Source organism: Brienomyrus brachyistius, chromosome 17 (assembly GCF_023856365.1).
Source record: "Brienomyrus brachyistius isolate T26 chromosome 17, BBRACH_0.4, whole genome shotgun sequence".
Lineage (NCBI taxonomy): Eukaryota > Metazoa > Chordata > Actinopteri > Osteoglossiformes > Mormyridae > Brienomyrus > Brienomyrus brachyistius.
In genome coordinates this window covers 4753712-4824015 of record NC_064549.1, presented here as the reverse complement: position 1 = coordinate 4824015, position 70304 = coordinate 4753712, and the positions used below count along the sequence as shown (strand labels likewise).

At 46.3% G+C, this 70304-nt stretch overlaps 3 protein-coding genes across 11 annotated transcripts; 2 read left to right on the top strand and 1 right to left on the bottom strand.

The window, feature by feature from the left end:
* Positions 1-47180: 47180 nt before the first annotated feature.
* On the top strand, positions 47181-53502 carry eif4h (eukaryotic translation initiation factor 4h). Of its 2 annotated transcripts, XM_048980449.1 has the most exons (8): positions 47181-47339; positions 49557-49744; positions 50033-50097; positions 50189-50282; positions 50767-50838; positions 51118-51264; positions 51635-51750; positions 52516-53502. In XM_048980449.1, exons 1-8 carry the CDS (start codon positions 47275-47277, stop codon positions 52519-52521), a joined length of 753 nt encoding a protein of 250 aa, XP_048836406.1. In that variant the 5' UTR covers positions 47181-47274; the 3' UTR covers positions 52522-53502. The 2 variants fall into 2 exon arrangements, with proteins under 2 accessions (XP_048836406.1, XP_048836405.1); XM_048980448.1 differs by lacking the exon at positions 52516-53502 and having other exon boundaries at positions 51635-51774.
* A 371-nt stretch (positions 53503-53873) lies between these two features.
* Positions 53874-64998, top strand: LOC125711502 (E3 ubiquitin-protein ligase rififylin-like). 6 transcript variants are annotated; one of them, XM_048980442.1, is made up of 6 exons: positions 53874-54248; positions 57707-57888; positions 58442-58834; positions 60669-60879; positions 60966-60989; positions 61079-64998. In XM_048980442.1, the coding sequence occupies exons 1-6, from the start codon at positions 54122-54124 to the stop codon at positions 61258-61260; spliced, it is 1119 nt and encodes a 372-aa protein (XP_048836399.1). In that variant the 5' UTR covers positions 53874-54121; the 3' UTR covers positions 61261-64998. The 6 variants fall into 6 exon arrangements, with proteins under 6 accessions (XP_048836399.1, XP_048836398.1, XP_048836402.1 ...); XM_048980441.1 differs by having other exon boundaries at positions 61076-64998; XM_048980445.1 differs by lacking the exon at positions 53874-54248 and adding an exon at positions 55292-55712 and having other exon boundaries at positions 57704-57888; positions 61076-64998.
* Positions 63601-67316, bottom strand: LOC125711501 (E3 ubiquitin-protein ligase TRIM50-like). Of its 3 annotated transcripts, XM_048980439.1 has the most exons (7): positions 66884-67316; positions 66307-66750; positions 65905-66000; positions 65310-65540; positions 65116-65138; positions 64736-64866; positions 63601-64455 (listed from the first exon to the last, which is right to left on the bottom strand). In XM_048980439.1, exons 2-7 carry the CDS (start codon positions 66727-66729, stop codon positions 63896-63898), a joined length of 1464 nt encoding a protein of 487 aa, XP_048836396.1. In that variant the 5' UTR covers positions 66730-66750; positions 66884-67316; the 3' UTR covers positions 63601-63895. The 3 variants fall into 3 exon arrangements, with proteins under 3 accessions (XP_048836396.1, XP_048836395.1, XP_048836397.1); XM_048980438.1 differs by having other exon boundaries at positions 66307-67316; XM_048980440.1 differs by lacking the exon at positions 65905-66000 and having other exon boundaries at positions 66307-67316.
* Between the last annotated feature and the right edge of the window lie 2988 nt (positions 67317-70304).

The following is a 70304-nucleotide window of genomic DNA, read 5'->3' as shown; positions in this document are numbered from 1 at the left end:
CAGTACCATCGTTGGACTAGCTGCTGTGGTCCGCTGCCTCCCACCTCTCTGAATACCACCTCTGGATGGCCAACGTTTTGGGTGGCATCAAGCGACTGGGCAAATCAGCAAGACAGTCTTGGGCGTGACCGAATCCAACAGGCTGTTTCTGCCGTGAACCTGGAATGTTTTACTGCTTCAAAAAGTCACAAGCACAGAAGGAAGACAGCTGGGGGGTTATTCTGAGGCACACAGAGGTGAACATGAGGGGCTTTGTGGATTCCTCTGAGAGTGGAATCGCATCCTTGCTGAACCTGACTCCTTGAAAGCTGCGTCGGGGGAATCGAAGCGTCATCACCGCCCATCTAGCTCACATTTTCAATATTCAAAAGTGCTTGAAAAGCACGTGCTTTAATCACCCCGTAGACAATTACTTTTCAGCTGGGGTATATTTTACAAGAACAAGAAATCGCCTGCAAGTGGGCCAGGTGTCTCTGCTTGCCTGAGTGAACAGTTTGTGTGCTGATGGCACCTGTCCTGATCTTGATGGTGAACAGAAAGGCTTAAATTTTCTCCTGGTTTCATCGGGCTCCTAGGGATGTGACACGCAGACGCTTCAGGCTGAATCAAAAGAACGACTTAAAGAGACATGAACCAAATTTTGGTTGGTTGTCAGATTATGAGGTAAATTTCAAGCAAAGCTTCTCCTGCTTTTAGAATTACTGTAGAATTACTGTTTTCCTTGGTTAGAAAACAAATAATTATAATACACAGCAGGGAAGCTCCCCTGTGTCCCAGTAAGTTTACACGAACACCCACCCGGGGGGAGCCAATCGCTTTCATTCTGAGGGTCTCTTCGCAGCAGAAGAAAATCACTTCCTGCAGAGTTACAGGCTGAAATCGGGCTGAAATCATCCCATCTCATTCCCTCACAATCCTGACAAGCAGATCAGTTTCCTCCTGCCTTTAAGGAACAGAGAGAGACAGAGACCTGAAGTAGAGACGGATTATCCATCATCCGGTACAGACGAGCCCTGAATCGTTAGCGTGATTCAGATGGTCATTGGGGGGAAAAAACTGTGTATTTATGTAGAATAATGTGAGGCGCAGAATCATTCCTGAGCTGTTTAGAAATGTCATTTGCCAAAACATCCACTACAAAAAGAACATTGTGTGCCTCGAGTTTTACCTTCTTTTGGGTTTCTACTATTAAATATGGGGATGAAAGCTGCGGAGCAAGGCTGATCTCATCTAGCAATACGTTATGCATAAAAGGCAGGTTTGAGTTCTGTGGGAGGCTCAGCGATTTCAGATACTCTATTAGCTAAACATCGGTGAAGGTTCTCCACTCTGTACGTCAAGAGAGCTCCACCATAGCCCCTGCCAGCCCCCAGGACACATTAGCCAGCCTTTCGCAAACACTCGTAAAAAGTTGCATCTCTTCTCGGTCACCTCAATAATGAATGTAAGAGCTGAGCTGGGCGGAGTCGATAGTTGCCCGTCTATGCTGAAGATGTGTTAAAATTGCAGCTTCTCACATGCTTCTCAGTGCCACGAATGCTTACTTGCTCACCTAACTTTTGACCATGTTGGGCAGGTACACGTCCATATCTTAATGGAACTTAATGGGAGATGTTCAAGCCCCGTGTTACATGGACAGCCTACTGAAGGATTTTGGGGTAAAACTGAACCTTTTGCACTGAGTATCCTCAGGTCTGATTGCCTCATTGGTTAGCATGTTTATGACTGACCCCGACCCTTTGGGGCTGGTTATCCTACGATGCTATCCTATATTATGATATTGTGAAGTTAAATGGCCTTCAGCTGAGATTTCCTGCCCCTATTCCTATTCTGGATGGGGCCCTACAGCTGGAGGTACTGGGTGATGGTTCTGTCCTCCAGAAGAACTCTAACATATTCAGACAAATGTCCCCTTCCGAAGATCTTGGGCGAACTACCTCGCAACAGTGTGCAGAATGGCTGCCCTGCCCCCAGGACAGAGCTTGTCTTTGTATTCATTGGTTACTCTGAGTTGCATCAGAACAAGGCCTCGGCTCGTCACTGCTGGAGGTAATTAAGTGACCAGACTCTGGCTGTAGTGTGTTATCTTGCTGAACCACTCATCTTGTCTAATTGACCACCTGAGCATGTTCAGCTCCATTACATTAATAATTTGTCATTATGGGCTGAATGTCCGCCCCCCCCCGCACCAAACGGCATCTTTTTGTGCCTAAATAGCCCTTTATGGGGGTTGTGTAATTACCATGGTAATCATATGAAATTTATGGCCTGTTTCCTAGTACCCATCTCACATTTGGCCCCTTAATTATCGTCTCTTCTGAAATGACAGGCAGCTGTAATCTTCTTTTCAAAGTAAAAGCCCCCCCCCCCCCCCCATCAGTATCACCACCCCAGTGAAACTGGTGTGTGAGCAGCTGGGGTCTCCGTCCTTGTTTTCTGAGAGAGTAGACTGCTGCTGAAGGTGATCCCATTGAAGGGATCCCATACCTACAGAACGTGACTCGCAGTCCACCACCGGGGGGAAGGGGGTGCTGATGGTATCCTCATTGTCCCACCTTATGTAATGATTGCTTTGGCACAGCTCACCTCACCACACAACGGGCTCATGGTAGGCTGGGAATGTACACCCTCGGCTGGGAGATGAGACTTAATCACCCCCTACCTGGGCTCCGCAGGGACAGCAATCACTGGGAATTAGTAATTACATTTGTGGTATTAACAAGCTCGATTACAGCGATGTGTAGAGTGCGGAACGTGATGCATGGAGGGGCGTGGCTCCTGTCAGCTAAACAAACGGCCTAATTAGCGCATGCTAACGGAAGCTCGTCAGGATTCCGACACTGTGGATCAGTCCTCTTCTGATCATCTCACAAAAGGCCAGCGATCACATGCTCCTCACCGCGGTCCGATCCTCGCCGCTCTCGCGTAATGAACTTGATCTGTCTCGAGAGTCGCCGTGGAAACAGCCCGGGGGCACTCAGTGGCTCATGCAATATGCTAATTAACGAGCCTGTGAGCTGATAGTCGGGGAATTAGGCGAGACTGACAGATAGCTGCCAAACGCAATCGTACGGTATGCTGCCTTCACGCCCAGATCTCTGTGACGGTCTCTCGCCGTTCTTCGCAATTACTTTAATGATTCTATTTTAATACTCTGTATTAAGGTGGTTGAGTTGTGAGATAACAGCGTTCTGTGTGATGCTTGCTGTTCCTTTAGTGGGAATAGGACCAAGGCTCCATGGTGCCTTCCCATCAAAATCATCTCCTGCCCCTGAGACATTTTAGCATGGTAGGTGATGGGAGGGTTGATAACCTCAGAACCTGGGTAGCCCCCTGAAGCCAGGCCTTGGAGGTGGAGGGCCAGGAGCTGTTGTAAGTCGTCCTTCATCATGGCATAGACCCTCAAATCAACTTTCAACTGGCAAAATGAAACACTCTATAAACTTATTTGAGATCCACAAGGATCAAAATAAAAGCATCCAGTATAGACTAAGTATAAGGGGCAAATTTATAGGGGCTTTTTACATGAGTAGACTGCTGGGGGGCAGTTCAGGAGGTGTGGGGTGTGTCTCCTGGTTGAGCATATGTCTAATTTGTACACTTGCAGCTCCCAATTTTAGAGGGACAGTGCAGCCTGAATTCATGAGGCAATGGGCTGTGTCTGTGAGATCGTTCCATTCCTCATGCTTCCACCTGATCTCACAGTCGGAAATGAGAGTGAGGCTGGGTCATCTCTGCAGAGGTGAACCTCAGGGTTACCCATGCAGAGCCAGAACACGCAATCAATATGCTATTATGTAGCAGAGGGGACTCGGCGCAATGCATATGGGCAAGCAACACACTGAATAAACATGCCAGGACCATAAACCTGGAATAAAACGCGTAAGACAATAACAGCAAAGAGATTGGGTTAAATTAAAATGCTGAGAAGAACTGAATCTCATGAGACATTAAATTGGCTGAATCGCATGGCCTTGAATTAAGCTGAATTATGTCATTTTGGCTGCATTTCAAGAAGGATGAGCTGTGTTTGGTGAAGCCTGCAAGGATACGTCCCTCAAGGAGATTTACGATTCAGAATTCACCTGATCCTCAGCCCTGTCAGAGTGACACTTAAATTATCCTCGTTTTGTCCTGATGAAATGTAACTGGTTTGTCTGTATTCATTTGAAAATAAGGGTGACTTTGATAACGGCGCGTCATTCAGCTGTCCCATTGTGAAGCCTGCTCTTACGACAGCCGCTGCTGATTCAGATGAGTAAGACGTTTTCGATCAGCGATGCGTGTATGCTTGAGGGATTCTGACAAAGTGAAACATTACTGGGCTCGGAATGAGACTATGGTGCCAAAGAATTTCCTCAGGGAGGGCCTTCTTGGGGGGGGGGGGGGGGGTGGATCTTCAGTGAGGTTGATCTCTACTGTGGATATGAATTCCCACCGCTGGTGGCACGCTTGGAGAGCACGTCCCGCCATGATACGTCCTGTAGCTTGTTCTGGAACCTTTCTCACACATGGGGATCTCTTGTAACGTAGAAGACGATGGGCCTCCCAATGGGCCTGGGTCTCCTCTTCCATGACAGGCCAGCAGGGAGACTCATGACAGCAGCAGAAACGCCAATCTGGGAGTAATGGTGATGTCTGTATAAGGGAGTCATGCGGTTGACTGGGTCAGGAGGAATTTAAGAGTAAACCGAATTAATCTGATTCTTTTAATGCTCTCTCTTCATTTTCCTAACCCCCGGGTAGTTCATGTCTGCTAGAATCCCACAGGACATCTTTGATATTCTGCCCTAGTTTACTGACAGCCATTTTTGTTCCATGTATAAATTTTTGATTATTACTTAGGAAATTGGGTTCACTTATTCATGGAACCTCACTCTGCCTGTCTAAACACTGTCTAGAGTCAGCGATCCACCGGAACCGTTTGGACTATGAGAAAACTGGAGAAAAACCTGCAGAATATAAATGCACAAACATGGAGATCTCAGGCCAAATTTGAACCTCTGACTGAGGAAACACAATGTAATCATGGCCAGGGATGGATTATGGGTTGTGTGGCCCCTGGGCAAAATGTTCCAGAGGGCCCCACCTCCACCACCACCACCACCAGCACCACCACCACAACCACCACAATTCAAGGGCCCTTGGCAGCCAAACGCCCTCCCTATAGGGTCAGGGGCCCTTGTAGGCAGAGGATCAAAGAATGTAGGCCCTCTAAAATAGACAAAAGAAAATACATTGTTGATAAGCGTTGCAAATTGTTTTGGGCAGCGGCCCCACTGGCCCGGTCCGTAATCCGTCCCTGATCATGGCACCTACTAGGGCACACACCTACAATGACTCATAGCGGTCTTGTTTTCTGCCCTCATTGGCTGCCTGCATGTGCTGTCTCAGCCAATGACAGAACAGACTGTTTACATTCAGTCCCTGTTTGCAGCAACCTAGTGTGGGATGGGTTCAGCTTTTCCAGTATCGCAAGTTGGAACATTGAGACCAGCTGTGTTGATTCACCAGTTGGGTCTTTTTTCCCAATTTGTCAGGGATGGTGCGCGTGGGTAAGCCTTTATGCGCACAAGTCACGCTGCAAAATGCAGATCTTTAGTCACTGGGTCAGCACTGTATTGCAGAACCATCCCCATTAAAGGCTACTTTTACAAAGTCCAAATTATATCAAATCCACTGCGGGTTTTAGTGAGTGTTTGAAGGAAGACCATAATAATTTCCTGCTGTAAGCAACACATTGCACCTCTACACAAGCTGTGACTTTCTGTTTGGCAGCCCAGACGTCCCACAATATTGTCATTAATCCTCGCCGTGATGGATGCATGTGAATTTACTCGGAAGGCGATTCTGGATTTGCTGAATGTGCTCTTAAGGGAACACAGCTACTCCTTGTGGGTCTTCGCTCCCCTCGCTACCCGTAACTGGTGTGTTTTCATTCCTCTCATGGAAAGTTCCGGTCTAATGCCAAACTGGTTCAGTTCCAGCATGATATCTTCTCTCTGGCAGTAATCCGGAATGCTTTCCATAGGCCTCATCATTAATCAATCCATGTAATTCATGGCGGCTGAGCAGAAAGGTCACCTAAGCTTCCTTCTCCATAGAGGAGGGTCACCTAGTGCATTTTCATGGACATTTAAATGTCAGCCATTGGAATGCTCTTTTAGAGCACAGCATAAATTATGCAAAACTCCAGAAGTAAAAAAAAAAATAAAAATTAATAGGTCATTACTGTGATGTCTTAGACCAGAGCAAAGATCTCTTGCATCCGTGATGTACCTCTAGATGACCTAAGATTGTTGTCTGTAGATTCTATGTTGGCATGCAAAATGTTCCTCTTGTATATCCCTCACCTTGTACAGTGTTTTGATGTTCTTGGCCTTCATCCCTGCATTTGTCACTGTAAGGCTGCAGGGACGTGATTTGATATCATGACTTGAATACTTTCATGAGGTAGATCTATAAATACCATTCCAGACCCCATTTTGTAAAGGCGTTGAACATGTCACTGAAATTTGACACGCATTCACTCCAAAAATGTCCATGTCATACAGGAAAATAACATCAATTCTCAGGGAAAATAAGGACACTGTTTGGCATTTGTCACTAGGGGGCACTATAAAGTAAGTACTTGTACCTCTTGGTTTTGAACTTCCAGCCCAACACAATACTAAAATAGCCCAGCGTGCTCCTTAAGCTGATCAGTAGTGTTGAGATTTTTCCATTGACTCTCGTCCCCCCGTTTAACTGGGAAAACCAAATGCGAAGCAGTGTTTCTGCATCCACTCCCGAGGGGGGCAAGGGGGGGGGATTTGTTTTTCATCTTCCCTGCTGACATTTTTATCCAAAACCAATTACAATTTATGTTTCCCTAAAACAATTGTACCTAAGCTCCCTGTTGTTACCGGTGCTGCGTGCGTCATGTGCACTGATAATGTTAAACCGCGTATTTGCATCTCTGCTTGGAGGATCTGGCAGCATCGCTTATGGTTTTTGGCAGATAGCAGCGTTTAGAACCGGAGGAGTGAATATGTAGGTTTTTTTTTGTTTACTGTATGTTTGTTTGGAAATGCAGACTCTTTAAGAAGAGCTGTTTGCCAGTTATCAAAGTGTAATTCCTGGAACTGTGCGGGTGAAACAGAGAGCCCTTTGTAGAGCACTCTGGAGTTAAAGTGGCTTCTTGGACCATCCACCGCTACCTCTGGTACCCTCATGATTCCTCATATGTAGACAGTGATGCTACATTCACTAGCATTGTTTCGTGTGTTATCATCGGGAAAGAGGAGCTTGTATCCAGCAACTGGGATGAACTGCAGTCCGAAGCTGGAAAAATACCGCCGGCAAGGAGGGGCCTGCTCATGTTTTGGAAGTAGCCTACTGGCAATTGCTTGCTGAAGTCTATAAAAATCCAGATGGTCTGCAAAGGTGTAGCTGACTTCCTGTTAAACATATTAGCCTGAATGCATAACATTTAAGTGGGTAAAAAATAGAGAAACTGTTAAGAATCTTTTTCATTGTCATCATTCATTTTCATTTATTGGCCTGTGATTTTTTTTTAGTCCACATGGCACCCATTACAGTTCTCGTCCCATCACTGTCTGTCACGCTGGTGTAATTCTGGGTTACCTGTGCATATTCTGCAGAACCCAAGCTGTTTGCGTCCTGTGGGTTACAGTAACTGGTGAATCTGCCAGGCTTATGATTTGAGATGGGATAACAATGTTCTACAATGCCAGCTGCACATCTGAACAGACCTGGAACAATACTATCCATCCATCCATTTTCTGAAACTGCTTGTCCTATTCATGAGTTGCATGGGGTCCAGAGCCTATGGGCACAAGGAAGGGAAGAACCCAGGTTGGGGTGCCAACCCATCGCAGGGCACACTCACAAGCCATTCACTCACACAGGCACAACTACGGGCAATTTGGTAACTCCAATTAACCTCAGCGTGTTTCTGGACTGTGGGCGAAAACCAGAGTACCTGGTGGAAAATCCCGCGAAGTCACGAGGAGAACATGCAAGCTCCACACACACAGAGCCAGGATGGAGACTCAAACCCAGAACCCAGAGGTGTGAGGCAACAGTGCTAACCACTGCACCACTGTGCTGCCCCAGAATAATACTACTACTCCACACGTCCTGCTGGATATCTCCCATCACCATTTAGTGGAGACAACGGTATACAATTAGGGAATACATCACCTGGGCTCGATGAAGCGATGATGAATAATTTAAAGGGCCAAATGACCCAGAATGCAGATCAGTGCAGAATTAGACGTGCTGCTGACCTTTTGAGAGATGAGCACTATATCGACCCAGAAGGTCAGACTTCCTCTCTGTGGAGCAGCGAGGTCACACATGACAGTGTAAAATAATAACCGCACCTCGATCACTCAGCAGGCTTCACCTTTAGAGGAGGTGCTGCGACTCCTACTGTCCCTGCCTTGGAGATCTCATGCCAGTCTTTACTTGTACTCCTTCACTGGCGTAAAATGACAGAAATCTTGGGAAGGATTAATAACAAAACTCGTGGGAGTTTTACTTACACAAAAATGTTCTGAGAGCAGAATGAGAAATGATTTAGTTCAGAGAGATAACAAATTAGATTGTAGAGGAGGTGGATCCAAGTAACTGGTGGAGGCAGGGCCAAGATATCTGATTGGTTGCTCCCGCCTCCTCTAGCTGCTTGGACCCACCTCTTCTACAATCTGATTAGTTATCTCTCTGAACCAATCATTTTTCCTTCTGCCCCTATAATATTTTTGTGTAAGTAAAACTCCCATAAGCGTTACTTTAATGCAGGAGGTGTCAGTTTAGCGGGGAAGACTGTTTCATTAACACCTCTGACATGCGATCTCGCATTTCTGAGCTTCTCCAAGTCAAACTGACTGCACCTGACTGCAAAAACATGAATATGAGTGAACTGAAATTTAAAGGTCAGGTTGCCCAGGGATATGACAGGGCCCTTTTAGTGGCCAAAAAATGAATGAGATTAAAGTGAGCGCCTTATGCAGATTAAAGGTGCAGCTCTCTGGTGAGGCGACTGCATTTTTGATGATGACGATTGTGTTCCTTTAAATGTACTGATTTCAGAGTAACTGTAGCTGCTCAGACTCATTGAGAATAAGTGCCAGGTGTCCCTTTTGGCTTTAACAGACAGAGTCGGTGAAGAACAGCGTGATCTATCCCATAATTCAGCGAGACAGGCGAGTGGTACAGAACAACCTCTATCTGGCAAATCGCCTCGATTGTTTTCTACTGAGAAATGATGAGAGGGAATCTGGCACGGAGACAGGAATGATAACGGATGGAAACTTTTTCTAATTAGCAAAAGAGTGAAGCCACGTGCCAAATCTCATTCGTATATGAGGGGTCACTTCTGCTCAGTCCTGAACCAGTTGCTGTTTAACTAGATTGGGATTTTCAGAGAAGAACAGAACAGTGCTGATATGGAAGGAGTGAGTGTTTTATATGAAGAACCCAAGGGTGAAAATGGGTTATAAACTTCACCAGACCTTCAATGAGTCTGAGGTTTGTCCAGGGTGGTGGACGGTTTCCAGACGTTTCTGTGAAATGTTTGGATCTGCTCACCTGTTCTGTGTCTCGCTGGATTCTCAGCTCATGCGCCAACAGCTCGTTCTCAGTCTTTTTTCTTTTTAAATGAAAAATGTTCTGTGAAAAATTCAATGCTCTGAACCTCATTCAAAGTAGAATCTGTAAATCAGTGCGAAGTATAGGAGGTACTTTAATATATCTGTTAATATATCCGCCGTGAATGGTTCATCTGTAGTTTGTGGCTGTAAATGTCGTGAATGACCATGTTTGAGTTAATAAGCTTCAAGACAAACTGCCTTATCGGTATTTAAAAGTCCTGAGGTTTTAACTTTGATTCATTTACGTACCACAAATGCTCTCTTTCTGTTTCAGTCAAATTGAGTGACGTTTCGAATGAGGGTCACTTGGCACTTGAGTAGAAGTCTGAGCAATGACTCCTGTCGCTCGTGGCTCCCCGTACATGTCGAGCCTCTTGTCTGTAAACAGGCTCTGATAGGTAATCGTATTAGCTTGGCTTATTGCAGTCGATGGAGTGAGGTGACTTTCTGAGCCTGTCATTTGCTATTCATCCGGCCATTTTGCCGCTGACCCGAGTCTCTGTCCCATCTCGTCCAACCCATGCCCACTGTCACGCAGAGTCACCTGACAAGTCACCTGACAAGTCAATCTCTAAGCATCTCTATTAACATGCCACTTTCTGAGTGGCCTGCTCTTCCAAGTCTCACCGAAGTAAGTGCAGTTAAATGACTCGGTATGGTTTGCCTTGTTATGGATGTGGGACTCCAGCACAGTAACTGGAAATAAAATGCCACCCTGCCACCTTTTACTCCTCCGTCCGTCCGCTATGAGAGCTGCCCCCACTTTGTGTTCACGCCTCACAGAAAGAGAGGACAGATTTAGCGGAAAGGTTGTTTTGAAAGGCCTGCTTCCCAGTGGCTCCACGCCATCAGAGCTGTGTCCTTGAGTGTTCTCCGTTGGCGCTAATGGCTGTCGCGAGTCCCCAGCGCTTCTGAGTGCCATCGGTATTCTACCCGCCAATCCTCTTAAGTTTGACCTGTTGTTAATTAACTCACAGAGTGAGAGAGATTCATTTAGCATGAAGTTGTTGGAAAGTGCTTGAAGGAAGCCACTTTCCTGATCTTTTCTTTCTGGAAAGTGAGACTGTTTGTCATTTGGCAGATCAGGCACTTTCCAAGTCAAGCTTTGGGTCCTTGTGCCCACCTCGTCTGGAGGCCCAGCATCATCGGTGCCCATCCCACTCAAAGCACCAAACTTATTTAGTTGGCACTTTGGATGACGTTCTTTTCCCCGGGCCACAGTTTGGGTGTGATGCCCGCTGGCACATTCTGGAGGAAAAAAAATTATAGATCATTTGTGTGGGGTGTGGCTATGCAAATTAGTGTATAGTTTTCTCCCACTATCCTCTGATTTGTTCCCAGTGTAATTCAAATTCTTTGGGTGATTAAAGGGAATGGAAATGACAGCAGTGAATATAACACCAGGCTATTTATGTACCTCTTGTGAGTGCATTTGTGGGTTTGTGAGTGTGTGTGTGTGTGTGTGTGTGTGTGAGAGAGAGAGTGAGAGAGTGAGAGGTGTAAAGTTCTCATTTATTAGTATCCTGTGTTTCTTTTTTCCCGTGAACCTTCTGCAAGCCTGTACTTTACTTTCAGTGGAGTTCAGAAGGGTTATGATGTTCCAGCAAATTTACATTTCAAGTGCAATTGCTCCCTGAATGAATTTAATCTGATGCTAAGTTAGGAGACAGCCATGTTGGTATGTTGATTTTCATTCCCCTTAAGTTGCTGTGCATCAAAATGAAGGATTTATACGGCAGTAAGACCACGAGTGGTGCAGGAGAGATGAGATTAGCGTCTGCCTGTTAACGCCTTCCGTATTGCCTTTGGCACACGAGGTCTGCGTAAGATATTTGGAAGGCGTTTGTGAAGGTTTGCATTAAGGTCACATTATTTATTTTTTATTCTTTGGTACCAGTATGGGGATGGCTTTCTATTTCCAGTGGAAAACGGCTTCCTGAGGAAAAGACCCATTAAAATATGTAAATGTGCCCAAAAAAATTCCAAAAAGAAAGAAAGACATTTTAAGGAAATTCATGGGGAAAGCTCACCCCCGGGCCGACCTCTGTCAGGCGCAGAGACGTGGCATTTGCATTTTATATTTGCGACCCTGCAGTAATTGCATTAACGTGGAACGGAAGGCTGGCAGCCTTCACATACCCTGTCACAGTCGCGTCCTCTGACATCGCTTCAGAGCTAATTATCTGCCAAAGGAAAATCAACAGGGTGCTTTGCAGCGCCCCACCCACCCCCCCCCCCCCCCCCCAACGCATGCCTTTACGCCTTTTTTTAACGAACTGAACAAATAACATGTAGAACTTCATCACGGTAACAGCTGCAGAGATGCATGGTTTCCGTTCCTGCTCTTTATATATGAGGCTCTGATGTGTCACTTAGCGGCCATTTTTACTTTCTCAGGTGTTCCCTGTACAGGAATCATCAGCGAAGCTTCTCCTATTAAATCCGAGCTGCTGAACAGCATCCGCCACAGGATGACCTTTAGCTGGTGGTCATGTGACACATAAACAGTGCAGCTTTTCATCTTTAGGGATGCCGGACCCAAGGGTACCATACGTCCGGGTTTCCCCCGGACACGTCCTGTCTTTGGACCCCCGTCCAAGTGTTTTTTCAATAATCAGCGGTTTGTCCAGGTTTAGCACTGCAACCCCCCATGACCCAGTGTTGCAAGCTGCAGTATTAGTACCAAGGGAAGGAAAAGGCACCAACTTTCATTATACGGCAGCCAGTCAGTATCGTCGCACGCCATTTGCAAGGCTCATGCACAAAAATGATATGCACATCTTTACATGCCACGCTGCACACGAGTGGCGTCAACTTCCAGGCAGTTTCCGGAAGTGGCGTCACTTGAACATTTTATATTGATGACGTTCTGCGAGTGACAGAGGGTCTTATTTTTCGTCTCACCAAATATGGTGGCCTTAGCTGGACCACCGTGAGCTTCGCGAATGTGGGTTTTTGAACAAGTTTACACAGGCCGCTGAGCGCAGCATGGCTCCGTCTTTTAAAACCACAGGTATTAACAAAAAAAAATATCTGCCCCATGTCTTAAATCACATTTATTCATCCAGTCAAGCAGGAATTGCTCTACCTTTACAGGGTCTCTAGACAAAGCCCCCCCCCCCCCCCCCCCCCAGCAAGAAAACTGACGATTGATTCAGTTCCTCCGAAATGCAGGTAATTCTGGGATCTTGGGCAGCTGCCTATTCTGCGACCTGGGTAGCCTTAGTGCTGTGCCTCCTGCCTCTGATCGTCTGCCTACTCATCAGGGAACCATGGTTTTTCCCAGTCCGATCCACAAAGACCCATAGACAGTCCACGTTTTAGTTTTTGCCTATAGGAAACTGGGAGGGAGCAAAGGTGTGGACCATCTGTGGGTCCCAGAGGACTGGACTGGGAAACATTGACGTAGAGGATTGGAGGAGGCCTAGACAGGACCCCTTTAACCTTTCTTCCCGTCGGTCCTACAGCAAGTAAACGGTAATATAAGACCTTTAAACTAAGGCATCATCTGAACAGAGTGGGCTGCCCTGATGCATTTTCCATTGTCTCGTATTGTTATATTATTGCATATTATTTAGACCTTCCTTGCGCTGTATTGAGTTAAGAAACACCAGTCTAGAACTTTCCTCAATGGATAAACAGCAATTTCCCACCACGGGAACCATTTACTCGGCGGATTTTTTGTGATAAGCAAATGAAAAATGAGGCCTTTTGATGGTGACGTCATTCCCAGCCATCAGGCATCACTGTGTGAGACAGGAACAGGAAATGCAGCACCATGATGAAGAGGAGCGCTACCGCGGTTACAGTAACCCCTAGTGACAGCTCTGCTCTCAGCCTAAAGGGAGTGAGAACAAGGAATTTTAACGTTTTACGAGCATCGGAGCAGGTTGTCCAGCACGTCAGCGCGACCGTCTCCCAGTTGTCTGTCATCTGCTGTACCACGTCTGTCTCTCAGGATCGTGGAGGGATATAGGAGCAGCCATACAGAAGGAGCCTCATGCGGGAGATGCAGGAAGCCGGGGGTGTAATAATATTTAACGGGCCGCTCGTCTGCCGACGGCCCTGTGAGCCGGGGTCATTAATCTCCCTCATCGTCCCGCTGCTGTAGTAACACCTGTCTTCAGTCTCTCTCTCGCGCGCGGCCTCTCTCTACATGTTATTTGGGATCACAGTGCACACCCGGGAGGAGGTACACTGCCACTCAGCACTCTGCTCCCCCTGGAGAATCAACCCCCCCCCCCCCCCCCCCCGGAGTTCCTCTGCCCCTCCCATAATGAGAACTCAGCAATGTGGCCCGTCTGCGAGGTGCAATTAAACACCGGCGGCGTTTTGCTCCCACGTTAACCTGCTGCTCTCGGCTTTCTGCCGGCAAACCCTCCCGTTGGCCCGCATGTCACCGAAGATCACTCCAGACGATGTATGTCAGCTGAAGGCCTGGACTCCACACACACAGCAGAAACTGCTCAGGATTACCCAGCGAAGTTTTGCTGTGAGGTCATTCAATACGAACGTCACGGTTTCCACTCCCGGGCCAAAATAGATGAGCAGCCATCTGACAGCTCACCTCGAACCCCGGATCCCATCCCTGTTGCCCAACACCCAGCCCTGGATGCCAGGGGTCCATTTGTCACCTGCACAAGGTGTAAGAGACGCCCCGTCAGCGTAGCATCAGTTTGTGCCTCGTCGGTGGCTGAACTCTTTAAGGCACTGGCTTTGGGCATTTTGATAAAAAAAAAAAAAAAAAAAAAAAAACTTCTGTTGTGTTGAGCCTGGATTGGTTTGGACAGAGATCATGAAACGGACATGGGCTTTGAAATGCTTTCGTCTGTGCTGTGGTATCGACGCCGCTGTTGAGTCCAGTTAATGAATTAATAGCTCCTGTTTGCTCATTAGTCATATTTGCTTGGTCGGGCTGCTAAATATCACCTGCATCTGTTACGTTCGAATAAGGGATACACCCCTTCGCTTTAGCGTCGGGGAGGCGCGGGGGTGTGAGGTGGAACTGGGGCAGCATTGCTGCATGTTGGTGCTGGAGTCACAATCGGGGCCCTGAATGTGTGACCCCGTCCCTTGGATCAGCGCCCCCTGGAGGAATGAGCGCCCACCCTGCGTAGGCTGCCACCATAGAGGCATAATTCATGTGATGTTTAACATCTGCTGCCTCTTTTCTTTCTACTGTCTTAATTTTTTTTTTCGGGGGTGGGGGGGGGGGGGGGGTGAGCGCCGGCAGTGATCCAGCAAGGAGGCTGAGAAATGTGCCCGTTTAATTGCCCGCAGAGCCTCCCCCAGTTTGGCGGATTGTGTTTTGCCTCACTGTTCATTTTAATTTTTATAATTAATGAGACTCTGACGGGGAGCACATTTGTCACAGGCGGCCGCGAGATCCAGAGCCCCCCCCCCCCAGCTCGCACACCCAGCCTTCTGCTAGCAGCAACGTCCCTTTAAAAAAATCACTCCGGTTTCCTTCCTTTGTAACATACGTAATTAAAGCAGTTTTTATAGCACCGACTCTAAGGCCTCTTACATACTCCCTTCTACAGCCAGCTCAGTATCAGCTGCTGCTGTTTGTTCTGCCCTGGCAAATATATACTGAATTCCCTAAGGCATTGTGGCTCCTGTTAGCTCGTTATACACAGTGGCTTAATTAAGTCCTGAAGAGTCGTCTGAAGTAATCAATGGTAAAAGCACACAAACGGCCGTCACTAGCGGGACACAGCGAAGGCCTTCACTTAGCTCTCCGCCGTCCCCTCAGAGTTTGACGAGACGTTTAATCGAGATGAAGAGTGTGGGGTGGCTCAGAGGTGCTGTTATTTTTAACAACAGAGAAAACAGAAAAGGGATAATGGACCCCCGCACAACTCTGAGGGAGAAATGAGGGATCCGGAGCCTGACGAGGCCCATTTAACTGGAATCGGATCCAAATGAAGCGGAAACAGATGGTACCTCCACTGTTGTGAGCCGCATTGTATTCAGCTGGCTCTTTGTCTCGCCTCCAGCACAGAGATGGTGGGGTGCAGAGGCCGGGGGGAGGCTGACGTTAGCTTGGTGCTGGAAGTCGACCACCTTCCTGCGGTTCCTGTGTCCTCCCCAGCTCACAATGACAGGTTTTTACATTCCGGCCCTTTCCCAGCTGACCCCTATTAAGACAATGAAGATCAGGTCCAGCTGGTCCAGGTGTACAGTTAGATTGGGAGATTTGGCTCCCCGTTGGCTCGTGGTTCGGGGACCTGTGGCCTTCTCCCCTTGTTCACGTTCATGTTTTGCGGAGCACATCTCATTACGTACCAGCACTTCCTTCCTGAGGGATTCTGGGGAGAGCGGAGTTTCTCAGCGGGTTCTGCTGTACCTGTTTCCGTTTTCCGGGTTGTGATTAGTCCCGCTGAGACGGCAGTGTTAGTGTGATGGACAGCCATGGCTAGAGTAGCGTGTGGGGAGATGGGGGTGGGGGGTACAGCTGGAAATGGCCAAATAGTGTTTAATAAGCACGTAATCTCTTCACAGCCCAAAGGCAACTCGCTCCTCCGCCCGGGACTCACTTAATAAACACAGTCAGGATTTGGTTGGCTGCTTAGGATTTGAGTCAAGCAATTTGAGTCAAAAAACAAACATTGAAGTACTGAGAAGGTTCGAGATACACGGGGCTTTACAAGAGAGGTCTGCCTCTGATTACTGAGTGGTCGCACAGAATAAACGGGATCCTTTGACATTTCAGATTAGCGGGATTTCCCGTTTTTCTAGTAGTGAATGAGACCTTTAGTTTTACCAGCTTAGTTTTAAGTCTTAAATGAAGTCTGGAGCCTTAAGTTTTATTTTGAATCCTGCTGTCAGATAATATGCGAGCCATCTACCTACCTAAGGCTTTCTCTTAGTGAGATGGCACTGTGGGATGTGTCTACAGCAAAGGGGATGCACACAGAGAGTGTAGATGCTGATCAGTCATCCACAGTCTGAGGGAAGATGGTGTTTGGGGGGGGGGGGGCAATGGGTTAATTAAGGGTCTGTAAACTGAGACACTGTGGGTGTCTTTGATGGGATGGAGTCCGCAAATCGGGTGTATCGAGAGAGGAAGCAAGAATGAATGTCTGCCCGGCTCCCCGTAACTCTCCAATCAGGTGGCACCTTCACTTGCCATCACCCTATCAAGCCCCACCCTCCCCTGTGACCACCCTATCAGGTGTAACTCTAGGACGCCATGCCCCGGCTTGGCCCTCAACGCCACTTTACTCAGAGCTGTATTTCTGCTTTCATGGATATGTGCTGCCCCATAGGCAAAGGTCCCTGTTTGACCTTTTTGTACAATGTCACAGGAAGGGATGTCACCCGTCTGTCGGAGGATTCCCCAGGTGGCACTGCAAACCCTCTCATGAGCTCTGGTAGGAGTACCTGTGGGAAGCCAGTCTGCCCTCTCAGAAAAGCACCGGAGACCCTCTGTGGGTGTCCGAGGTTCATGGGTATGTGCCCTCTGCTCCCCACTATCTGTCAGGCTGTAACGTCGGGGTGTATTGCAGAGGAGGGGTGACCGTCTAAACGTGCGACCCTTCATTACGCTCTGATGTGTTCCCCAAGGCCGTCCAGTGGAATGAAAGCATCCCAGCGGGTACAGGGAAACCATCTCTGAGTGCAGGATATACTTTGAAAGCTGAATTAATTAGCTCTGCCGATTAGTGGCCTGGAACAATAGGCCTAATTGATTCTAGATTCATTAAGCCGCAGCAGAGTTTGATTGAATGTCCCTATCCTGGCCTCTTGTGTAGGTTCGACCATTACGCAGGCTACTCCATCTTCCCACCTCCGTCAAGGTAAATCAAAGGACGGAGACTGACGGTGGAAGTCGTGGAAGCAAAGGTGCGACATTATTCAGTCAGATTTTTAGCCCCAAGTGTTGGCCCGAATCACATTGCAGACGCTGTGTGTCATCGCTTGACACTTCTCGGAGAAGTTGACGCCAACACGCAACGCTGCCGCATAAGTGTTTACCCTTGCGCTCCATTTGCATGATAAAGCGTGTGATTGGCTGCGGTCCACCACTGCAAAAGGGTTTGGCCCATGCTGAAGGTGAGCTTCCACCTTGATGGGGACGTACCACGCTTAAGTGAGCAGGGGACGAATTCAGGGGGCTTCATTCAGAATAACGGCCGTCTGTCGATATCAGTTAGCGGTCAGCGCTGTGACAGTTAGAACAGATCAAAGCAGAACCTGAAATACAAGACATCACACCGCTGGGCTCCGGTCAGGGAAACGCTGCCATTGCAAAGAGGAGCGGAAGGCATGTCTGCACCCACGTCAAGCCATATGATGTCATTTCAAATGGACATGTGACTTTTAGAGCCGTTTCCAGGGTTACGATCCCTTGTGTTTCGAGGAGGAGGAGATCGGCAAGAAGAGAGTTGTTCATTCTACCGGAAATGTGGTGGAAGAGGAGAGGAAATGAGAGAACAGAAAGACACTTTTCCACTTTAGGAACTGGTATGAGATTTTTGGTGGGGAAAGTCTGTGTACAGCAGTACGCACAAGGACCTGGAACAAGGGACAAGTGCATTACATAACTACTATGGTCACCTGGTCGGGACGCCCACGCCTCTGGGCTCGTAATGGACTATGATCCCAGATGACATCCCGGTGTGAGATCTCGCTGCCACCGAAAGTCATGAGGACAGCATTCCCATGGAGAGATCCTGCCAATGAGCGGGCATAGTCACCGCTGGTCCTCTGGCACATTGTCAACAGTCAGCTACTGCATGATAAATCTCGAAAGTGTGACCTCTGCTGTCTGTCACTGGCCAGGCCGGGTTGCTCTTAGCAGGACCACATGGAAGGCTGTTCTGCTTTGAAGACCCATTGGACAAAGCGGAACTCAAAAGACAAGACACTTTTGTACCCCCTCCCCCCAGATTCATACAGGTATTCATGGAACACATGAGCAGGAACATAGCCATGCTGCTGAGTGCTAATGGCTTCTGACACACATCGATAAAGCTCATTTTAATGAACATCCCTGCTGGCTGATGAGTGGAGGATAAGAATGAGGCCCCACTGGGACACTGAGCCTTGCTAGTAGATGGCATGTCTGTGACATGGTCCCAAAGTGTCAGATCTGGGTCTCTGATGTACCCCCTGATCTCTGGTGCTCTCCATGCATCCGACAACCTCTATTCCTCACAGGCTTTCACCATGGGAATGAGAATAGAAGAGCATCTGTGGCGGGGGGCTGTGCCCTACCAAACGATGTCTCCATAGACGAGACGTCTGGCTGCCTTTCAGAGTGAAGGCTGTGTCAGAACAGACAGATTTATTCTTCCCATTAGAATTCTGTTCCCTGAGCAACAGGTTGGCTGCAAAGAGGTAGATACCGCTGTGACGCTTCCTTAAGAATCTGCTGCTAATAATACCGCCATCGTTCGTGACTTCTGACGGCTCCATAAGCCTGCCGGAGAACTTAAGGTGGATCTGCTGGAGGCAGATCTAACGAGGAGGGGAAGGTGACCCACCAGAAGACCTTTAGCTTCTCCCGTAGCCAGGAAACCTTGAAATCTCTCCTCAGACTACGGCACACCATGATGATAAGGAATCCAGGCATGGTAAACAAACCGGCCAGTACGAATCAGAAGAAGAAATCATTTTGGGAAGAAAACCTTATGTAGGGGTAGGAGTGCGGGGGGTGGGGTGAATAGATGTCAAACCTGAAGGCTTTTAATTGATTCGTTAAAAAAAAGTTTAACTTTTTTAATACCTTCTCACTTCCTAGCCTCATTATTACCCATCAGGCTTTCCCTTGGAGGTCTAGGTCCCTTGGAGGTCTAGATCCCTTGGAGGTCTAGGTCCCTTGGAGGTCTAGAGATCCACCTCCTGTATGTTGGGCCTCCCTCACCCCTGTGTGTTTTTACCCCTTAATTCTCTCAGTTCAATGACTCAACATGGCTCTCTGCACACCCTCTCACTTGTCGTCTTCAGCTGCGGCCGAATCATGGCTAATTTATCAAATGCGGGAAAGGTCATTAATCCTTAAAAGAAGTCTGTAGATGAATCGTTGCACACCGCCACCGGGAATCTGAGGCGTCCTGGGAGCAGGGAGACGTCCGAGGTGCGGAGTTGGTCCTTAATATACAAATGTTTGGGCTGGGAGCAGCCATGTTTGTGGGAAATCATTTGCGCCTCTGCTGCCTGGATGGTGACACCTCCACAGCGGACCCACAGAAAATACGAGGCCAGAACCACCTGGGAATGTGTGGAGGTGATGATGATCTGTCTGCTCCTGGTCTTCTTCGTCTGGTCTTCGTTTCAAATTTGTTCCTTGAGGCTGTCATGTGGTTGTGTTTTTCTGTACAGCAGTGTAGTAAAACCTCTCCCTGCACAGAAAGAGATAGAGAGAGAGAGGAAGAGAGAGGGTGGAGAGAGGGAGAGAGGGACTGATACTCTGCCAACAAGGTTTAAAAGTCCCCAAACAACTTAGCGGCTCCTTACCTCCCTTAATTGGGTTTTAAGGTTAAAGCGGACATTAAAATATTTTCAGTGACATCTAAAGTACTGCTTTAGCCCTCTAGGTGAGGTTTTCAGTCCCGAATTGGAGCATGGTTTCCAGAGAACAGAGAATGACCTCATCATATCTGCATCTTTATCAAGGTGTGTTATGCAAACATTGAACATGTTTATTGTTTATCAAATTATATCTGTCCTGTCATTATTCTAGCAGTTGCTATTCATTTAAAAATAGCTCCGAATGTGCCTATAGCAGCATAACAGGTTCACTTTAGTGACGAATTTCACCATCTGGCTTTGAGTTAACGTTCCTTTGCAGTGCTTTTGCACAGGCAGCCTCGTGAGGATGTTGTCGCGTTCTCCTCTGCAGACACGTGTCCACTCTCAGCCCCAAATCGTGGGGGCAGTGACAGTCAGGAGGTCAGGGGTCCTTGAAGCCTGACAGCATTATCAGTGTGAAGCTTTGAAGTCACTCCCCCCACAGACATCAGCGGACGCAGCACACAGCCAAGCACTCTAGTACCTCCTGGTCTCTGTGGTCACATGACCGCAGCTGAGGTACTATTGGTCACTGTATGGTTCTCCACTGCCTCCTACTCTCTCCCATGTGGTCAGAATCAGGTTTAGCAATACGAATGTCAGCACAACTGGGTTTGTCCCAATGTGTCCTCAGGATCCCACGAGCTCATCCACCAGGTCTGTGTGTGCGGTGTCATGTGAAGGCAGGTGTCACACGCTTGGCTTATTTGGTTTTCACTGCGCAGATAACATCTCCTTCAGACGATTCGTCTCCCCCCCACCCCCCCCCCCGACCTGCTATCGCCACGGGGAAGTCTACACTTCCGTTTGTTTTCTTGCCAACTTCCTAGATGTTTTCTTCCTAGATGTAAAGTTCAGCATGAATTCCATTTTTGCAAAAGGCTTGTCCATCATGGGGGTTTAGTCTCTGCATGCCGATAATTTCCCAGGGTGCTGTGGGGCCACGCACAGAAAATAAGCTGCCTTTGCCTGGATTCGGGATCGCAGCACCAGGAATCACCAGGAAGTGACTGAAGTACGGTTTTTAAATTCTCTCATTCTGAAATAATCATAGTGTTTCAGTAACCTTTGGTCTATTAACACTGTTTAAAAGCTGATGTCTTTCAGTCCGACCTATCAAGGGATATTTAAAATTCATCAGAATAATCTTGTTACGCGCCTTTTAATATCGTGTAGAGAAGCAAACATCATTACATAATAGGAATATCTCAGGTCATTCACTTGCTCTTATATAGGCTATGGATGGAATCCTGTGGAAAGGTCATGTAGGTGTAGGTGGAATGTAGGTGGAAAGGTCAGGCATTCTGCCTAATTTCAGTCATTGTTTCTAAATGTCATTTACAGAGGACCACAGCCATGTTGGGCTGGCAGCTACCCCAAGAGAGCATCCATCAACATACCAGTGCTGCTCCGGACGCATAAAACCATCACAAATAAGCAATGTTTGGCACCTTTAAGCATTTAGCATACGTGTCCTTTTCTGAGATGATGCGCTGTTATCTGTTTTAAAGAGTTTTATCACAAGCAGGACACCCTCAGGACCTGTTTAGGGTGTATGGAAAGTCACACGTACAGTATGTCTGATGGTTTCTTTTTACTTCAGAGGCAGGAAAAGAGATTCAGCGACAAAGCAGCAGAGATGTGAGGCTTTATTTTTAGATCCTGTTTCTACACAGGAGATGATTCTTTAATTGAGGCGGATTGAAAGTTGAGAACGTTCTTCGCTGTGAGTGAAGTCACCGTTGATGCAATCTGCGAAGAGCGAGGTGGCGAACACGCGACTCCCATTAAGACTGTTTGGCTGAAGAGCAGGTTGAAGCTGAAACACGCATGTGGGTACAACGGGCACCACCTGCGGTGTCATGCACTCACCCTGTCCTCCATAGCGCCGCTCTTGTGGCGTTCCGGCAAATGGTATCATTTTCAGCCGGCCTTGTTGCTTCTTAGCATGTGTTTGCTGATTATGGAATCTGTTATTCTGGTCCAGGATGCCTAACTGATGATGTTGAGGAGTTCCTTTCATGTACACCAGCAGCGTATCTCCTATTATCTGTGATGGGCTGTGAGAAGTCATGTGACTGCCTCGATGCTGCTCATCGCATGCTGGATGTTTACCTCCGTGGAGAAAGCTGCCTGTAATCATGAGCAGGCCCCTAACCTGTGTACTCGCCTGTGACTTTGTGCTTAGTGGCTGCTCTCGTGCTGACAGCAGAGGGGCCTGGTGCTAAATAGACCCTCATCCAGGTCATTTCCAGGAGACTGGCTGAAGCTTGAGCTGCTCCATCATTTGCATGGTCTGAGGGGAATTTGTGCCGAAGGCAGGATAAACGGACAAAAGGAGGTAGGTGCAGGACGGTCTGATGCAGTACGAAGCTATAGTTTAACTTCTCATATCATTTCTAAATTCGAATGCATGTGCGCTGATCTACTGATTGATCTTTTTGCCGCGTTAAGCATTCTGTTTCGAACCTTAGACAGAGCTGCTTACTGGACCCGCACAAGGCCGTGCCGGACTCTACGCTCATTCCTCTGCATCAGACAGCAGGGGAACAGATGTTGTGTTTGGCTCCCCTGGACACGCATCATCCCAACGCAAACGGCCCCCGGCAGCGTGAGGTTCTCGCTCATACAGACGTATATTTCTGCGCTCTGAATAGCATCACACTTTAGCAGAGCTTACACAGTGCTTTAAAACTCTCCTCTCTTTGCTTATTCATATTTTAGCTCCGCGTAGTATTTGCAGAACGCACTGCCCCGGCTGTGGCTGTTGTTTTTTTGTCATTGACCTGTTTCTTCGTAAGCTGGCCGCCTCCTCCTGGGGCAGCTGCGTGTGCATGTCCTCCACACGTGGATTTCCAGGCCGTGCACGCAGACCCACACGGATGCACGTGCATACTTTGCTGTCAGTGGCGTGCTGCTAACCTGCTGCACCATAATCTGGGGTCCTGTCTCTGTGCGTCTCCCCCACCTTAATTTGGAGAGGGGGCGGGGTTGGGAACATGATGCCACCCACAGGCCTCCATCCCAGATCTCCAGTAATCCAGCATTAGCTGTCGGTCACCGCGATAAACACACCACTAGGGGGCATAGCTGGAAATCCTGAACCATCTGGCAAAATGCCCCCCACCCAAATACGTCAAATTATTTTATCGTTTTATGTATTGAAGTGTTTCTGTAAGGTACTGAGCCTCCTGAATAGTCCAGGGTATTCCCTGTACACCATTGCAGAGTTTGGGGAGGGAGGGGGGGCAGTGCCTCCCCCCAGTCACCTGAGTCAAAATTAAAATAAAATAAAAGTAGTTATCAAGACCAGCATTGCGCTATGTTTTCTGCTGGCATAATAATGTGTGCAACAGATGTGTGCATTAACACATAAGGAAAGCGGGATGCAAGTTTCTTGTGCCCTGTGGTTTCCTTCCACACTAGAGTAAGTCTTTGGGCGGCTGAAGGAACAGGCCAGTCGTTACTGACCGTGGCTGTATGGTAACCAGGCATCTTACCTCCCAGGAGTGATGCTCAGCACAGCTCAGCTCTCCCTGCGGCTTATTTACGGTGTTTTCTCAGGACCAAACGCTCCTCGGAGAGAGTCAGGAGTCCAGTTTGGGGCGGAACGACTCTGGGTTACACCAGACAGTCATTTCCCTTCTGCAGGGGAACCCTTCTGGACGACGCGGCGCAAAACACATCCCCAGCAGATTCCGGAAGCGGGGTTCTTCAGGCGTTGCCTCGTTAACGCGGTCTCCATGGTGACTGCGCCCAGGAGAAGAGATGGAACCTGTCTTATCATAAATTCCTTTATCGCACATTGCACGTATGTTACATTTGTTGGAAGAGATTCCCGGAGAGATGATTATTCAGAGAGGCGCATTTCTGCTTCGGGTCTCTCATATATTTTATGTTTGAGTCTGACCCAGCGCAGGCCTGAGTGCAATCTACCGCTCCATTTTTTTCTGGCAGTCCATTCCTGAAGAGCCCGTTATCCTATCCTGAATCCGCCTCGCCTGATTGGTCCCTTAATCTCAGCTCTCGTTCTTTCTGGTTATGCCGTCGTGTCATTGGTGCCTCTCCCTCCGTTCAGCTCCAAAGATCTTGCAGGCTTGACTCCTTTGAAGTAGTTGTCGTTTCTGTGTCCAGAGGTCTGGTGTGAAAAATTCTCTGCTGTCTCTCAGCCCTTTCTGCATGGTCTGTTTACCACATGCTCTGACTGTGCCGATTCGGGCCAGTGACAAGACTGTAATTTTTAACATTCAAATGGAAAACGCATGTAATGATCAGTGGTTTCCTCTAGGTCTCCGGTCTTTTGATTTGATTTCTACCTTGTGTTAATCATAAAATTTGCTCACCTAATATTAACCACAATTATCTTATGTTGCTTAATTCGGGGATACCTTAAGTTATAATGAGGACAATGTGTTGAATTCGAAGGCATTACGAAGGTGCAGTTAATGTAAAATGTAACTAATTGCTGCTGTGTATTAGAAATATCAACACTGTAAACAGTGGAAAGTGCAAAATGGCACCCGTGGACTGCGCCTAATATGATGTGAGATCTCCTAGATACTAATTTGTCATTCTCCGTTTCAGGCTGTGTGACAAATGGTCTCTTAAATGCGTCACTTTCTATTAGAACTTTGAGTCTTGCATTCATATCATATCTGAAAGCCAATTGCGCCCGAGAACATTTGACATATATGACAAGCATTTCATAGCTTTGCGTTTCCCCTGAAAAACACATGGCTCATCTCAGCCGGATCCTGCCCTTTCCGCAGTGCTTATATTCACAGGCTGCTCTCTAATTATTAATAATTATTAGATAATTATTTTAGATGCTCGCCTAGACAGCCTACGATTTTTGCCCATTTATGCATCTCGACATTTTTACTGAAGCAATTAAGACCACATATCTCACTGAAGGCCACAGCTCACTGCCTGGTACTGATAGCAGACACCTTTAATTACAGGTGCACTGGGCAGTGGGTCCTCACCTCGGGTTGAGAGACGGGCAGCCGGGAGTGACGCCTCTGGGATCTGGCCTGAGGGAGGCTCCTGGACCTCTGTCACTCTCTATGTAGGATCCTGTCCCAGAGTGGGAATATAACCAATGGCTTCCACCTTTCAGTGTGCTGTATCTGTGGTGAATTATCTTCTGCTGCTGTTGTTTAGCCAAGCCATTGTTGGACCCGGATGCAGCTAATGACTGTTGCGTGCAAATTATGTACAGGCACGACGAATCATTTCAGTTCCAAATAACAGCGAGAGACGGAAAAAAGTGACTTTTTCTCAGAAGATGGAATGACCTACAACAATAGTGATGCATCTCTACAATTTCAGCTGAATTAATTTCACTTGGTGGGTGAACAAATCAGGCAGGAGCTTTAGTCCAGTTGGTTCTATCAGTGGTGTGAAGTTTATGTTTCAATGCACAATGTGATGAGGACTCCCTGTCCTCCACCAGGACTCCCTGTCCTCCACCAGGACTCCCTGCCCAGCTAAACCCATGACCTGGCTTTTTCTAAACAAAACAGTGTTTTGTATGATACGCATGATACAAAGTAACGTGTCCTCGTCTGTCTGCACGGGGCCCCATTGCCTGGTGGAATGCGGTTTACCAGTCATGGCCCAGAAATGAGCGGATTATCGGGCCTGTCACCTATGGGTTCACCTCTATCCCAAACTACAGCCAAACGAAGGCCGTATCATTCGATTCACAGAAGACACGACACGTGAACAAGCCACTGGGGGGTAGCTTCCACTCGGGCAGGTTGGGGGGGGGGGCATTCACCCCCTCCTCATTTGTTAAGGAGACAGATGTGAGCAAGAGGGCATGGCTGATGTCTTCTGATGTGCGTGTGTGTGTGTGTGTGCATGTGTGTGTGTGCGTGCGTGTGTGTGTGTGTGTGTGTGCGTGGTACATATATGTTATAGAATAAGGAATGATGAGGAATGAAGGTCAGTTGAGGTTATCCTCCGATTTATGAGGCACTGCTGGATAAGTTGACGTCATCTCTGGAATTAGAAAGTTGCTTCTGCCCTCTGCCTGACTGGTTTTTGGTTATTGCCAGTGTCTCCTGCTTCACCTTATTCTTGTGTGCTGCTGTCTTAGAAACTTTGAGTCTGGAAGCAGCCTGTCTCGCAGTGTAGCCTTCAGCCAGCAGAACCACAATTAAACCAGGACTTAAAAATGCAGATTCTTAAAAAATGTAGAGTGGTCTCTTAATTTTTTGCAGAGCTGTATAACCTGGTCCACGTGTATGTCTGTTTTCAATAATTATATTCTAGTAAATATAATTCACTGAACCAGCTGAGACAAATAAGTGACGAGAGGTAGTTCAGCTGTGCCAAAGTTCGGCTTACCCTGTGACAGTCGCGTCGCATCCCCTCAGGCTTAAGTTTAAATCACTTTCGCTAGTTTTGAAACAAGTCACGAGACATGAAGCTGTCAAACCCAGACGGGAAGGACCACATGGCTTCCTCAGGTTGGCTCTCATCATGTTTATCAGTATGGATGTTTATCTTCCCAACATACAGCCCAGAATCCCGTTTCACTGCTAGTCCTATGCAGTTTTATCTTTTAAAATCCAACTGCATGTTTTAAACTCTTTAGTGTTCATCTGTTTCATCTGCCGGTGAGGTCAGGTTTTTCTCCGGAAAACCCCCTGTCAACATGTTCAGTCCCCTGTGGCTGTTTGTCGTCACACAGGGCACTTGACGATTTCTTGACAAACCTTTCACCTTTCCTTTGGTGAAGAGAAGATGCTCCTAGAGATTATCCTGACATTTGTCATTTGTGTTGCCTTTTATGTCTCCCAAGAGCAGATATGGATACACATCCCTAACCAAAAGCAGGACCGAGCCTCACCGGGACCACACAGCAGATCTGACAGGTAATGGCGGGAGCTATGGCTTGCTCTGCATTGTGAAAACCTCAGACATGATAGCACGGGAAGCTTTTCTGCCCCGAGGAGGGAAAGGTCAGCACTGATGTGTGGCCTTTGCTGTTGTTTTGTGTGTTTCCTGTGAGTGATTAGAGTTGATCACGACTGGAGATGCATAAATATCACCGGCGGCTATCGACAGATGATCAGGTGAATTCCTCCTGTTTTCTTAGCTTCTAAAATTCACATTAACAAGTGTGGAATATTGTCTCAGTTTCTCTTACTTCCCTCACTCCATCCGATTTCACGTTTGGCTGTTTACGTCTCACCAAAACTGAGCTTCTAGCTCCGGCTGTCGGAGGCATGATGCCGGCTGTCATTTGGACACATCAGCGGTTTCCCTCGAGACAGGAACTGTCTGGGTTTTCTGCGCCCGTCCACCTCTCAGCACCGTCTCCAGTGACGCTGAGGTCTGCACAGACTCAGACACACTGCCGAGTCGCTGTCACCTGATTTCCCGACACCAGGCCCTCGAATGGGGGGCCAAACACAGGCTCCTTCGGTGGTTTTATGTCGCATTAAGTCTGTCGTCGTTATTACTGATCACCAAAGCAGCACAACTGTAACACTGTAAATGTCTCCCATTTCACAGGCATTTTCAGCAGCCATTTTAAACCCTAGAATTAGTTGCAGTTTAAATAGCATGTGGCCGTTCTGCAGAGAAACTCCAATTACGCCGTCTTTGTTTGGGTAATTGAGAGATTATAGTTTTGGGCTGCGAGCTCCTGCAGAGGGACAGTACAGTTTGCACCAGCAGCATACGCGCCCTCTTTCCTTGGGCTCTGGACGAGCGTGTAACCTACTTAGAGATGCTGAAATATGGTGCAGGAGGAAGGCCCTGCAGCGAACCCTGGCGTGCCGCGTATCTTCCCCTAGGACACGAGAACCACGCTCTCAAGCCCTGAATATCTAAAATAGAAAGCCATCCTTTTTCTTTCCAGTTTGATCGGAGGAGGGGGCACTGTTGTCTAGAAGTGACCGCAGCTTGTCCAGGTATCTACTGTATTCTCCAATGCAGTGTTTCCCGACCCATAGCAGAGGGGGAGCAAAAATGTCGGCTGTCTGGCAGGGAGCTTGGAGGGAGCAAAACCTTGGATTGACTCTATGTCCCAGAGGACCGGATTGGGAAACACTGCTCAATGATCAAATTATAGTGAAGACCTCCAAGATACAAAGCTCACAAGCAGGGAGCCTCTTTGCACTACTGTCAGGTCCTCCATATGACCTTGAAGTGTTTGTGCCTTGTTAACATCTTCTGTATGAGGAGATAAGTAGCACGTATGATGAGAGGTGACTGTCTTACCAAGTTCTTTCTGCCAGGTTCTGCAAACCCTGCTCTTGTGGTGACTTATTTTTACCACGGGCAGCTCGCTGTATTTATTGTATGCCAGTGGCTACAGGGTGAAATAGTCTCACACATGCTGCTTTATTGTGGCTCGGGGGGGGCGCGTTTTAAACTCCTGACTGAGTCCATTAAGCGGCACCAGGGTGAAAAACCCGACAAATGGTGGGTGTGTCGGCAGGTTTCCCGAAATGCTTTAGACCACCATAATAACACGAAGGCCACAGAAGAGGCGGAAGGTTTCATAAAGCTTATATGGCAGTTTATTTAAGGTAGTTATGAATTACCTTACAGTCCCATATCCTACACACATATAGTCTCAGCATTTAAGAAGAGTTACTATCCCCTGCAACAACAAAAAACAAAAGAATCGCATTTCTCTCTAGGGAAGATGCTCCAAAAATATATGATTGTTAATGTAAATTCATGACGTCAGCTGTTTCTCCTGCTGGATGAGAGGTGTGTTATAAAGCTCGCCGCTGTCCTTGCTGTTGTCCCTTATTTCCATTCATACCCACCCCACGGGGATGGCGGGTGGAGGGCATGCAGCATGCATGTCGCCAGCCAGGCTGAGTGTGTTTTACGGATGTGACAGCGCCCCCTGGCTGGTGCGTGCTTCTCACTGTCTGACCATGGGTAGGTACATGTGCTCTGGTGCTACGTCAATCCACAGTTATGAAAAATGGTTTCTGTCTACACACAGTGGAAGCAAAAATCTTTGTAACATATATAACCATTTGTATCAATTCTTACTCCATATACATGAAAAACTAGTCATATTTCTCAGAGAACCTCCATAAACAGGAGCCCTGGCATATGTCTGGTTGGGATTTCACTGAATAAACTTTATTTCAGGGACCACAGGACGAGGCGACCACACTCTAAAACGCACAAGGCCAACCCAAATAAGCATTTATCTCCTTCCCCACGTTCTGCAGATGTTCTACATCCTGCACTGAGCTGTTCCGCATGGGAACGCTGCGAGAGCCAGTCGTCAGTGTAGTCCTGAGCCGCTCTTGGTTTTCCCGGTGCACTCTGTGTGGACCTGAAGCCCAGCCCGTCTGTGTCAGCCCCCCCCCCCTCGATAAATCACATGAAATATGCCATGGAAACGGGTTTCTAACTGACCCGGGAAGCCAGCCGTGCCTCACTGCTTAATCTCCAGAGTAGTTGTGCCTCTGCCAGCAGCGGAACGTTCTGGAATAGAAGTCTGCTGTCAGGTGCACGCTGGGAGATTTGGGCCGTATCATTATTTTCCATTGCTCTGAAATCCAAAATCCCTTGCCGGCGATGTAGTTTCTCGTTCATACTTGCAGCCTCTGTGCTGGGGGCTGCCCTTGTGGTGTTGAGCTTCTCAGAGGCCTGGCAGAGCTGGTCATTCCATTCCCACCGTTAAGGGATCCATTCGCAAAGCTGCTGATATTAAAGGGAAACCTGCTCACATTGGGAAAGATCTCCACAAGCTAGTCTTTTTCCAGTTGATGATTTGGTATTTTAATATCTATTCCTAGAGCTAAAGTGGTGGGGGGGGGGGGGGATAATTACAAGGTGTTTACTGACATCGTTGTGCTATTTTAGTTATGTTTTAAGTCACTGCTTTGTAGATCTAGATCCTACAGCTGAGACTTAAAACTGGAGAGTTTGAAGGCTAGTTTTCTCTTTTTGAATGTGTGTTATAACTGTATGTGCGGTGGACCTGCTGCCCACTCAGCACCAGGGCCGGACAGTGCTACAGGTGACACAGGCGGCTGCCTAATACACTGTCTTCTGGAGAAGCACCCACTTGCCAGCCAATTTCACTTCGCTTCAGACCGGCTTCACACCAACTAGGACCGGCCCAGGCCCAGATTTCAGCCCTGCTAGTCCTGATCCATAAATGCATTTCATACGCGCCCACCTCCCAAATTGCTCCATCTCCACTCCATCACCTCCCGCCCAGCAAGCTCGCAGTGCTGGCACTGACATCCGGGATGCCACGGAGACAGGTGCATCACGTCTGCAGACTTCAGTGGGTCAGAACGCGTCCGTCTCTCTCCTGTCTTGGGTTCATGATTGTCTGTCAGAAATGACAGTGCCATGGGACAAGCAGCCATGTCGATCACAGCGCCTCCGTGAGTCCTGTCCATCTGTCCTGCCCAGCTACATGGGCATCCCTGGGAGAAGCTGCCAGCCTGCTCTCAGTGTGTGCTGTGACCAGTACCGCTTCTGCAGCAGATGGGGGTGTTGCTCTTGCTATTCTGCAGGACGGTTGCGGAGTCAGCAGGGTTTACCGCTTCCGCAGTGCTGCCGTCATGTCGAGCTCCACACAGCTTTATTAAAAAATGATAGTTATTCGGAGTGTTTTCCAACACGGACGCCGGCTTTCATATTGATTCTGTGTCTGGTCTCCTCTCCATTTCCTTGCTGTTGTCAGTGACATCACTTCTGCATCCTCTTTCCGCTTCTTCCCCATCTTCTCTCGCAGTGGGCGGGAACCCCAGAACACTATTGTAGAGTCATAATTCTTCATGTACCTTAGATAAATTCAGCTCCTGCGACTAAAACTCTACCTTAGTTACAGGCACTGTATGACGACAGATCTCGGATAACCCTTTCAGACATTCTTTTGTTTTGTGTTCATATAATTATGTATATGCACTTATCCTTTTAATTACATAGAAATTGCTGTATATGTGTTTACATGGCTTTGCCTGTACTACAGAGTAATGTGAATATTTCAGGTTGCTCCTCTGCCCTCTGTAATTACACATATCTACATGTGATTTAGTCAGACTTCCTCCTCTGTGCTTCCCAGCCCTAATTGAGCTTTATTGGCTCTTCTGCAGCTGCGTTGTTTTTACGCTCCCTTCCCCCCCCCCCATTTTCAAAACAGCAGCCATTTTATTGCCCTCTTCTGCCCAGATTAATGCTTTTGAGCCAAATCTCCGTCACTCAGGCATGTCAGAAGAAGAAAATGGGTAGTCCTTACCCTGAGACAATTAAGCCGTTAATTAACTGCACTGAAGCGTACACCCCCAGTGGCACCCAACATTAATGGCCACAGTGATTACTGGAATAAAGAAATGCTATGTTGATACATGCTCGCTGTTGTAATCTTGACTCTAAGAGCCAATATGTTTGCTAGAATCGTTTGACTTTTAAAATGAAGTGTAATTTGCATTGAAGCTCAGACTCTCTGGATTCATTAATGCAAATTCCAATTAAAAGGCAAAATATTTGGACAGACTAGCTTAGGAGAACATCATCATTCCTTGTCTGTGGCAGGGAGGAGATGCTAAGCGTCATCCTCAAATTCCAGAAGACCCCCCACTGGGCTGGTGCTTGTTCCTTATATGGATACAGGCAGGATTCAGACATTCCACAGTCTCCTCCCAGTCTCCTTGATAATGAGGTTAATGTGTTGCTAATGATCTGATAGATTGTCCAAGCATTTTTGCTGCAACCTGCCTGGATGAGAGGCCTCCATGACTCATTAGAATATATGGAAATATTGCTTTTTTATTTTTATATAAGTAAGGTTTTTTTTAATGTGTACTTTGTTCTTTCTGGCAGTGAAGAATAATTTAGCTTATAATCCTATTTGAGCTATGTTGGAATTCGTGAAAAGAGAAACCCGACCCTCAAAGCCCAAACTGTGAGTACAGTCATAAGGCGGGAGAGACTACCAACCAAGGGCACCCAAAAAGCCGGGAAAAACGCCTCTTCTGCTGATCAGCCTGTCCCTCTTCATTTGCCCCGAGATGTGTAAAAAGGGCAAAGTTCTCAACTGAACCCCGGAGGCACCAGAAGATATACAAGAAGTACCTTGGTCCTTCAGGCAGTAGATTGCCAGAACTTTGCCTGTCCTTCAGACGAAAAGGACCAGATGACATAGGGACAACTTAAATGGAACTGGGACCTTGTTTCGGCTTAAGTATCTGCATGATGAATGACCAAGGTGAGACTAGTCAGTTGGGCTGGAGTGAGTCAATGCTAAAACTGACTTTCTACTGAGGTTTTTACCAGAGTGGGCAAGAAATAAGTGATGGCACTGATGATCAGTGTCTAGAAGGTGTATCCATTGTACTCACTCACAAAGACTTTAACTAGTTTTGGTACTACCAAGGCTACAAGCCTATACCTCAACTTGGATATCCGGTGCTGCACCTTCCTTGGAGGCCATAATTGTAGGCGAATTCCTAATGCAGATCTTTAGATGACCACGCACATGATCTCAGAGCTGTATGCTGATGGGATTGACCTGCCCGTCGATGCTTTATCTCAATGCTCTGCTATACATGGAAGCTTTGCTGCAATTGTTACTTTGTAGGTCTGCAGGTCCAAAAGCAGCTACATTTACAGCAGAGACCAAGCTCTTGGTAGACCTGAAGTGGATTGTTGAGAAAGTGTGATCCTAAAAACATCATAGAAATAAATTACAAATGAGAAACTCAATTTGGTTCATATAAAGTAAAAGTGGTTGAGTGGCTTTTGAAGTCCACTTAAACATTTTCCCCATGAGCCCCTTTGACATCGGCACTTAGGTGCAGTGCATTCTGGGTCTCTGTCTGAATATGCCCCATGATGTAGATGAGCGTGAATGTTTTTGGGTTATTTACAGAAGAGCGAGGATGTTTTGTTTTTTTCTGACTCTGCATGATTTTTTTTCCTAAATCCAGGTAGATCGTTGGACTCTGTGTTTTTTGCCTTGACTAAAGGTCAAACACTTCACTGCATTTCAACAAGGCCTTGTGGACCAGCTTTACAAATGACAGCTATTTGTTCTTGCTTGTTTTGTGTATGTGTGCCTGTGTGTACACTGATGCCTCTGTGTGCATTGCAAATTAATGGTGCGTGGCGTTAAATAGCCTTTCATCATACTCTGAGGCTTACTGTACCTCGATGTTTTCTTTTTTACAGAATGACAAACCAAAATGGCTGCACTGGATGACCTGAAGTCGTGCCCTTTCATCAGGTTCACTGCACTGCACAAGCATGGAGACCCAAGGTGGCCGGCAGGACCAGGCTTTCTACGTTTCTCTCTGTAGCTGCTAAATCGAGCACTGACTCCAGTGAGCTGATCCTCCTCCACACTGCGCCTCCCGTCCACCCTGTGCAACATGCAGCTCTCGCTTGCCGAATCTCCGCAGGCAGAATAAATGTGTGCGAGCAGCAGTGAAAAAGTAATGACGGTAATAAAAAGTGAGGGAGCGGCTGTGCGGAGAGGACAGGAGCCCCTGCATCTGTTCATCTGAGTGTGTGACGGCTGGCAGTGTGACAGATGTGCATTAAACAGAGATGGTTCACCCAGAGGTAGGACATCGCCTACTGCTCTCTCTCTACTGCTCTCTCTCCTTCTCCACTGTTCTGTCCCCGCCTCCCTGTCTCTCTCCTCCTTTACTGATCTCTCCCTCCCTCTACTGCTCCCTCTCCCCCCACAGTCCACCATCACTGGAGTCGACCCCGTCTCCATTTGCCTGCATTTTGCCACCTTGGCCTCTAAAGGTGCACAAAGCCCACACTTGGCTCAGTCTTAGTATAGCGAACGCCTCGTACAGAGGTGCAGATGACCCCGGATTGATTTAGGCTGTTTATTTGATTTATTTATGGGAAAAATAAAAAACATTGGCAGCCTGTGTTCGAGTGTGAGGCTGGCCTGCCGTGTGTTCATTATGTTTATGGTCTCCTGAAGCCTACAGAGAACCTCCGGGCTGCAAAAAGAATGTGAATAATGTATGGCATTAGGAATACAGCTCTCTTAAATACACTGGGCCTCATGTTTCAGGAGCCTGATGATGTGGGTTTATAAAAGGGCCTCCCGCTCATGTTGCAGCTCTGCTGAGTAATCCAGGTGGGGGGGTGGGGGGGGGGGTTCCATCTACTGACCCTTTCAGCTTCAGTCAGTCTCAGTGATCTTCTTGCTACCTCTTAACTAGGCAAAACATCGCTGGTCCTTTCCTAGGGCTCCATGAGTCGTCTCATTGCCGAGTTCTATCCACCTACATGAGATGGCGGTTCCTGTTGACAGGGTAAACCCAGCGCATTGTGTGGGTAGCTGGGTCCACCATGCTCATGAGCGCACCTGCTGGGCCTCGCTTCAAAGCCACGGCGGCGAGCAGGAAGCTTGATCGATTGAAGGTTCACGTGAGGGCCAAGGCTTCTGGGCTGACGCACTGGTGGATTTGCTGGTCCCAACCGTGGGTTTCCATGTTTACAACTCAGAAGAGATTTTCCTGGAATAGGAGCTGAACAACACCACTGGCAGAAGCTACTGCAGTTGTTCTGCTTGAGACTCATTCAGTCTGAGGGACGTCAGTGAATTCTTCTTCTTTAATTTGCTCCAATTTATCAGCACAACTGGGGCCAGAGGTTACAGAAGTAGTTACAGAATGTACATTCCTCTGTAGTAATGAAAACTGACAGCACCAAAATCGAATTCCTGAGAAGCTCCTGCCCCGCATCACGGCTGCTTAGATTCCACAGAGGGTAACAAACCGCCCAGTCGGTCTGTGATAAGTCCAGCAAAACTGGTACTCTTCTTAAAATCTCAAGTCAAGCTCTAGGGAGCTTTGCATATAAAAGCCATGGATTTTAAATGTCCTAACATCACACCCAACAGATGTCTAGTTCCCTGTACTGGATCTTGTATCAAGGGATCCTTTCCATCTACCCAGCATGCTGAGTGGCTTGACCTCACACACTTTTTCATTTCCTGTGACGGCTCCTGACAGATACTACAGATGCCTTTGATAATTAGCCAGGTCTCTCATTCTGGAGACACCCAAAAAAAATATTAGTCAATTGGAACTTTAGTGTCTATGTGACAAGTTGAACAACAGCTAGATGTACAAAGCAACAGCATACTGTACTAATACAGTGTTTCCAGATATTTCCATTGATTTAGTGTTTTGTCCTTTCTCAGTAACCTTAAGTGGAATATAAACCAAGAATTCACCAAGTAAGCAAAAAATAAAGCACATGAAAGCAGTTGAGTTGAGGTATTTATCACTAAAGAGTAGTTATTCTGATCATGTGTCATTAATAACCGATCCCATTAATTTAGAAGGTGATCAATTTAAGTCAAGTTTACTGGCATTACAAGTGTTTGCTCATGGAAACACGTAAGTCATATCTTGTAAGTATGACAGCCTATGAAACTGCATGATGCTGGCTTATTAGCAGCTCTTCTGCAGAAGATTCTGGAACAGCCAACTCTTACAAAAACATTGTAGTATGTGAGCATTTGTCCCCAAACTGCCATTTCGTCACGGGAAATGGAGGGACCACATATGGATCCTCCAGCTGTTGCTCACCACAGAAACCACCACGTTCTCACTGCTTCTCTAGAATTTGTGTCTCTCTGGACATTTTGTGAGAAACCATGGCCTTCCGTTCACCATACTTCTACTGGGCACATGTTCGGTCTCCTAGAAAGGTGCCCAAACCAAGTTCTCAGGTCATCCAGCCCTCAAACTGACATTCCGTGGCATTCAGAAATGTCGAAAACCTTTTTTTTTTCTTTCAGCAATAGTGCTCAACAGAAATTCAGAGGTTTAAAAACGTTGCCGTTTCTTTGCAGCGATGCAGACAACGCCACCTCCATGAGGCTCTGAGAGAGCTGCTGCTTTTACTGCTGATTTAGTGCGGCCCGCCAGTACGACAGCCCACTAGCTACACCGTAAGTTTGCTCAGCCACTTTTTAATATCGATTTCATCTATCGATTCCCTACCTGGCATTTTGAGAACAACAGCATGTAAATATCACTTTGAAACTCGTTGTTTTTTAGAAAGTGATCAAAGGCAATTTGTGTGCAACCACTTCCAGCAACTGCAAATTATTTGCTGCAGAGACAGAATGATTTTGTTGACTGGGACATGGGGACAGACAGGCACTCGTGTCAGTCTCCGCGATTGATTGCGATGTGAGCAAGTTAAAACCGCAGGAGCTCAGCACCCGAGGTTCAGAATCATCCATCAGCACTATGTGTTTTTAATTGCTTTGCTTACACATTGGGCTGTTGACTAATCAAAGAGGCAGACGGTCGCTGGATGGACCGCAGCCGACTCAGCGGCCCTGAAGATCGCCGCCCAGGTCTACTGGCAAACACACCCTCGGGGAGCCAGTTATAAATTTTCTGGAACACTTCCTTAAAAATACAAGGGAAGCTTGCTGTTAGTAACTATACACAACCCAGACTGATTCCAGCATTCATATGCAGCGAATATGCAGAGCCCTGCAACTGGATCAGAAATGATCAGAAGGATGTGTGAGCATTAAACTCAGAGGGATAACAATGTGGAATAAAATTCAGAACTAGATAAGGAACATAATGACCATTACTCCAGAGTGGTAACTGGAATAACAAGTGTCTATATTGTCTTTGCCATGTAACTTAATTTCAGTACTTGTGTAGCTATTTAAGAACCCACATGTTAAGAATCGCTTACACCCATTTTGATGAACAGACTAGCAAAGTAAAACGTTACGGAACAGATATGTCATCATTCCTTTGCAGGCATTTCATAAAGCATGCACCAATGTCCTCCAACGCATGCACCAATGTTCTCCTTCCACGCTTCTGAAGAATGTCCTCCTTCCACGCTTCTGAGCTGCCCTAGCTTATGAAGCCTTTTCAGCCCTTTGTACCACTGGACTGAGGAGCATCGTGAAGACATCTCCCCACCTTTCTCTGTCATCCCCAACAGAGCTGAATTCTGCTGATTACTGTCTTCTCAGGCAGTTAGTACTCTCAAACTGGGCTTTCAGCAGTTGAGTGAAATTTGATGACAATATAACACATTGACTATAATTCATAATTCTGTATTAAGACATTCATCAAAGGAGCATACATTCTCATGAAACAATATCAACCCAACAGCAGTAACAACTTCCGGTCATTTTAATTAATATTAATTAATCAATGGAAAATGAAATCGGAGAGCAGCCATGGTGGTATTCTTACTTTCTGTTTTTAATGGTTTGAATTCTGAATAAAACAAGATTAGTTTGTTTTGGTGCAAGATATATACCACCCGATATCTCACTGGCGGGAAAGCTGATTACAGCGAGGCGGAGGTTCCCGAACTCTTTTAGTCAAAAAGGATAATTTAAATCCCTCTGTACTGGTATGTTATACCGATAGTGTTTAGGAAGCTTCTTATGAGCTTATTAACTCCAAGTGCCTGCAATCCACCACCTACTACCTGCAAGCGACGTCACAGGGGAACCGGAGCACGAGGCGTCGGCGTGAAACATATAAAATGCCTTCAAACTCAGGGACAGTCTGTTTTTTTTTTTTTTTTGCTACCGAGAGTTTATTTACTTGATAAATTCGGGTTAATCTCCTTGTTAAGAGCGACAAAAACATATCAATTCCTAGGATTTGAACACAAACACTTCTGGTTCTCAGACGCTAAACTGTCTGCAGACATCATGATGTCTCGTCTACTTAATGCAAAATGTGTCCGAGGGTGATCTTTAGTGATTTTATATTGTTTACAGTTTAACACGCGCCATTTAATTGCTCTTACACCGTGCACGTTTCAAAATCTGTGCAGTATGAAACAACGCGAAATTTCAACCCCATAGTGGATAGTTATGGATCAAATTCTTACCGCTGGATCTGATTCAAGCTATTCAAATCAAACCCCAGTAGCAAAAAGTCTTTAAAATGTGAAAATATAACAATACGCGTGTTACCTAAGATGGCAGAGTAGGCTAATATTAATTCAAATCATTTGTTTATCTTAAATACATGTCATACTAAATCATTGTTTATACTCATTAATTACTGTATTAGCTCCATATTGCCATAGTTAACGTGAAAATGTTGTGTCACAGATCAAAATATGCCACAATGACTAAACTAAACCAGAGAGAAAGGGTTCAGTTTCATTATAGTGTCTTTGCTTATAGGTAATATTTCCCACCAGTGCCGATTTCATGCTGCTTTCGGGGTCGTGAGCGTCCGCCTTCACGTTCAGGCGTCATATACCGTAATTCTTCTGGTCGGTTGAGAGTGTACTTGTAGGCGTTTTCAAAGTTTATCGTTTACCTGGCAGCCGGGCATTTAAAGTACGGCGAAATCCATTGGTGGGAGAAAATCTTAAAGAGGAAGAGATGTGCGGCAAACGGGGCGCGTGCACAGCAGTTTTTACATGTCACACGTTGACACAGAGATCATTATAATGTAGAAATAGGCTTGAATGGTCTCTGGTCCTCGGCTTTGGAGTGATCAAACACAATACGTCATTGCGATCTGTGAGGATTGGCTGCTTTCTGCATGCGTGCTCCGAATCGCTTTTTCTTTCCCCCAGAACTGCGCTGCTCCGGCCGGTGATCGCGTCTGGAACAGTCGGAGCCCTCCGTCGGGTAAGATGATCGCAGTTCGCCCATGTACTGTTTTCAGTACGATATACGGACGCCGGTTGCATGTAGGAAACGTGAGGGTCCGGCTTCAGGCGTAGCGATCGCTGCACTTCGGATTCGTGCGTGTATGCATGCCGCCTTCAGCAGTACCGCAATTCCCAATACGTGTCAGTAATTAATGTCAGCTGTAATTGCTGCTGGTAGCAAGTGAGATGCAACTGTCTTTGCTGGCACGAAACTGCCCCCTTCTTTTAAGCATGTACAGCCTGCTGAATTAACATGACAATTTACGTACCAACTTTTGCTGAAACAAAACCCTTCCTTTGTTTGGCCGCATGCAAATTATAAAGACTGAGATGAATGGTTCGGTGCTATAGGCAAATAGCGTGAAAGGGTGTGATTAAAATCCTGCCAAATCTTATAGGTAATGATGCATCGCGGTGTGTCTGAAAATAGCCCGTTTCGTGGCCCGACGCAGAATTGTGTTTGGCCGCTTGTTTTTGTGTGAACAGCTGCTTTTCTGTCGTCAATTTGTGCTCGGTTAATTTTCTAGGTGATTCCTATGGGAAGTCCAAGGCGTCTAGTACAACTGGAATTATCGTGATAGCGACTGTTCATACAGAGGAGAAAGACTGGCAAACTGTGTTTGACTTTTTATTCCACACTCCCGGAATAAAGACTTTTATCTTTAAAACCTACTAAATGGGTACCAGGACATCCGAGAATTGGGCGCTTTCTATACCACACTGTTCCTTGAACGGGACCACCCAAATCAACGGAACCTGCATTAACCGAGTGGATCACTTGTTTCAGGCTTTCTCGTCCACCGTGGTGCTCTTCGTTTTGGTGGTGGTGATCATGGGGATCATATGCGTCTCTCTAACTACCTTCCATTTGCATAAAAGAAAGATGAAAAAGCGCAAGATCCAGAAAGCCCAGGAAGAGTACGAGCGCGACAACCGCAAACCGAAGACGGCGAAGGGAAGACCTCCGCTTAGACCGTGCATGATGGTCCGACCGGTGCACAGACAAGCCTCGGACCGAGAGACCGCTGCCCAGAAACAGGACCACAGTGCTGTACTCCCGACCGACTCCAGTGTCATACCGATGCCAGACAGTGGATCAGGGGCTGGCACAAGTCACACGAAGCAGGAGCACGACCGATTTATGGAAACCAGCGCGCTTTCCTGATAATGTAAATACTGTTGAGGACAAACACTGTAAATAGATAATGTTTATTAGTATAATTACATTATATAGAGGGCATATATAGTTGCAACTCCAGCGGCGCATGAACAGCTATCGTAAGCTTATAATATAGATTCAAGGATACCCTATTAAGAGGTGTGCGACAGTACGTGAAAGAAATAAGTGTGTATAGGATCAGCGGATTGGTACGCGCAGTGTAAATACAGAGAGGTCGGCTCGGATTTCGGCATTGTTACTGAATATGGGGGATGGTGTAAATATGACTGACTTTACTACCTGATTTACGGGGCCGGTTTAAAAAGCAAACCTTACATAGCGTACCTTTTGAGAAGCATGGGGTATAAGCGGGGCTCACGCTGTCTTATACATATAGGCTACGTGTGGTGATTGTGTGGCGTGCCGATACACGCTGCTGACTTTTTGAGGGGCACGATATAGAGGGGGAGGGGGAGGACAAGTTTGGTGCAGAAGATCCGGTTTGGTGCTGAATTGCATCTCTCCTGGTTATTGGTATGGCCTCGTGAGTCCTGCGCTTTCTCTGTGCTCTGAATGCCATCTGATGCAGTTTCAGCATCCCGTTGACGCTCATATGATCTACGGGGGATATAAAACAACACCGGACTCTTCTTTACTGCGTTTCTTTTTATTTTCCAGTATACCGGATTTTTTTGTTGACTTACAATTGACCGCTATAGTTTTCCTGAGAGTGAATAATCCCCTGCCCCAATTAAACTTACCTTATCTATAGGTAAGTTAGGCTACCAAGATCAATATCCATTTGGGAAATGTTTCCGTAGTTGACACACGATTTAATTGCTTGCGAAAGCACTGTACGTGCTTATTGTTTCGACCACGATTCTGTATATAAAATAAGATGTTGAAATATGTGGTCCGACTTTTTTTTTTGCAGTATTACACAGTTCTTGGCAGAAATATGTTTGGTTCAAAAATAGTTTTTTTTTGCACAAGATTATAAATAGGCTTAGTTATTAATAATTGTCTTTTTAAAATGGTATTTTAATGTACTTCACAGACAAAAATAAATGATGACGTTTTAAAATTCCATCTGTTATCTGTATTTTTTTGCCCTCCGGAGTGAAAAGAACATTTGAAAATATATAACAGATGCATCGAATTATTTTTGTCGAACTTTCCCGACTCCCAATGAATAAAAGCCACTGCGATCTATGTTCCCTGTATCAATGCCTGTAATAACGACCGGTAACAATTTTAATGTTTCTATTGCAGGAGAAATTATCAGTGTGCCACAAAAGGATATAATTAAATTCTGGTTTTAATGTCATTTAATTAAAATTTCAAAAGTTTAATCCTTTAAGTTGATATTTTAGAGCACCAATCCGGTGTCTTCGAAAACTATAGCCAGGCATATTCTTTATTCAAGGTTCAACTGGAATTAAATAGAAGTGTGCATTTCACCATAGCAGTGAGCAGACCCAAGTGAAAACACGTCCACCGTGCCCTGCTATAACGCTGAGTAAATGTAATTTCCAGGGGGTTGTAACGCCTTTGGATCATTTGGGAGGAAACGTAACGAACGTATTTGCATCGATTCCTCAAGCAGTTCACTACCAAGAACCTTTAATCTGAAGTTTCAATAATAACATATTTTTCATTATTCTATTAACATATTTAGGAGTAAAGTGTATATAGATCAATTAGACAGATTAAAAACATTAGTCAGCTTGTGTAGATACCATATCGCACCTATTTACCATTACACTATAGCCAGTCTTCGTTTTAGTCGCAAGTTTAAAGTGAAATTGCATTTTATAAGGTTGATATCTTTGTTCCAGTTGGCTTTCTGGTTTTTATTTCGCAATGTAATTGTCCAACGGGAAAGCAAAACCTACAGTTCTAGGGAGATATGGTCCCCTGTGTTTGAAGAAGTTAGTGTATGTGTGTAGGTCTAACTTACGTATGTGTTTAATGACGCTTGTTGTACGTGTATGAGATTTAATCGGCATATTTACTCAGTTCGCACTAAAATTCTCCTTTGTCTGATAAGCTAACCTCCATTGCGGTGATCAGTTAATGTTATCAGTTAATGTTAATGGGAGATGCTTGCAAGCAAACTTCATCTCCTGCTCATTGTTGCTACTTAAGTTAGTTTGTTCTCCAAATTCCTCGGCATCCAGTAGTATGGCTGTACCTAAGATATCCCACCTCTCACATCCGTGCCCGGAGTCTCCCGCAAATTTTGCCCTTATATAGTCAGCAGTCCCCTCCCAGGTATTCCTCACTCACATCCCTGAGATCATTATGTCTATGGTGGGATGTTAGCTTAACTTCCATCCATCCATCCATCCATCCACCTTCTAACTGCTTATCCTGGTCCTAATTGCAGAGATGCCTGGACACTCTCCTAGGGCACATAGAGCATGAGAGGGGAATACACCCTGACAAGATGCGAGTCCTTTGCAGGCCACATATGGACACATGCACACAGTATGCATGACTGGTAATTTAGGGATGCAAATGTTCCTAACTGCACGTCTTTGGACTACAAAAAGAAACGCCCGTTACCTAAGCAGAACATGGAACCTCCATATGCACACAGGTGAGGTGAAGATCTGAAACGGTGCTGATGGCATAGTCACCTCCATCCCATAGTGTTTCCCCAATTTATACATTATTATTTTCTCATCTTATGAATAAGTTGTCACAGAAGCCATTTTTTGTTGGTGTATACAGTGACTTTTCCCACAGGCTTTATTTCTCTAATTGGCCAGTAGGTTGCGTGATGTTTAACGTCAGATGTTTTACTATAGGACACTTTTTAGCGAGGTCCTTAACCCAAATTACACCAATGCAATCATCCAGCTGTGAACAGGCAATATATTGTGTTTTCTGGATAATCAAGCAAGGATAAATACATTCTGTGCCACCACCCATGAAAAAGTGTTTTCTTGGTCTGGGTTTGTGTGACCACTGGCTTTTCACATTCCATGGATAGAAACCCAACTAGCCGGTGGAACCTGAGTGCAGAGAACAGCCCATCTGGACATTGCAGCTCTTCCTCCTGAAACAGGGCGACGTGATCTGTGGTGGCCAGTGCAAGGCAACGCCTTTCACTGCACGATGCCCTTGTACCTCCCAGTGTGCACTGCTGCTTCAGGCAAAACTGGGTTACCAACGGATGAGCCACTTAAGCCCAAGCTGCCGCCTTTAGCCTTAAGTCTACGAAAGCCGTCACGTTGCTGTGGCAATGATGTCATTCGTCATCGGTGATTGTTGGGGTGGTGATGTTTCCATCCTTTGATGTTAATATGACTCAATTATTGTTAGAGATGTCAACACTGAAATTGTGCTGCATTTTTTTTGTGACTTTGTAGAACATCAAATATTTTCACGACTCGGCCTAATTGCATTGTGGTGACATTTAACAGGAAATATTCCATTCTTATTTACTTTGTGTTTTGACATCAGACTATTATTAAAGTTGATGCTGCTGTCAGAATGGTGCCCACGACCCACAAATCTCAGTTTAACACATTGCTCACATCAAAAGTCATGTTTTCACTGTGTGTATATTGTTCACACTCATTGTATCTCAGTCCCATACGTTTTACATATATTAAATATCTCACCTTGACTGGGTCATTTGACATCTCTAGACCATTTTCTGCCATGCATCCTTATTTAAAAATGTATTTTAGACATAATTTTGTAATAGGATTAAAAATGTCCTTCACATTGCTTTTGATGACCTGAAATGCTTCGATCATACTGATTAGTCCACCTTTTATTATTGCTATTCAGTCAACAAGCTTTTCTATGCCAAGAAGCAGTTATTGGGTAGCTGTTAAGGCTGTCCAGTCCCTCTCCCCTAAGGAGCCTTGGGTGTGTGTCTCTGGAGTGTAGTGAAGCATTTTGATAATTGATAGGGCTCGTTATTGCTCTGAATGTGCATTCCGTCTTGCAGCTGTCCGTGAGAACTGACACTGGGAGTGCAGGGAGACGCGATAGATGTAGATTCGGTAAACCTGCTGCATTTGTACATCTCATTTTCAGTCTGGATTGAGGTTGAAAATAAGAGTCATATTAACTACCTGTTGCCTTGAAAGTGGGGTTGTGGTAATAATGAAATAAAACTCTCAAAAGTCTGACAGGAGGTCTTTTATATTGCACAAAATGGCTACGGGTGAGGAGGATGGCCTGCGTTGCGAAACATCACGGTTGTCATGCAGTGGCGATGCTTGTAACAGTCAGGTTGTATCACAAAATGGCTGTTCCCTCACAGAGAATGCGACGTTGATAGTGGGTACCACTCAGCGCACAGGGACGCCAGCTGTCAAGTCAGAAGTGAAATTCGGAGGCAGAGGATGAATCACATGACCGTCCCGCCATTTGTTGTCTGCAGAACACTGTGCACTGTACAAATTTAAACACCATCTAACGGTCTCCTATCACTTATGGTACCTGCTTGTTGATCTTCCAGTAGTGTGGGGCCATTAACTTCAAATGCCCTATAAAGGACTAATCCTAGGGAAACCCTCTTGTTTTTTGCTGAACATTCTCTTGTTGTTCTGACTGTGACTGCCAAATGTAAAAAGACAAATTAAACTGTTTTTTTCCCCACAGACAATCTCATTAGTTACAGCTTTGGCTGTGAGCTACACTCTCCCAGCTGCTGCACAGAATATGAAATGAAATATTTTTTCAGAACAATTTCAGTGTACAGAGAGTTTTGGGTAACTATTTTTAAATTCAAAGACTCATGTTTTGCTCTGCTTGCTTTCTGTCTTCCTTACAAAATTGCTCACATCTGATAAATCTCTCTGTGTTGCATCACGCCTGAAACGGACTCTTCCTACAATTAATTTTTCATTTATTTTTGTGTATTTATTGAGTTGTTATTTTTGTTATTTTGTGCTTGTTTAAATGTGTCTTCGTGACCGTCTAGTAGGATTAGGCTGAAATGTTGTTCTGTCAAGCCAAGTACCCCCCTGTGAAGAATGTTGTCATGGTGTTTGTGGATGCAGTCAGTTTACTCCTTTGAAAGGTTTTATGGAATTAAATGGTTTATTACTGAAAGTGGCCAAATCCAGCTAGTCACACACGGCCTTTGGAATCACTGCAGTCACCTGAACACAATAGGTTACCTTCTCCTCACAGTTGCCATATTTTTCCAGCTGTGGAAGGTCTTGCTATACTGTGATTTGTTTTCCCTCAAGTTGTGTAAGTCTGTGCTTACCAGTATGAAGAAGCTTCACTGTCAATCAGAATGTCTCACTGAAGTCGTTCACCATGCTAAGCCAAAATAACATCTGCCTTTCCTACTTATTATGTTATTCTCTCGATAAAAGAACAGAATATGTTTCTACTTTGGTCAAGTCTTTAGAAACTGGCACTTCTTGTAAATTAGGACATACCAAGCATGCTGATGTGGAATGGCATCCCCTGGCAAGGAGCATGCACTGATTGCCACACCCACCATACAAGAAACCACCTCAGACCAATCCCACCACAAACGTTTCCCTGTAAGTGGGAGGACCTCCTTATAGGGCTGTATGTAGATTAAAGTCATACCCAGGATGAAGCAATTGCAGGTTAAGGGCCTTGCTCAAGGGCCCAATGGAATAGAATTCCGGGCATTCATGGGATTTGAACTAGTGATCTTCCAGTTATTGGCATAAATCCCTAGCCTCAGTGCCACCACTCCATCTTTAGGTGAACCATAAAAAGACACACCATCTGAAGCTCACCACCAGACCTTTGGTTGGCATGGTAATCACGGATCTCTCACAACTGTCCGTACTGGTTTTGTTCTCTCAATTCATCTAAAAAAAATTGATCCCTCAAAGAATTTTTCAAGAATGCTAAAATATAACTCAGATTATTTGATACATACAGGACTCTTTAAGCCCTCTGTAAAAACTTATTACATATTATAGCGAAGGATAAAAGACGTCAGAGTCGGAGCTGCATTCTCCCGTCCGTTCTCCGTAAGTAAATTTAATGGTTTGGTTTCCAGGCCACGGGGAGTGAGGCACGGTTATTTTGGGAGCAGGGAGTGGGGTACAAGCTTGCGTTGCTGCAAACACATGATGGGCCGTGGCGCTCTTCTGCCATCTAGCGCATCGTGAAAGTAAAACTTTAGTCTGTTTAAAATGGTCATAAGCTATTATACCACATATTCGCTACGAGAAAATTTGTCTGACACGGCAGATACAGAATAAAAGGTTAAATATGACATATTTTAGCTGAAATGTTGAAGAGAATATGATTAGATTTTCCAGAAATTCAGTTGTTCTATTACCATACTTTAGCATTAGATATATATTTAATCACACGTTTTTATTGAGTAGCGCCTATTTGAAGATTTCAGTGAATATAAACATTTTTTTATTTGCATAATAAATGCAAACTATGCCGTAGGCCCTGTCCTCTCCTTTACACTTACAAACGCCTGTCAATGAAGTAAGACAGGTAAGTCAAACGTGTGCAACAGATCTGTCGCACACGCCTGATGTGGAGAAGAATTTAACGACGAGGATATACTCTGCGCCCGTTAGTCAGCTGAAACTGTTCTCTACTTTAATGGTGGAAAGCTATTCTATTAACGTTTTCTAATGTTGTTTGCAGCTATATCCTCTATGTTTGTAAAGCATTGAAATTCATCCATCTTCTAGCCGCCTACCCATGTACTGGGTCATCTCATGTAGCGGAGGACAGTAAGTTTGTTTTTGTTTATTTAAAATAAAATAAACACAATATTTAATGTTTAATTAGTTGCATTATAATGTCCAACAAAATAACAATCTCACGTCAGTGAGTTTATTAATAACATAAAAAACGTACAAACAAACGAAGTAATTTATTGATTGTATCAGTGTGACTGTCAACACAAGAAGTACTGACACGATCCGCGGCGTTCACTGAGCAACACGGAAATCTGCATTATCCGCTATGATGGGCGTGTGAAGTCACATTGCATGACCTGACGCCAAAACGAGCCGAGCATGTGCCGTCCGGTTGTGCTTTATTCTAAACAATAAAAGCTAAAGCGAAGGGTGGTGTTATTTTTAATAACATCACCCAATCATCCGAAGAAGCCCGTTTTCGGGATTTTTGGCTGCATTAAGCAGAGTCTGCTCTCTATTTCATTGACTAACTTGTTGCAGCCCGGCGCCGCTGCCATATTTTCAATCAGGCGCACCGAGGGCAGACCTCAGGCTCTATATCGGAGGTCCTTCGTGGCCCTCGACGGCTCGCCTTCTTTCTCTTTGGACCGCGGGCGCTGTGATGGCGGACTACGATAACTATGACGACCGGGACCGTGCTTACGGGAGTTTCGGTGGAGGGAGAGGGTAAGAGAGAGTCCAAGCGGTCCGAGGCGCCTGGGATATTTTGTGGAGAGGTTTGCCGTGGCCTAGCGCGGCAGCGGGCCGTGGAAATTGATGTGCCGGCGGTGTAGAGTAGCCAGGCCCTGTCACATCAGCGGAGGGATGGGAGCCGGCTAGGGGAATCCGCGTCGATGAATGAGGGCTTCCGTCGTATTAACATGAATCTTTACTCGATAGTTTTAGGTTATCAGTTCAGAGGAACGGTGTTCTGTCTGTGATCGAGGGATGCCAGCAGGGCACTTGGCGCCAGGGGACCGCGTAGCACATGAAGGGGGAGGGGGATTCAGATGGTCGCCCCCTCTCCGTTTAGGGATTTGGGACAGGGTGGTCTTGGAGCCCTTGGGCTGTAGCTGTGAATAGGATTTTTGGACGTCTAGGTCGCATCGCGCGACTACTTTTGTTCGTTAATGGGATACAGACAGAGGTATGCCCGCAGTCTGCCACTCGCCGTGAGCAGGCGTGGGAGGTGAGCTGATGACACTAAAGGCACCTGCTCACATGGCTGAAGATCTCCGCGCTGTGCATGTCTGATCCTTAATATGCATTTTTTTCCAGGACTTTTAGTGTAACTGAATTACAAATAACACAAATGTTTACATATAAATATGTTCTTGATAAAACCTGTATGTTCCTGATACAACGATGCAAATTTCCCAACTGTGAGACCAATAAAAGTTTTTTCTTTATTTTATCTTATCTGACGATGAATTTGAACTGGTTCTATGTATGAGTGAAGTCCCCTGAAATTATTTCTAGATAGATTTTTTTTCCACTGCCCCCCCCCCATTGGTGTGTAAAAGGGCATCATTGTGTTTTAGATAAATTTATGCAGTAACGTTATGTAAGGATAAATTATATCATTTGTCACATTTATTCTGTACATGTCTCCGTTCCTAGTGAGTTCGTCTTTGCATTCTGTACGAGCAAGTAGACATCAGACCTAAATCGCTGTGTCTGCTTTTCCACTGCACCAGGTATTGTGCTTTTGGTACTTCAAGAAAGTACCAAAAGTATGGTACTTAAAGATGCTGGTTTTCCACTCATGTAAAAAACTGGTACCAGCGCCGAATGACATCGCAGCGCGAGGTTGGGTATTTTCTGCTTAATTTGAAAAAAAATGACTATAGTATATTATAGGGCTGGGCAATGTGCAATATTAATACCAGCATTGCATGTTATGCACATTCATTTCTCATACTGCAAGGACCACGATAGTCAAATGGATTGAGACGAGGCTTTTTCATACCTTCTTATTGTACGGACATTATGGCGCATTTCATTTCACTAAAATGTTTTTATATTTGGCAAGCGTTGCAGTTTCAATGCTTGTTCTTTTTCCAGAATACGTACTGCATATTTTTAAAAATCAATTCAAAGTTTACCTCTGCTCTTTTTTTGCTTTACAAATATCCAAATATTTATATATTGATATCTTTTTTGTCGTGCAGCCCTAGTGTATTATAGCTAATGCCTTATTCTCACCTTTCAGATATCATGTCTGCTCTTCTCACCATATTGCAGTGAAAGCTTGGGTCTCCACATTCATCCACACATCCATTATTATTACTTTTATTTTGTAGCATTTCCATGTTCTAACGCCTTCCAAGACAGCAGCTGTATCATGTTTCAGACGCAGGTTGTTTAAATAACTAATCAACAATTAACCACCCCCCCCCCAAAAAAAAAAAAAAGTACTCCAGCTGCTTTGGTATTTTTCAGTACTGGAACTTCTGCACCTGAAACTCAACCGGATGTCAAAGGAAAAGTACCATAGCAAAAATACAGTACCTTGTGCAGTGGACAAACCCTTAATTTTCTCAGCACTGGGAGTGTTGTGACATTGGGCTATTCTGCGCATTGTGTGACCTGTGGTCATGACCAGTGTCAGTCTAACAAACTGGAGCTCTGACTGAGTCATCTGAAGTTTTCTGCACAAATCTCACCTTCACGACGCAAACTTAAGGCTCTTACCTTAAGCTTGATGGCCGCCTTTATGCCTCTGGCCACTTCTTTGGTCTGGGGTCTATATAACTTTTCAGCCCAGGCTACCTCAAATCTGACAAGTTATCGGGATAAGCAGGAAATCCCCCTTTGTGATACAGGCCCTGGGTGACGCGGAATGTTAAGTGAGCACAGGGTCTTGTTTGCATCGGGCTCATGCCACTGATCCCTGCACTACAGGCCACGTGGTGGAGGGGGGTCTGGAGGACCCCGCAAGCAGAAGGAGCTGCCAACTGAGCCGCCGTTCACGGCCTATGTGGGCAACCTGCCTTTCAACACGGTGCAAGGCGACATAGACGCCATCTTCAAAGAGCTGAATGTCCGGAGCGTGCGGCTGGTCAGAGACAAAGAAACGGACAAGTTCAAAGGTAAGGGCCGTTGCTCTGGGAATCGGTGTTATCTGTTTAGCTGGTAAAATTCTGCAGGTTCCTGCACCAGAAGCTAAATGTCCAGCAAGGTCCTCAGAATATTCAGGTTTTGTCTTGTGAAGGTTTATGAACTTTCAATTCTGGCTGTGTGTCACCGTCCTTTGGAAGACATCTGTATGACTGCCATCAGTCATTAGGTCATCTGTGTCACCTCAGGTGTGGAGACCCTGCCCTTCTCCTCGGAGAAGTTGCCATTTTTTAAAATGTGTTAATTTTTGTTTTCTCCAGGTTTTTGTTACGTCGAGTTTGACGACTTGGAATCGCTAAAAGAAGCCTTAACGTTTGACGGCGCTGTAAGTCTTTCCCTCGTTGTTAAAGAAGCTGCTTTGACTCCCGAAGCCCTTCCTGAACCAAATCCATAAGCTTAAGTACCTAATTCCACAGCTCCTGGGAGACCGGTCGTTGAGGGTGGACATCGCGGAGGGTCGTCGGCAGGAGAAGGGTGGAGGATTTGGGTTTAGAAGACAGGATGACAGAGGTATGTCCCGTTCACTGCGTGGAAAGGTCCTGCCCAGGCAGTCGGTGGCGTGCTAGCTCAGAGTCACACTGTCATTGTCTGGTTTACATGGGCATAATGGAATCCTGTAATCTTTTTAAAGGTACATTTGAATGTCTTTGTATGGAGCTCTTCAAGCTGTAATGTGAAATGGGGAAAGCGTATTAAACCCAAGAGAACAGGGCTGGGCTGGGCTATATCGCGTCGATGTATCGCACGTACGATACAATCACCAGGGCTTCAGATGACTGGTGAAACGTTTGGCCGGACGCCAGCTTTTCAGTGCTTTGCGGAAGTTTATTTATGCCCACAATTTAAGCGGATTAGTAGAATGGCTAAAATATTAATGAGGCATTTTATGACATCCAAAAGTTGGTAATCTGTATAAATTTGCGTTTATACAGATAAACCAGCAGGTGGCAGTCAGCAGCTGTCCCTTGTCTTTAGTTGCTACTGTCCGTTTCAGGCCGTGGTGCTTCACGAGGCTCCAGAGGAGGGGGGCGGGAGTCCAGAGATGACTACGACTATTCGGGAGGAGGTATGCCGTGCCTTGCCCTTCATTTGCCTACCTGGCCGCAAGCTTGTGCATGCGAGTGTACACACGTCATTTGGTGGCGGGTGAGCGTCAATTCCTGGTGAGCTACTGCCTCCAAATGCTTCACTCATCTGCTGCTGCCGTCTCCGTATTTATTGTAAATGTGAGCATGTCGATTCCACGCGCCTTCAGAGATCCCCATAGCGGCACAGAATTGACTTTAGCAACCAGTTATTTGGAAAGGCCTTTTGCCTCACTTCCCCCTCATGCTCTCTCACCCAGGCTACAGAGATGATGACTTCATGGGTGGGCGGAGTCGAGGGGGCGGTCGCCCCGGAGACAGAAGAGGGGCGGGCTCCGGAGGGATGGCCCGCAACAGAGATGGACCTCTCCCTGGCGGCTCCTTGGACTTCAAGGAGCCTTCTGATGGTCGATAACTTTGCTTGTTTTTTTGCTGCCGTTTGTTTACACCCGATTGCAAAAGGGCTCAATGTCAACCAGGTTAAACTCAAAACCTATAAGGTCTGGAGCTTTTTTGGGTCATTTTCCAGTGACTCGAGTGTAACTCTGATCCAGGGTGTCTCGCTTGTATGTCACTTTGGACAAAAGTCCCTTCTAGACCTCATTGGACGACTTCCCTGTTGTTATAGCCCATCTCTTAACTGACCTGATGTTTGTGTCTGTGTGCTGCCTGAATACAGCCCTAGTTGCCGGCATGACGTCCAGTCGCCATAACTAACCTTGAGCTGCCAGTGTCTTTGTGGTCTGCGCTCATTCCGCTCCCTCTTTGCTTCCACAGAGGAACGGGCGCAGAGGCCAAGGCTGCAGCTGAAACCGCGCACTGTGGCCGGGCCCCTCAATCAAGTCGCCAACCCCAATTCTGCCATTTTCGGCGGTGCAAAACCTCGGGAGGAGGTAACTTCAAAAGAGAAAGACTAAGAATGCGGGAATCCGCTGAACACCGGGGGAGGGGGGGGGGGCATGGTCGGGCTGGTCATGCCAGCAGGGGGCGCTACCACCTGTATCATTCCTACCTGTTAGATGAGCTAAAGCCCTTCAAGGTCAAACAGATGTATTAAACAATTTGAACACACAAGCAGCCCAGCAATGCATGTCAGCAGTTAACATATTTAATTTTTTTGTGTTTAATCCCCTCCGCTGTATACCCTGTCCTGTTTCCCCGTAATCAGAGCCAGCTTTGTACTGTAGTTATATCAGGGGTGGATAATTAATTAATCTTCCGAAAGTTACACAAATCAAGCTGCTCTTGGCTAAAGTATTGGTCTGCGAAGGGACAGTCGTCACTAGGATCGTCTAGGATCAGTCGAGTGTCTGACCGCTGGCTTCGCGGTTTGGGGGTTTTCAGCTTTTTTTCTGTTTTTTTTTTTTTCAGTGTGCTGAAATATTGGACTTTTCAAAGGTCAAATCTGATGTGAACAGACTTCTAAAGGAGTCAATGTTCATGAATGATACAATCTTTTTTTAAAGATATGCATTCTACACATTGGGTTTTTTTTTAAAATATATATATATATATCCCTGATAGCAACTTGCTGCTAGCTGGTGTGTTAACAGACCTTTGAATTCCTGTTGCCTTGTTAGCTTTTACATCATCCTGCATTTCATCTCTACGCTGCTGAACATTGCTCTTAATTTTGTTCTTGTTTGTTTGTTTTTAAGAACTAATAAGTGAGTGAGGCTGCGTTATTCAGGAAGGCCGCGCTGGATTTGCTGCTTTTGTTCACCAAAAAACACTGAGACCCGTCCCAAAGAGAGGCAGCGTGGGCTGGGGGGGTGGGGATAATTTCCCCCTCCATGTTCAGCCACTCAACAAGCGCCCACGTCCAACTGGTAGGGAGTAGGGGCAGGGCGGGGTCTATGGTGGAAACAAGCTGGTTGGACATTGGCTTCAGATTGACTGTGTTGCCTTTTTTTTGTGTAAAACTGTTTCCTCTCCTGTTGTGTTATAGCAGTGTTTCTCAACTCGGTCCTCAGGGACCCACAGACAGTCCATGTTTTTGCTGTCTTCCAGCTCCCCGTGTTTTTGCTCCCTACCAGGAGATAGGAGGGAGCAAAAACGTGGACTGTCTATGGGTCGCCACAGACTCGATTGGGGAAACGCTGTGTTGTATCATGATGGTCCCCTTATTTAGCCTACTTTTTTTTTTTTTTTCCTCTTCGTGCTATTTCAGGAGGGATTATGTGTGTGTGAGATTTTAGATGGTTGAAATTCCAATGTCTTTAATATGGAATTACCACTATGCCAAGAGCAGCACCTGTTTTCCTTTTCACCTGAGAAATCCATGCGTAGAATTTGGATATTTATGACTAAGTCAGGCTGTAGGAGGTTAGCATCTTCACAGAGCTTGGCACACGCAGTAATGGTGCCCAGGTACCTGCTTAGTCTGAACCCGGCTGACATGCATTTTGTTTGAACTTCCATACACCAGGGCATACGCATTCAAACCGATCAGCTTCATGTCAACTTTAGGCTATAGAATCATAGGAAGAAAAACCTTCACTTATATCAACAAACCAGTCTCTCTTGACTTTTGTCCATATTTTACTGGGTGTAACTGTGTAAAACACCATTTTCTTACTGTACTGAAGAAATAAATCAGTTTTTGTTTCCTATATGGTTTATGGCAATAAAATCATTTTACAGTTCTTAATGTGTTTAAATGGTCAGGGTGGGTGGGTGGGTGGGGGGTGCTTTTCAAAGCAGTATTTGTTCTGTCTTGGTATGTGCTGAACTGAGGGCATTTCAATGGCCACGAATCACGGCCTCATCTGGGCATCTCTGGCTCAGAATGGCCCGTGGATCTTCTAGGTTGTCGAAGGTGAGACATTCCTCACTAAACCTTGTCATTAAAATGTAATATTGGCAATAAAACTGTTAAAATTGCTTTCCAAAGTTGTTTTCAATGAATGTAAATGCCGGGCTTACATTTTGCCCATTTCCTTCCCCGTCTCTCCTCTGTGGGATTGTATAAAAAGTGGTATTTTTCCTGGTAATTGACGTATGTATATCCTGTCTGTCATGTTTTAATCCACAGCAAACCTCCTCAGTTTGACTCTGACCATATTGATCTGAAGCCCCACTTTCATATGACGTGTAGCTTAATGTGACATGACTGCTTTTTAGAACTTTCCCCTATGACTCATCGTTAGGGAGTCTGACGGCTTGTCATATTCACAGGCCTGTTTTCCGGCCTTATGCTACTGGTGGCTGAGCTCTAGCTTTTGCCCGGTTACCACACCGTTGTGTAGTAGTAGCAGCATCCAGATGCCTCAATGGAAAAAGCAACTAGAAATGCCCTTTCATTTTCACAGATCCCATCACAATTTGGAAAACTGGAGTGAAATTCTGCATTTAATTCCAGAAAATTTTAACTTGGTGGCTTCCCACGCAGGTAGGTGCACAGATTGCAAACTGACATCACAGAGGATGCAGTCAACCACAAACTTTAACCGTAAACCTTCCTACTTGGTACAAAGGTCTTCTGTAGTCTGATGGCTGTTTTGTGTGAGCTGCCAGCACTGTCTGTATAAGCCGAGTGGCTGAAGTTTCATGCAAATTCAATTATTTACTAAACACTAAATATCATTTCGTACAAATATTGCTGTGGTTTTTATGTGACATTCTAGTACGAGAATAAATTTGTCTCAAATTGGAAGTCAATCTGACAAGATTTAAGAGAACTCTGTCCAACAGATTTTTCTAAAAATATTAGCTGAGTTTACAATTCAAGGAAAATATAACAGGTAGATTTTTAGCAGGATTTGGTATTCTGTGAATGATCATCCAAATAAAATCTTAGATGTTATTGTACCTTACTGTTTTACCTGTTAATTTTAATTTAGTAAGACACTTTGCTTTGGATAAAATGTTGAGGAGGTAGAGATGCACACAGGTGCAATCATTCTGCCAACCTTGGGATTTGAACTGACAACCTTCTGATCACAGGGAGAGCATCCCCCCCATCAAAACTGCTCCCCTTTATTTCAAGACTGAAGTGGGTCATCTGCAATGTTGTTGTGTTTAACATTTAACAATGCTGACAGAACTGGATCCAATATGATAATGGTGAAACTGCTTCCATTTTTAAATAAAAAAATGCGGAATATTAAACCAGATTTTACATGTTACTCTAGGTAATACGTTTCAGCTGCACGTAAAGCATACCCTCCATAAACAGACCTGTCGCGAGGTTAGAAGATTATTCTTATCGACAAGTATTTATGGTCTATAAAGTAAGCCACATCTTAAAAAGAAAAAAGTTCAAAGATTAATAGCTAAGAGTGTATGACATCCGAGTTACTGTCCTGCCGATGATGCTATTATCTTACAAAAAGTCGCAGACTCGGCTGCGATACATGAACGTCGGCGCACTCCGTGCAGGTAGCCACTGTTGCCGTTTGTGAAAGAGCTCGACTTTGTGCGTGCGCGCGTCTGCCACTGCGTGCGCGTCCCTATGCTCGAAACAGCAGTTGGGGTGGATGAGTTTTTGAGAAGAGATGCCGTAGGAAGGGGGCGGCCGCTCCGTGAGCGTCGTTCGACGTTAATTCAACCGTGTTCGTTCTTTCTCACCCGGGGCCCTTTTAGGCTTAGTTCCGCGTATTTCGTGTCCAGTTTGACGGTTCACCGGATACTTTCTCATGGCCGAAGTGGAATTAGGTTTAAAGTTTCGGCAAAGTATCGCTTACGCGGTGCCCCAGGACTCTTAGAGCTGTGGATGTACGAGTAGAACTATGTCGGTAGCGAGCCGCTGAGCGCAGCTTGGTTTGTGGACGTACTTTTTCAGGATAACTTTGGAAGTTTACCCAACTTCCAGCTCAGTTTAACACTGGTCACCCTGCGCTGGACTGGTGCTGAGGTGAGTGTGTGCAGCCGGGGCAGGCAGCCGCAGGTCAGCGACTCGGTGTCCCGGGGGGCTTAACAGCTAGCCAAGCCTCTTCTTTTTCCGGGTTTTATGCTTAGGGACTTACCTGAGTGAGTTTATGCGGAATAAAGCCGCTGTGAGGCGAGCCAGGTGCGCCGACAGCACTGTCCGTGTCCTGGTGCTTCCGGGTGTGTGGATATCCGCCCCTCCAGGACTTCTGACTTGACAGTTATTTTGGTCCCCGTTGGTGTAATTGAATTGACACTATTTATGTTGTCGTATTGTTGTTTTATTTATGATAGTGTACATCACTTTGGAAAGCTTAGATTTCTAAATGTGGTCTAGAAGTAAAGTTTGCATTTTGTGGGTGCCAAGTATGTCCCACCGATTTCTGCGTGATTTTACTTGTCATTTGAGAGCCGCTTAAGTCCCCGAAAGTTTGTATTTTTAGATACTTTCATAATATGTTTTGTGTGTAAAATGGTGGAGCTGACCGGTACGTTTGTGTCCAGCATTACATATAACGACAGTAAAAGAAGCGCCGGTAATCTGAATGGCCGAGCTGATCCCACATTGTACTGTGTCGGAGGTCTCTCCCACGGTGTGTTTCATAGAGATGAATGTAACCAGTGTACGTGGTTACCAGTACACGTATTCTTACAGACCTGCCGTGATGACTATAGTAACCTTAAGGTGTTTAGCTTAAATGACACTGATCCGTTATCATTGATTTTGTTTAGAGGCGACTTAAAGTCAGTATACATTAAATAACCTCGCAGGTCGGTTAAAAATTGTATTTTGTGTCTTAATGCTATATAGTCAGTTACTCTTTTTTTATGGTATGTTGAAATTTCATTCTGTAAATTCAAAGTGGGCTTTGCCTCACCAATAGCCACACTCCTGTTTCAAAATCATAATTTGTTTTAATGGCTTAACATGACCGGACACTGAACAAATTAAGACCTCTGAGGTATTTCCCACTCATCCTCGGAGACTTCTGCACAGTGCTTGTGAAATTAGCCTGAGCATGTGTGGCACTGTGGTACTAGATCCAAACCTCACAACAGGAATGTAAACAATCTGACATAACATGCAATGAGTCACCGTTACCTGGGTGTGTCTGGCTGGCTTTTCACTGAACCTTTACAGTCAACGTAAATGGGTCTGTTTTTGTTCATGCTTGGCTAAATTGTCCAACATAATTTGAGACAAGATACTTAAACTCTTATTGTATGACGTGAACCAGAAAATTGGGGCACTTCAGAGGGTTTTAAACTTCTTAAAACGTATGGAATGTACCAGTTCACCTGTCCAGAAATCGGAAAGTGAAGAGACCATGAGTATGATTTGTCCCTGATGGTGAAATGTCAGTCAGAACATTACTTCAGGAATTTCCTGTTTCCTCACTTCTTCTGTTTCTTTTTTTACGTAATTCAAAAGATGTTTAGTTTTTCAAAGTATTTTTCACCTTGCCTCTGTCATTGCTTGTTCAAATCTCACATTTAGAAAGTTCAACATACCGTAAACAGTTTGCTGAATTGAAATGGTTTGCTTCTGCATATGGAGAGATAAGGTATCTCTGAGACCAACCGCCCAGCCCGGCCCGACCCGGCCTTGGAGGATCGACCTGTGTGGCAGCTCTAAATTAATGATGTGAGCCCTATATCTGCAGCCAAGATCCAGTGGACATAATGCTGCAGATCTCCACAGTGGACTCTTGCCTATAGCTGCCCTTGTACTAGTGAGCTGTGGGAGAATCTTGGCTAAAGTGGCTTTGCTTGTATTATTTTTGCGCGTTTATTGGTAAAACCTGCATCTGGAACAAAAAGCAAGTTTCCTATTTCAGGGTCCTGTCATGTTTGTAGTTTGTTGTAATGTACGATGATGTATTACATATTAGTCTCATTTGTACCTTCTTGCAAGTCCTTTTCTTGTGTTCTCGCCCTTTCTTATCCTCGTGCAGTGAGCCATCCATTCTGTGTCAGCAGGTGGGAGCATGTGGTCATCCTGCTGTAACTGGTTCTGCCTGGACTCCGCCACAGTGGAAGACAGAGGTGGCGCCCGACCAGAGGCCTACGCCAACTCCAGCTACACTGGCTATCCCTCACCATCGGCCTCTGGCCACATCTGCAAGGCCTGCAGAGGGCGCTTCAGCACCTTAACCAGGAAGGTAATGACTGTCCAAGGTGCCAGTCTCCTGAGACAGCCTGCTGACTTCTTTGGTTGAAAAGGTGTCACATTATGTCAGCATTTATGCTTTGGGGATGGGTGGCAGAAAAAGGCATTTAAAAAAGTTATTAATACTGGAATTTGAAACTCCTGTAATTAGTTAACCATTTGGTTGTCTTGACGATGCCCTGGAATTGACATTTGTGGCTTTCTCCTGGTCTGTATAATCCGACTCATAATTCACCAGTGACCTTGCCCCCAGTGGCTTTCCTGACCCCCTCCCCCCATGTATTAATTTATGTGCACCCCCTAGGAATGTATTAGAACACATCTTATGAGGTAGAGGATGAGTGATGATAGTTAAATCCATAGTTTTGCATAAATTAAGGTCTCTTGCCCCCCCCCCCCCCCAATTGTCTGACCTCTAAGAATAGCTAATCTGTGCCCCCCTGTTTTGTTTTGTTGTGACCGTAGCAGTTGAGTACGGGCATGAGTGTGATGTTCCTGCTGTTGACGTGGCCCTCGTTCCGTGACACTGAACCTCACCTTCGCAGCACATCTGCGTGGACTGCCGACAGAATTTCTGCGACGGCTGCTGCGTGCAGTTAGAACAGGGCCCCAGGCTGTGCCACACATGCCTGCGCTTCCATGGCGCCCTGCCGGACCGTGCCAAGCTCATGAAGTTCAAGGTGAAGGATCTGCGTGACTACCTGCATCTGCATGGCGTCTCTACCCAGACGTGCCGTGAGAAGGAGGAGCTGGTGGACCTAGTCTTAGGTCATCGGTCACCTGCAAGCGCTCTAGATGTTCCGCTGCCAGGGACCACTGTGGCCCCACCCGCCGCACCTGCCCCGGTGCCCCCCCCTGCATCGCCGGTCTTGCTGCCGCCAGCCTCGGATGTCCCCACAGAGGTGGACCTGGAGCCACTGACTCAGGAGGATAACCAGGTGAGGCTTGTGGATTCTGGAGTCTTCAGACAGTGTCCGCCACGTGAGTAGGTGGTCTCTCTCTCGGGGACCTGGACGTGGCTTTTCAGCTGAACTTGGTCTTCACATTTTTGCAGAGTCCATCTGCGCTGGTTACCTTCGGTTAACAGCATGCTGCTATAGTCCAGAGGGAGTCTTGTGTTCTACTTGAGGAGTGTGGCTCTACCTCCTGGCTTATGGTCATTCAGTAACGAGAGGAGGCTCTCGTCAGTAATACAAAGAGCAGGGGTGGGTGTTCAGGCCTGGCTGGTCTGACAGACAGACTTCTGAGGCATGGTGAATAAGACTGCCGCAGACCTCTGCCGTGCGACCCCCGGGTTTTGCGCCTTCATTGATGCCTGTGGCTGACAGGCATGTTTACAATCCTGATGCTTGGGGGAGGGGCTACTGTATGATCTTATTCAGAGTGAAACTGGAATCTGCTGGTTGGAGCTTCCCCTAAGACAGGATGTGGCATTGGGCCAAAGCTACCTCACATTCAAGTGACAGCAGCCAGCGAGTTTCACGCCTGTGAAAAGGCCATTTCAGTGAGGTGTTCTGATACACTTGAGGGCCTTCAGAGGAGCACTGTTTGCAATGCCATGGATTCCAGAACGACCTGAGGAATTTGAGTAAGCGCAGGCATGTTTGCGTACATCTGCGTCTGTGCTGAGTCACTCCATCTGGGATCTGTGTCGCACCCAGTAACAGATGCTCACCGCTCACGTGCGGTCCCCACGCCATCAGTCACCTGAATGCTACTCTTATCTCCCATGTGGTTACTCTTGGTGGGGTGGGGGGGGGTTATATGATCACTCTGCCAGTGGAGCTGGTGTGGTGGCTTTGTGGCTTCTTGGAAGAGAGAAATGCTGTTGTCTCATGGCCCTGCTGCTGCAGAGCAGCCGATTGCTTTAAACCTACTTGTGTTTCCGAAACGTCACACCTACACTTGACTGCTGGAACCCATGAGCCAGAGTACAGGTCTCACGAGAATCAAAATGGAGCAGGCTACATTTCACTGGTTCATCTCGCAGCCTGTTAACGACCAAACCCTAGTCCACAGAGAGAAGATTTATTTAACGCTACCAGGTCTAAAGATGGATCATTTTGTGATTTGTAAATAAAATAAAATGAAGTAAGCTTTCAGTCCTGGATGCACAGAAATACAGTATCCATTATTATTGGAGTGCCAGCTCATTGCGTTGTGCCTGACTGAGTGAGCAAGCATCTCTCTGCCAAGAAAGCCCTGAGCTTCCATACACAACTAAGTTTAATACCACCTTCAGAACTCAAACCTCTATTCTTTTCTGATATAATGAAAATACGGGAAGCCGAATGAGATGAAAATGTTAACAAGCTTTACGAAATAAGTCCATTACTTGAAAGTTAATTAAAAAAATTGTTGGGACCAGATCATCTATACAAAGTGTTGTATGTGGCAAACCAGGCTTACTAGCAAGACTTGGGTGATCATCCACTTGCATGTTCTATGTATAACACTTCTTTAACTGTTAAACCCATTTTACTGTATTGTCCTTTAACTTACCTTAGGTAGGGTTACTATTTTACTGACTCTTTAAAAGAGGTATTCAAGTCAAGCCAGATGCTTTTTAAACTTTATTTTTTATTGAATGCTAATCTTTAGCATCTTCTTTAGACTGTTTTATTGGTTTTGTGACATTGTATAGTTACGAAGTTCTTACCCTTTGGTTTATTCCGTCTGTTTAAATGGCCATATACTCTCTCCATGAATATCACCCTAGTTGCTACCATGGCATTATGAGTCAACATAACTAACTAACAAACTGACTCCCAGTCTTTAGATTCAGAGGATGCTGGTGTCCCCGGAAGGCGCGCCTCGCTGTCGGACCTGAGCGGGCCCGAGGATATCGAGGCTCTCAGCGTGCGGCAGCTGAAGGAGATCCTGGCCCGAAACTTCGTGGACTACAAGGGCTGCTGTGAGAAGTGGGAGTTGATGGAGAGGGTTCGTCGGCTGTACCGGGAGCAGCAGGACCTTCAGAACCTGGGTGAGAGACCCGTCTCTGTGGCCCTCTGGTGGGGGTCCTTTGCCTGTGTGACACTGTCTGAGGCTGCCTTTTTTTTCCTTTTACAGTTTCACGAGTGGGAAATGACACAGGTGAGTAATTAAACCTCGCTTTGGCTTCAGGAGTGCTCCCTTGTGGACCTCCCTAACCCCGCCACCCCCTCTCCCCTTCACTTCAGCAGACCCCATCAGCACCCCAAGCCAGGAGGAGAACCTGTGTAAGATCTGCATGGATTCCCCCATTGACTGTGTGCTGCTGGAATGTGGTCACATGGTCACCTGCACCAAGTGTGGCAAGCGCATGAGCGAGTGCCCCATCTGCCGGCAGTACGTGATACGCGCCGTGCACGTCTTCCGGTCCTGACCGGCCGGCAGGGCCAGGAAATTCAATGAATCACCAACTAGTCTTCCTGGTTACTGCGCCCACGCCGCCCCACCTCTCCCTGTCTTCCAATTTGCACCGGTGGAGGAGGGTGTGTTCCAGTAACTCCACGCCCAGGGGCTGTGTGCACTGCCTTACCTATCCATGATACTGCAGAGTAGGGTCTTCCTGCATTTACTGGGTCAGAAGCGATACATGGATGCTACAGTGGCCTTTTAGGGGATCCTGACCAGCAGCCACCAGAACTACAGCGCTGCCGCCAGATGGGAGGACACTAAGACCCAGGTCTCAGCATCACCCCCTGCTGGTGATTTGTGATATAGTCATATAGACTGTTGGATAGCCTGGTCCTGGGAAGGAAACCGCCTCAGCATGTGAACCAGAAAGGGGGCATTTTTTCTGTGTGTTATATGCTCCAACAGTGCCTGTTGGTGTGTCCCACTGACGGTGCCATTTGAAGCCATTTTAGGGGTTACTTTAGACCATAGAGGTCTATTCCATATAACTAGGTTTGCCTTGAATGTACAGAGTGGCTGCCTCTGACAGGCTGCACTATGTGGCCTTTCAGTTAGCATTGAGCTCCATCCGCAAGCATCAGTGAGCTGGTTTTAGGTTAACTTGTACTGAGGGTTACGCTTTCTGTGTATACCCGTGTGTATGTGTGTGTGTCTTTATGCACTTTCACTGCAGATGCCGACATCACCGGTGTGCGTACATGATCCATACACTCATGTCTGAACATTTAAAGCTGACCCTAGAGACTGGCACCACCTGTAGCCATCTCATGATTCATGGTGTTTACTTATTTTGGCTGGAGGACGAGATTCTAGGGGTAGCGTGAGGCTCCGTGAGTTAGGGTTCTGTGACTGTGATCGGAAGGTCGCTGGTTCAAATCCCAGGGACAGCAGTGCGACTTCTCTGATGGATCCCATGAGCCAAGCCCTCAGTTTATATATAAACTGTATGACCCTGCTTCCTTAACAAATGTAAGTCGCTTAGAAATTAAAGGCTTGGCTCCACTTTGATGGGAATGGCACCTTATATGGTTTATTACATGGTTATAGTATAGGGAGGATTTTATGATTGGGTTCGTTGGTTGTTACCTTGTAGGTAATTATGAAGCCTCATCAGGTCTATGGGAAGGCAGGGTGACATCTGATAGCTCATAACGTTCGGTTTGTCCACTGCTGCTTTACCCAAACTGGGATCTAAGAATCACAAATGCCTCCTAAACTAAGAGTGCGGAGGAGAGCTTGAGTTGGAACCATAGTTTAATCTCATGAGTGCGTGTTCTCCTGTACTGAGGAGAACCCAGCACGCCGTCAAACTGAGGGGTGTTAATGTGTGGTTTCGACCCTCTGAAAATCAGCCTTAACCCGCCAAGTGTGCCTTGTTGTCTTACCATTTATCCATGTTATCCGAAACATATTGACAGGAAACAGCCATGTTGATGGTTTCTGGACCAGCATGCAGCTGGTTCAGCAGCCTTCAAAGAGCAACAGAAAATGAATGTTTGTGTGCAGGAGGGGCGTGGCGACGTTTCAGGTTCACCATGCTGCTGGGCACGAGAGCGACTCCTTAAAGGCACAGTACCCTGGCAGTGAGTCAGTGCTGTGCTCTAACAAGCAGTCCTCCACCACTATAAATAGGATTCACTTGGGGAGGGCCGAGCTCCGTGAATGTGTTACTAAAGCGACCTGCTCTAGCTTCTGTTAAATGGAGAGGTTTTTACCTGCTGTGTGCAGATACTATACAGTTGCTTTTATTATATTAACAGGGTAAATTTATTTCCACGGTGTGGTGCGAGATGCTTATTAAAAAATGCTTGTTGTGCGTATTAAAGAATTAAGCTTCAGCCTTTGGTCTGTTGTAGAGCTTCTACCAAAATGAGGAATGTCTGTTGCTGGTAGTGTATGTGTACGTCATAAATCGGCAACCGGTTTGGCTGGCTGTTAGGTGTCATGAAAGCCCACATAGCTGTATGAGAACCTGTGCTGCATCCTCATTGGTTCCATTTTCCTTGTGTTGTGAGACTCCCTGTTACAGACACCGTGCCGGGTCATGTTTACTGCCTCTCAGCACAGGCCCTGCCTGACCTCCTCTTAAGCCAGCTGATGCACAGTCTTGCTTCTCAGGTGTGACACCACCCCCCCCCCCCCAGGAATTTTCGGGTAGGATTGGGAGATGTTACTCGTCAATAACTCTGAGAAGGTGGGAGGTTCTTCCTGAAGTTCTGGACATCCTCCTGCTGAATTCCTTTCCTTTTGGATTGTGGTTCTGACCAAAATGTGAACAGCAAAGGGATGCAAATCATGACAAAACTGTTATGCAAAAACTTTAATCAGTCAGTCTTAGTTTACTATTAATTCCAGCAGTCTAAGACAGGGTCCTTATGTCTTACAATCTGTAAACAAACTGAAACCTTAAAAGCCATACTTTAAACTGGTATTTTGCTATTTCTAACATTTGTAAATAAACGGTTATTTTTGTGTGGATTAATCTTAGTGTTTGAAATGGGTAATCCCCCCCCCTTCTTATTTCATCAATGGATATTCTGCCATCTAGTGGCCATGCACTGTGATTCAGACAACAGCCCAAAAAGTTCCGAACTCCACAGCTATTTGGTTGCCTGTGGCTGTGGCAGGGTCAGGGGGTGCTTGTTGACCCCCCTCTCATGCCAGCATACGTCGAACAGCGGGTAGACCTTTCCCTGCAGATCTGCCTGGAATTTGTAGATGAAGGTCAGCTCCTGGGGGCTGTCAGCATTGTAGAAGGCCAGCTCACCTTTCTCGTAGTCTAGGTAGACCCCGATCTTGGCAGGCTGGGCGCCGAGCGGCAGGCCCACTCGGGGGCTGGCAAAGGCCTCGTACAGGCGGCCCTCCTTCAGACCTATGAGCCAGACGCCGTTCTCGGGGCTCTTAGGCAGCTTGCCCTTGCGGCAGATGGTGCCTTTGACCAGCCCCAGACGCCACTTGGGCTTGGCCCCCACGCCCACCTCCCAGTAGTGTTTCCCCGAAGAGAAGCCACGACTGGCCAGCACGCAGTAGCTGTAGCGGAAGCGCTCTAGATTGTTGGGCATCTGTGCAGGCAGGGCGCCACACTCCACAGCCCTGTAGTCGTGGCTGAGCCGCAGCATGGGGTGGGCCGTCAGGGGGTCCAGCTTCAGGCTCTCAGGGGCTGGAGGGGAAGAGCAGGTCAAGGCTATCAGCGGTTTGGTCCTCTGTAGTGATGTCCAAAACAATGCTTCATGAATTTTCTGTCCCCACTAGATGGTGCTGTCTGATCGAAAAAGGGCAAAAACATGCCCCAAAGCAAACCAAGAGCACCATCTAGTGGAGTTAAAAAAATACCACATATGGTTCATGAGGCATTGTTTTGGCCGTCATTAGCAGTCTGCTAACGCTTTGTACAGCTCACTGAATCTTCGCCAGGCTCTGTGGTGCAGATGCCCTCTTACCCGGTAGGACCTTCCTGTGCAGCCGTTTCCAAACGGAGATCTTGATGTCGTCATGGTGGAAGCCAGGCTTAAATGTGACTGAGGTATAGGCACGCTCCTCTCTCCACTCATTCAGCTGGCACTCCCTGATCCTGGTCAAACAGAACAGGGTGGAGCGAACTCAGGCTAAGCTCTAATGGTTCATGGACATGTGAATTGTCTACCTTCAAGACCAGATGTTTTTTTCTGTGTGTTAATCAAAAAAATAAAGTTTTCTTCTTTAACGATGTATTCCTGTAATGAGTATTGTAACTTCATTATACATTTTGTGTGTGTGTGTGTGTGTGTGTGTGTGTATGTATATGTATATATATATATATGTATAAACAGAAGTTTCTTACCTCGGAGCGATGGATCCATATTTCTGACAGAGATGGAAAGAAGCAAATTTAGGGTTAGGTGGTTTGTAGTGATTGATGTCTCACGTCCTGCAGCATTAAGTTTTTAGTTATAGTGGTAAAGGAGTGTAGCTTTCTGAACTCAGCCAAATACTCCTATGTTGGCTGTTCCATGCGAATGACCCCCCGACACCAACCGTAATGAAGCCCAAGTGGCTCTCGTTGCTTAACCCCTCCAGCACCTCCTCTGCCTTCTGGAACTTGGCTAACACCTGCGTCATGTCTTCCACCCGCCTCTGGACGCCGGCCACAAGGGCAGCAGCGGTGCTCTCTGCCCTGTGCATGAAGCTGGCCTCCTCCTGCTCCAGGTGGTGCCGCAGCTCCCCAAACTCTTTGCGGATCACCCACTTCAGGACATCCGACTCGTTCTATCCACATGGGGGTAGGTGGTAAAGTGTTCAAGTTGCAAAAATATATACACTTTTTTTTTAATCCCCTCAAAAATGTCACATTTCCATGTAAAAAATGTCTTTCTCGTAACAGTTTGATGCCTCATCGAAATGCAGTACAATTCTGGTAATTTTATACATTCGAACAGCACAGTTTTTCAGAAATACTATGCAGTACAGGCAGATCACAGCCTGCAAGCTCTGTGACTATTAGTTCAATTAGCAATTAATTTAGGTTTTCCAACATATAGGGATACTTAGTTCGTTATTCTAAATCCCTTCAAAACTGTACACATCACGGCCAGAAATGGGAATCCCAGCTGATAACTGCCATATAACTCACAGTGATGCGTGACTTGTTGTTAACCATTTTGCAAATCTGCTCCTCCAGTTTTTTTCTCTGTGTTTGCAGCTGCGTCATCAGGGAGGAAATGTCTTCCTAAAAAGCGGTTCGCATAAAGGTTACAATCAATGCGGGCACCCCTACAGAGTGCAGCGGAAACACCACACCGGGCTCGTTCAATATCCCAATGTCAGTATTGGCAGTTTCAAGCTGGACCATGATGTAATCTATCATGTGAGAAGCCACTTTGTTCCGTTGTCGCCACTTAAAAGGTTTATCGCCCTTTATCAGTAGGACGTCGGTAGTTTATTGCTGAACTGCACCCCTGTGCCTTGGGTATGAGGTTCACGCACTTTTACTTCTCGGGGGGAAATGTTTCCTGAATTGTGCGGGTCGGGCTACCTTCATGTGGCTGTAGACGCTGCCGATTGGGGTAATCTTGTGTGTGCGGTGCACGCCGATGCTGCCGCACAGACCACAGATGACCGTACGGTCTTCCTCGCAGTATAGACTGAGCGGGTTGTGGTGCTCCGCACATGTTTCTGGTTCTCCTTCCCCCTCTGCCGCGGCTGCCGCCCCGCTCGCCTCCTGCAGGTGTTCCACAATGCGAGCTAGGCTGACGTTAAGTGGGGGGCTGTCGGCATCGACGTCGCTGCGGCACACGGGACACTGTAGTTGCCCGAACTGATCAACGCTCATGGACCGGACGCAGCCCCGGCAGTAGGAATGACCGCACTGTAGCATCAGAGGCTCCGTGAACATCTCCAGGCAAACCGGGCACCGTAGCTGTTCCTCCAGGGATACCAAGCTTGGCCGGCGGGCCATTGTGTCCACCGCCTTTCCGTGCTGAGGGTCACAGGTAACGATCAGCTCGTAGAACGAGGAAGAGGTGAGAAGAATCACCGCGAAGCAGCTTCCTGTGAAACCCCTGCTGCAGACGACTTCTATGCAACTACATGAAGGATCAGGACATGTTTACCTGCGGGTCTGCAGAAACCCCTAGACCTCGACATGCTGCAACAGAGCACCTGACTGTGCCGGTGTTTTGTACTGAATAGGGCTCCAAAGGTGACCTTCAGTCTTATCGGGCTGCTTCCACCCAAGGACCGACTTTCACTAGCTTGTTTGTTCACAGACGTGTCACCTCCTACCAAAGACCTCGAGTTGCTATCCGTCCAGTGTATTACGGGATCGTCCCGTGGTTCTTCGTGTTGAAAGTGGCAACCCAAGTCGGTGCCTTAAATGACCTTACTGCTTACACTAGTAGGCCTAATTCGGCGTACATTGGAAGCTCAGCTCAAGTGGACTACTTCACAGCACGTACGTCGCTTTGGAGAAAAGCGTCTGTTAAATATGTAAAACGTAATGCAACAAGTGTTACGTCTATAATAACATAGTGTAATGCCAGGATTGGCCACAAGATGGCATCGCAGAACAATGCCTCTGTCTGCCGCTGATGTTGGATAATCTCAATATGACTTTCAAAAAAACATCATATACCAAAGAAGTTAAGAAATTAAGAACATAAGAATTTACAAACAAAAGGAGGCCATTCACCCCATCAAGCTCGTTTTGGGAGAACTTAAGCTGTAAAATCTTATCTAACTCTGATTTAAAGGAACTCAAGGTTTTAGCTTGCATTACACCAAGAAGACTATTCTGTACTCTAACTACACACTTTGTAAAGAAGTGCTTTCTCAAATCCATTTTGAAATGGCTAATTTCCACTTATGGCCACAAGTTCTAGTATTTAAACTAATATTAAAATAGCCATTTTACGGAACAGCATCCAGACCTGTTAGAATCTTATATACCTGGATCATGTCCCCTAGTCTCCTTTGCTCGAGGCTAAACAGATTCAGCTCGGCTAACCTCTCCTCATAAGACATTCCTCTAAGACCAGGAATCATTCTTGAAGCCCTACATTGCACCTTTTCCAAGGCAGCAATGTCCTGGTTAAGGTATGGTGACCAAACCTGCACACAATATTCTAGGTGGGGTCTTACCAAGGAATTATATAATCTTAGCATCACCTTCCTTGATTTAAACTCCACGCACCTGGAGATGTAACCCAACATCCTATTGGCCTTTTTGTTTGGTTAAATAGTAATGTGAGGTAGCTTTCAAACATCTAAAGTTGCACAAATTCCCACATTAAAATATTTACTAAAGAAATATTCAAGGATAAACCATAAACTGTGATACGTATTCAGGGATAATGTGTTTCTGAAGACAATGCCTTTGTGTGTGGGACCAGAATGATTTACACATACTGCAGCCTTCATGTGTTGCTGGAAATGCGATCCGCCATGCAGTCATCCTGACGCACACACGGAACAGAGAGGCCGGTCGGAGCACGTTTTATTTAAACTCCTTGGAGCGTGAGCGAACAGTGCGATGCACAATGTGAAACGCCTCCGCGGCCCATCCCGCCGTGTTCCTCGGAGTCGCGGCGCCTGTCCGTCCCCCACATCAAAGCACCTGGTGGAGATGTATTGGTGACATGCTCCATTTGGAGCTCAGAAGGTCCCAGCCGTAGCCTTGGAAACACGTCCTTATCACCGAGCGTGAACGTTTGCCTGCTGGTAGCACATTTGTTCACTCAAGGAAGGTGGGAAGGAAATGAAGGTATATAGTAGCCTTTTGTTTGTTCCAGTCGTGTGGGAGGCAGGATTCCTGTCATGTGGAAGCGAGTCACAGACAGTCCACATGGCCGGAGAGCCATGCACGCGAGCCTGAATTCAAGACATTTCCGCAGGCGAGTGGATTCTCCAGTCCAACAGACACAGTCCCTTAATGCATAAACAACTTTGCCCCCTTGGACCGTCTGACTTGTGGAACTCGGTTCATTAGAAGCACCCAGTACTACAATGAGCTGATACTGCCTTAGAGAGTTGATTGTTTATATGGCGAGGAAGATGCATAATGTGATTATTAAGCTTTTGGACTTTGGGTTAAGGGTTCGAGTCCCAAGAGAGGTAAGGAGCATGTAGTGATTATAGTGCGTTGCTGCACCCACCACACAACAAACCACCTCAGAGATGAGAACCTGAGTGCAGCCATGTGGCGGGTGATACCTCAGCACCACAGTAGTCCAGATGGACCAGTGTGAGGTTTTTTCCAGTTGTAGGAGTGCCAACCCTGCCACCAACCCCCAAGTTATTCCTTGTAAGTTGGTGGACCTCCTTATAGGGCTGGAAGTACATTAATATCATACCGAGGATGAAGCAATTACAGGTTAAGGGCCTTACTCAAGGGCCCAACGGAGTAGAATCACTCTGGGCATTCACAGGCACGGATCCCACTCCCCCATTCCCCAGAGGCCCTATAATTCTAACCTTGACAGAGTCCATTTCCTAGAGCTTGAAATATCAGGGAAGAGACTTGGGTCCCAAATAAACCACAGCACTGCTACACAGATCCCCAGCGAACTTGCTGTTTTTTGTCATTTAACTGATTTTGTTTTCTAAGTTAAGTTTCTTATTATTTGTGGCCTAAGTTAAATTATTTGTGGCCCAGCTTGTTTGTCAAGGCAGTTTGCAATGGAAATTAAATTGCAGAGATGTGGTTTCTGCAGAAGAGACGGCGATACGAACGAGACAGCGAGTCATATGGCTTTTTATGAGCTGTAAACATGCCAGTTGTGGCGAAGGACTCGAAATGTCCCCCAGATCTTGGTCTTGTCAATATTCCAGCTGAGTGACAGCAAAGGCTCCTGTAACACAAAGATCCCTTTCTACTGAAACTCTCTCGGGTTTCCAAATTATAAATGTTGCTTGTCAGGTGTTGAATAATTTCTGCGTATTATGTTCTCATTTAATAACATGCAGATATCGTTGCCTTTTGTCATCCCGTGTTACTCAGACCCTTCGAGAGCAGGAAACCGAGATCGGATTCTGCAGCATCGTATCCAAGCGCCTTTACATACAGTCAGCTGGATTTTTAAGAATCACTGTGTGACTCCCAGTCACGGGATTGCTTTTCCTCTGTCCTGCTGAAGGTACACACAGGCCGAAATTTTATGGAAGGTCTAAAAACATATATGAATTATTCGTACGTTTCAGAATCATCAATGATTATTATGAAACTTGTGCGAATTCTCGCAAGATCTTTTGGATGGAGATGAACCATCAAGACTGAAATGAGAATGGATGACTTTAGAAATGCAAGTCAACTATTTCCCAGTGCTAGACTTCCACACACATATCGGTCACTCATATACGTGTGGCAGGGCCAGTGTCCCTCTAAACCACCACTAAACACGCGCAAAGGCGGCGCGTCACCAACACCAAGGCAAAATGCATGCAAACTGAGGAACGGCAGTGGGCGTTTACTTCCAAAGGGCTTAGACTGGCTTCAACATCTGGATTTATGTTATTGAGGGGAAACAACAGTCTCCA

What these genes read in the sequence shown, in the direction of transcription:
- LOC125711502 (XM_048980441.1), top strand. Translation starts at nt 54,122, where the DNA reads ATGCCTCAATGGAAAAAGCAACTAGAAATGCCCTTTCATTTTCACAGA. An exon ending in CTTGGTGGCTTCCCACGCAG is followed by an intron (nt 54,249 to 57,706) that starts GTAGGTGCACAG and finishes CTGTGTCAGCAG; the next exon opens with GTGGGAGCATGTGGTCATCC. An exon ending in GCAGGACCTTCAGAACCTGG is followed by an intron (nt 60,880 to 60,965) that starts GTGAGAGACCCG and finishes TTCCTTTTACAG; the next exon opens with TTTCACGAGTGGGAAATGAC.
- LOC125711501 (XM_048980438.1), bottom strand. Translation starts at nt 66,729, where the DNA reads ATGGCCCGCCGGCCAAGCTTGGTATCCCTGGAGGAACAGCTACGGTGC. An exon ending in TATGGATCCATCGCTCCGAG is followed by an intron (nt 64,867 to 65,115) that starts GTAAGAAACTTC and finishes CTGTTTGACCAG; the next exon opens with GATCAGGGAGTGCCAGCTGA. An exon ending in GCACAGGAAGGTCCTACCGG is followed by an intron (nt 64,456 to 64,735) that starts GTAAGAGGGCAT and finishes CTTCCCCTCCAG; the next exon opens with CCCCTGAGAGCCTGAAGCTG.
- eif4h (XM_048980448.1), top strand. Translation starts at nt 47,275, where the DNA reads ATGGCGGACTACGATAACTATGACGACCGGGACCGTGCTTACGGGAGT. An exon ending in AGTTTCGGTGGAGGGAGAGG is followed by an intron (nt 47,340 to 49,556) that starts GTAAGAGAGAGT and finishes CCTGCACTACAG; the next exon opens with GCCACGTGGTGGAGGGGGGT. An exon ending in CTACGACTATTCGGGAGGAG is followed by an intron (nt 50,839 to 51,117) that starts GTATGCCGTGCC and finishes TCTCTCACCCAG; the next exon opens with GCTACAGAGATGATGACTTC.